At 44.3% G+C, this 60,948-nt stretch overlaps 2 protein-coding genes, 1 long non-coding RNA gene and 1 pseudogene across 8 annotated transcripts in view; 3 read left to right on the plus strand and 1 right to left on the minus strand.

Annotated features, from left to right (window-relative positions):
• ZKSCAN1 (zinc finger with KRAB and SCAN domains 1) overlaps positions 1-1,040 on the plus strand; it is a 20,913-nt gene extending 19,873 nt beyond the window's left edge. For both annotated transcript variants that reach the window (XM_014797085.2, XM_014797086.2), the window contains one exon: positions 1-1,040. This exon is cut by the window's left edge and continues 6,116 nt beyond it. The gene's annotated coding sequence lies outside the window, so the exon portion shown is untranslated.
• A 7,669-nt stretch (positions 1,041-8,709) lies between these two features.
• Positions 8,710-20,029, plus strand: ZSCAN21 (zinc finger and SCAN domain containing 21). Of its 5 annotated transcripts, XM_087417599.1 has the most exons (5): positions 8,954-9,558; positions 15,077-15,191; positions 15,855-16,344; positions 16,886-17,078; positions 18,755-20,029. In XM_087417599.1, the coding sequence occupies exons 3-5, from the start codon at positions 15,949-15,951 to the stop codon at positions 19,591-19,593; spliced, it is 1,428 nt and encodes a 475-aa protein (XP_087273725.1). In that variant the 5' UTR covers positions 8,954-9,558; positions 15,077-15,191; positions 15,855-15,948; the 3' UTR covers positions 19,594-20,029. The 5 variants fall into 5 exon arrangements, with proteins under 5 accessions (XP_004442889.1, XP_087273726.1, XP_087273725.1 ...); XM_004442832.3 differs by lacking the exons at positions 8,954-9,558; positions 15,077-15,191 and adding an exon at positions 8,710-8,892; XM_087417600.1 differs by lacking the exons at positions 8,954-9,558; positions 15,077-15,191 and adding an exon at positions 8,868-8,911.
• Positions 20,030-40,283: 20,254 nt separating this feature from the next.
• Positions 40,284-48,982, plus strand: LOC147913666 (uncharacterized). The gene is made up of 4 exons (XR_015548620.1): positions 40,284-40,587; positions 43,970-44,096; positions 44,698-44,811; positions 47,428-48,982. It is a non-coding gene; the product is annotated as an uncharacterized LOC147913666 (long non-coding RNA).
• A 3,379-nt stretch (positions 48,983-52,361) lies between these two features.
• On the minus strand, positions 52,362-59,690 carry LOC101401460 (uncharacterized; annotated as a pseudogene).
• Between the last annotated feature and the right edge of the window lie 1,258 nt (positions 59,691-60,948).

The following is a 60,948-nucleotide window of genomic DNA, read 5'->3' on the forward strand; positions in this document are numbered from 1 at the left end:
AGGTTAGGCGTGTTAGGAGGGAGTGGGGAGGAGGGTTGTAGCAGCCCCCTGCTCCTAGCTGAAGAAGAAGAATGCGGAGGCCTGGTGGAGGGAGAGAAGAGAAACTGCTGGGGATGTGTTGGGTCAGTGCTCACTTGCCTTCCCCCTCACCTCAGCCACTCAGCAGTTGAAGGAAGGCTTTAGTCTACCCTAGCAAGGACAAAGCTTGTTAGAGATGCTTCTGCTGGTGGCAGGGGTTCTTACACAAAAGCAGATATGTGAGGGGGGTGGGCTGGGAGGAGTCGCACTGTGATTATACAGGAAAATCTTGTTCTAAAAATGTATGGGTTTAGACGTAAAGGGTGGGATATGCAAGCAAAATCAGCAATTATTTTAAAATGAACATATGTATTTTTATTAACTTTTAGTTAAATATAGATTATTACAACCAAGTCAACATGATAAGCCTAAATCTGTATAGAGAGCTAACTCAGGCATTGTCTTGTTTATCTGTAGACTGGATAAAACAACCCTTTCCTGTTGTGTCAGTTCTAGTTTCTTAGTCTAGAATAAATTAGACCAAAAGAAGAAACTTACTTGTCTTGGTATGCCTGCAGAATTAAGTTATTGCTGTTAAAACCTGGCCTTTTCATTTCACTAGTCTTTGAAGAGTCCAGATGCTTGGTAGATGTTCAGTAAATGATTTTAAATTAAATTCGTTCATTTAAAATCCTCATTAACTTTTCTAGAAAGTCTTCTTTCAGTAAATAATGGAATCTTAGAGGAGAAGTGGTTTGTTTTTTTAGAAACTAGGGAACCCCTCCTCCATTGAAAATAATCATTTGAAACCTTGATTGTGGACTAAAGTTTCAATCATGAGAAATGGCAGCAAAAGAAAATTTATAGTCAATGGTCCATTTTAGGAGGCCGGTGGTGTCTGACAAATGTTAGAGTAGTGAGGTTGGGGAAGGAAATTGTGGGGGTTTGTAATAAATATTCTCTTTATGTTGTTTCTCTTCTGGGTCATGGTAAAACAATAAATTATCATCTCTAGGTGGCAATATTTGTGGTGTTTTGTTTTTTGTTTTTGTCATCCTTGGTTGTGTAAATGCCCATGTTTTGGGTAAAGAAAAAAGTATGATTTCAAAGTTAAAAACCAGAACTGTGACTCACAAACAATCCTCACACAAATGAACATGTTCTAAGTAATTTCACAGAGCTCCCTATGAAACTCCACCTTAGAGCTCTAGGTAGCTTCTTGGAAAGAGGGCGACAGGATGAAAAACCATGGAACAAAGTAACTTGTTAATGAATCCCCAAAACAATGTTCTCGTAAGATGGAACCATTAAAATAAAGTCACCAATTTATGAAACAGAAAATTGAACATCCTAGCAGTAGCTGCAGCATGTAATCTGATTGTTTAGACCTTCAAACTATGACCTCTAACCTGATAACCTTGTTTTGTTACTGCATAATATATTGAGACAAATGCAATTTGATTTTTTACCTTGTCTCATTTAAATAATTGATTTATTCATCCTTTTTAGAAACCAGAATAGAGATGCAGAGTGTTCTGTTTTCCTCCATGCCTCAGTTTCAGAATCCTTAAGGAATACTACCCTGAGCCCTGCTTGGTCTCCAGGGCTGTGGTGGAATAAACAAGTTTTTTTTTAAGTAAATAAAAGGTGGCACATGTGGAGAAAATATGTATTTTTACTCAGGTATCTTCACAACCAAATCCTGGTTCAGGGGAACTTCACCCTATCTGGTCCAATTGTTTTAGCCTGGGTCCCCCAGAGAGCAGAACCTGAGGTGAGGGCTTGTGTGCAGATGATTTATTTAAGGAAATGATTCCAGAGAACAGAAGTGAGGGACAGGGTAGTGGAATGGGAAGAAATCCATCAGTACATTATTGAACTTGGTCACTGCTGTGGACAGTGGGCCTTGTGAGAGATTCTGGTCCTGAATTAATAAAGGCTTGGGCATGGAGATGACCAGAGCCTTAGAGAACCCCCAGTGCAGACAACAGCCCCAGGAGTCACAAGGGTCAGGGTTTCCCATCCAAGAGCTGCTCTCAGTATTTCGCTCTGTCCAGTCCAGTTCAAAACCTGGCGGCTTCCCCCACCTCCTCCATTCCTGTGCCTTAGTTACAGAGAGCTGCCAGAGGAGAACATGCAGACATGGCTACCTTCATTCATACGCTTGCCCCTGCTAGACAATCCCGTAGTCTTGGGTTTGTGGTCTGGGTGTCTCCTGTTCCCCAGACTCCAATGCCTACCTCACCTCACCCTTTCTCAGCAGATAACCCCTCAGTATTTTTTCCCAAGGGCCCCAGGCCATCGGGATGTGCTTCACTCACTGGTCCTTCCTGCTCCCTGGAGCCCCTGGCCTTGCTCTCTGGTGCCTCCAAGCTCCTCACCCCTCAACACCGGTTCTACATTTAAGTAAGCACAGACCTGTAGCTTTAAGGAGCAAAAGCAAATGTTAAAAATCTTTTGTTTTACCTTGTCCCTTCCTTTTAGCTACCAAATTCCTCCACCAAGTGGACCGTAACTGCTGTTTTAAAGCCCCTGTAACTCAGCTCTCATCCCACCTACTTAAATGGTGCTGTTTAAGATCACCGGTGTTCTTGACAGAGCATTTTCTCTTGTCTTCATTCTCCCCTATTGTTCTATAACATTTGACCATTTCCTTGAACCATTGTCAGTTGTTCACATTACGCTGTCCTTCAACTCCTCTCTCTCGTTCCTTCACTCGTGAATAATAATATCCATGAATTTTCTCTAATCCACACATCAACATTGCAAAGACAGTTGTCCCATTTTACAGATGCAGAAACTGAGGCCCAGAAAGTGAAGTGGCTTAGTAAGTGGCAGAGCTGGATTTTAAAATCAGGTGTGTCTGACTCCAGCAACCAGCTTCTTTCCACTACTTGGTTGTGCCCTGTCCTCTATGAGCTCAGTTATTCTCCCAGCTTCATAACATCAGCTATGTGGTCCCCCAACTACATTTCTGGAGCATCCTGGCATAAGGTTACGCACACAGGCACTGGAGTCAGTTTGCCTATGATCAGTCCTTCATCTATCACTGACTTGCTGTGATCCTAGTTTCCTCATCTGTAAAATGGGCATAGAGTTATAATCATTACACGTAAAGCACCTACAACTGTGCCTGACATAAGTGTTCCAAAAATATTAGCTATTATTTCCTCCGTGTGCCTCTCCCTCTTCTCTCCTGAATCCTCATTTACCCCTCACAAAAGTCTCCCTTTTTTAAGTGAAACATGATGGCAGTGTCCTCCACCCCGTAAGTCCCTAAAACATGTAACCTTGAAATCAGGTCTTTGTGAAAATTGGAGATCCAGGCTCTGGGTCCATTTCAGTCCCAGATATTATGGACAGAATTTCACATGGCTTCTGTGATTCTCCGAAATTTCCCCAATCCTTGCTCAATTCTTTCCCCTGCCCCAATCCTTCAGCTGACAAAATTCCTTTTACAATCCCAAATCCTCCGAGGAACCAAATTTCCCCTGGAATGATGGAAATTGCTGCACAGGTGTGAGAGAACTTTCTTGTCCGAAACTACCCATGTCCCTTTGCCAGTAGGTCCCACCACTGCCTCCAAGTCTCAGAGGTCTTCAGCACAGCCTCCACTCCAGATTCTTGAACATAGGAGATACCAGGCTGATGACTCTACCTGGGTTATGTCATCGTGTGCCCTGCATTTGGTTCTGGATTCCACATTTTAAAAGAGAGATAGACCAACTGCAGGATGCTAAAAGCAAACACATCTCACGTGCAATAAAGGGTTTTGCTCGGTGAGGAGAAAACTCACTGGGAACTCAGTCTCTGCCCTCACATATCTCAAGGCGTGTCATGTCAGAAGCAGGATTCAGTTGTTCTGCATGACTCCAAGAACTAGAACTAAATCCTTTTCAACAAACACTATTGTCAGGCCACGTGCTGGGTGTCAGGAATAATAAAAGGAAAGAGATACAGCAATGAGTAAGGCAGGTAAAGCCAGCTCTGCTTAGCTGCCACCAGGACTTGGGGCAAATTAGAAAAAGGCACCCCTTCCTCAAGACACTTGACTACCTCCTGCTGGCAAGTGGGATCACTATACAGTACAACTCCCTGATAATAAGATGAGTGTGGCCCCGGGCTTGTGCAGGGCACAAGTTGCACAACCAGAAAGAGTGGCCCTAGTGAAAGCCACTGGGAGAAGAAAGAACCCAGTTGCAGAGCCAGGCGGCTGCCTCAGTTCAGGCATTCAGCTGTGGCTGGGGGACGCTCAGGGGACCTGGGCAGGAAGGCATGTTGCATGGCAGAGGGCTGGGCCAGATGCCCTTTGTGATCTTCTACTCTGAGATTATACAAATTTTTTCTGGGTTCTTCCAAAACAGAGGGGAACAAGCCAGCGATCTGCTCTCATCAAAGTCTTGGTTGGAAACTTTACCCTCCCTAATTAAGGAGAAGGCAGGTGGCCCTCTCCAGGGAGAGCACAATGGAAAAAAGGATCTGTGCTAGGTGGAGCCACATATATTCCTGTGGGGCAGGGGGAGGGGAGGGTTGACATTAAAACCAAAGAGATCAGAAATAATATTATAGCCAAGAGTTTTGAAGATTAAAAATCCCTTACTATTGGTATAACTAGTTGCAAAGCTATTTTTCACTCTCACATGATCCAAACACTTTAAAGTTGTCAGAACAGGTATTATGCCCATTTTCCAGATAATTAAGTTGCACATCCAAATCCAAATCTCATTAGCAACAGAGCTCCAGCTCTAAGCTGTGGGGCTAACTACATCACTCCGCTTTTATTCTCTTTTCCTTTCATTTTCTTTAGCTGAATGAGTGTCTTTGCAGCTATACAAGTGGACTGACTCCTGGGAAGAAAAATGGGGAGTTTTCAGAGCTGTTCTAAGAGAAATCAAGGTTTGATCGCCCTCTACTGGCCAATCATAGTGATGGCAGCAAAAATAAGTCATGGCGGGAATGAGTGAGGAAGATCCAGAAAGCAACCATTTTAGAGAGAACCATGACCGCCCTGCTGGAAGAGGAGGGAGGGAGCCAGGGCCTATAGTAACCACTGTAGATTTTCCCCTTCCTGATTTCCTCTGCAAAGGGGAGGGGAATCCTTCTGCTTTCTCAAGCCAAATAATCTTGAACGGTGTACCCTCAGAGGGCCCACGGTCAGTTCAGACATTTTATATTCCAAGATTCGGAAGCAACTTTAAGACTAGATTGTGGGACTGTTGCAGGTGGTCTTTGGGACAATCATACGTGACCATTTTCAAATATTTTGAAAGGTTGACAAGAAGAACTACATGCATTTTGTGAGAGAAAAGAATCAATGAAGACTAGGATCAATATGTTGAAATTATAGGAAAGCAAATTTTTGCTTTAATTTAAAGAACTTGTAGCAATTAGAACTCTCCAAAAGGAAGGAACTGTCCTCTAAAGTAGTAAATTCCCTGCCATGGAAATGGGTAGGAGCAGAGGGCTGCCGTAGAAAGGATGTTTGCATGTTACAAGAGGTTGGAGTGTGGATACCCAGGATGACAGATTCACTCAGTCACCATTTATTGGTCTCGTCTCTATTATTACTGACCACATCTGTAATTATTTGGTTACAAATCTGCCAAGAACTACATGTATTTTTCATTTTTTCCTTGTGCCTTAACACAATGGTGACACATTGTAGCTTCCTGGTAAGTGTTTGTTGAATGAATTCATTGGAAGACTATGAGGTTCTTGAAAATCAAAACCATTCTGAAGAGGAAATGCAGGTGACACATTACAGTGAGCCACCAGTCACACTGGCTAACTTTTCCTTTGTTTGCTCTCTTGTGGTTTTGTCATATGGTCATGGTTCTATTAATGGAAGATAATAATGGATCATCCTAAGTTAACTTGTTTTAATACAGTATGATTTGGATGGCCAGCATATTGAGCTTTCTAATGCTATTTTTAAAAATTCGGTTGAGATATGGTAAGGACACAGGATTGAATTAGAGAATCTGGATTCTACTCTCAGCTCTGCTACGAATTAGCTCGCTAGTGTGCCTCAGATCTGACTTCTCCAGGCATTGATTCTTCGTCTGAAAACGAGAGCTTTACCAGATTGTCCTTAAGGTCTCTTTTGGCATTAATATTTTGCAGCTCTAGGCCCCTTTGCTTTACAAAGAACAATGGCCTTGGAATTGGAAGGATTTCGTTCAAGCCGCAACATCACAACTCGCTGGTTGCATGACGAGGCAAAGATCCAAGGATCCTTTTGACTAAGAGGCTGGATAGAGCACCACCAAGGCATCAACACATGTGGCTCATGAAATTGTGCAGGTTTCCTGGTTTTCCCCTCAGCCCTAGTGATGCTGTTCCCTTCAATCTTCTCTCCTTTCTCCAGTCTAACTCAGAGGGAATAGATGCTTAAAAGCATAGGCTTTGGAGAAAGAGCCAAGTTTGAATCTTGACTTTCTCACATATCACTTGTATGACACTGGAAAGGGTACTTACTTTTCTGAGCCCAAGTTTCCTGATGTTTAAATAGGAAATTTTAATATTTCACAGGAGTAAGTATTCTCAGGATTATAATATTTCATGGGATTGATATAATGAAGATAAATGTGTGCAGTAAATTGCTTCCAAAGATAGTCACCACATTATCTCCCATCCCACATGCTGTTTTGCAATGTGACGAAGAGATAGAGTCTGTGTTTCTTCCCCTTGAATCTGGCCCAGTGACCTGTTTTAACAATAGAATATGCTTGGGCCGGCCCTGTGGCTTGGTGGTTAAGTGCGCGCACTGCGATGCTGGTGGCCCGGGTTCGGATCCCGGGTGCGCATCGAGGCACCGCTTCTCCGGCCATGCTGAGGCCGAGTCCCACATACAGCAACTAGAAGGATGTGCAGCTACGACATACAGCTATCCACTGGGGCTTTGGGGGGAAAAATAAAATAAATAAAATCTTTAAAAAAAAAAAATAGAATATGCTAGAAATGATGTTGTGTAACTTCCAAGCCTGGGCCCTAAACATCTACAAGTGCCACCTTGACCTCTTGAAACGCCCCTCTTGGGGAACCCAGTCGTCATGCCGTGAGGAAGCCCAAGCAGCCGTGCAGAGGGACTCACGTGGAGGAGCGTGGAGGCCCTAGGCCAGCAGCCCCGCTGAGCTTCCAGTCTGGGCCAGCACCAACTGCCAGCCATCCCAGCTCCTTAGTTGACACCACAGGAAGCAGAACAACCCAGCCCATCCACAGGTTTGTGAGATCATGTGAGAAATGATCATTGTGTTAAGGCACTAAATTTGGGGGTAGTTTTTTATGCAGCAACAAAGAACTGAAACCAAGTGCTTCACACAGTACCTGGCTCTTGGTAAGTACTCACAGGAGGTGTGCAGAGGGACTGGTAATGGTAAATGAGTGTTGTAAAAGGGCTGGAGGTTAAGGGAAAAACTAACAGGAGTCTGGGGCAAGCTGGAAGATTAAAGGTCACCTAGCCCAAAAATTCACTCTGCAAAACTCCCGCTGTCCCCATCCCCAGGGCTCTCCCACTTCTTCAAAACATCACAAGATGATGCAGCAAGCGGCCATTTTTTAGCAACTGGATTAGGAAGTCCATCCTTGGATCAAACTTTTCTACCATTTCCATTCATTGGTCTTCTGTCTTCTGGGGTCCTATAAGACAAACTTTTTCAAATGACAACACTTCATATATTTGAAAACTAAGACTGCTTTGTCCCTCATTCTCCCCTTGTCTTCTCCTCCCTCAGTAAGAGAAGATTCTCCAGATTCTCTTAGGTCAAATGGCATGGTGTTCAGACCTCACACTTTCTGATTTGCTAATTTCTGGATGACTATTGGCTTTTGAACCCTCCTCTTAACATGTAGCACACGGAACAGCCCCATCTAAGACGTCTGACCAGTGCACGGGGGAGTGAATGCAACAAGACTGACCAGGCGACAACTGCTGAAACTGGCCAGTTGGTACATGGAGGCTGTCATTCTCTCCACTTTTCGTTTGTCTTTGAAAATTAAACAAAAATTTTTTAATGATCCTAGAAAACATCACAGAAAAATGATGTCATGTTTCTATAAATTTGTGGTGCATTTAGACAGGGAATTCCGTGTGCAGCTATGTCGCAGTCCCTCAACATGTGCGCCTTTTGAGGGACCAGGCAAAAGCAACCTCATGGGGGCCAGAGCGAGTAGACCAGAGATCGATCGACAACACTGAGAATCTAGTCCGGAAGCCTGCGGCTCAGCACGAGCAGCGGGAGACAGAGGTAGCCAAAGACTTCTTTATCACGTCCTGCAGCACCTGGAGCGCTCGGAGGGCAGCCTCTGAGACCCCGCGCTGGAAGCTCAGACCCCGCAAAAAGCCCAAGGGCACAGCTACTTCAGATTGATGCCGCCATGACGCGGTCTGAGAGTGACAACTGAATCTCTGGCTTCGTGGGCCAAGCGTGGGGCTCCGTGTCCATAAACCTGGGCCGAGTTCTCACGAGGTGACGGGCCTAAGCGTCACAGGTAACCCGGGCTCTGAAGTCCGTGAGGGGGCGAGGTCACCACCGCGCCCACGCCTCTCCCTGGCCCGCGGCGTGGGGCGCGCGGTGCGAGAACCGCCGAAGCCTTCATCTGCTCCGCCCTTTCTGGAAAAAAAAAAAAAAAAAAGCGGGGGGGGGGGCCAAGGTCCCCGCCTGTTCATGTTAGGGGGCGACTCTGCGAGTCCCTAACTCGCCCCAGCCTCCCGCGCACCCGAGACACCGAGATATAGAGAAGACCTCCCGAATTCCTAGAGGGACCGCTGCGGCCTCGCACAACTCTCCGCGGGAGCAGGGCTGTGACGCACTTCCGGCTGCGCCGGCCGCCGTGCGCGTCGGTGTCCCAGGCCCCCAGCGGCTGTGACTCACGGTGAGGCTCGGGATCCCAGGTTCGCTTGGCGGGAGGAAGAGAGCTTGGCCGAAAGGGTTCGGGGAGGGAGGAGTGGGTTAGGGAGCTGTGGCCTCTGGGGAACCGCAGACTAGTCCTGGCAGGGCTGTGGGGAGGAGCCTGTCCCTACCCAGCCCTGGACGGTGGAGGCGCTGGCGCCCTGCAAAGCCTGTTCCTCCCCCCAGGGGATTAGCAAATGAAACTTTGTCCCTTTCGCGTTCCAGAGCAGTTTTTTTGTGCGACCCCTGAGCCGAAGCACCGGTCAGTCTGACCGGGGCTGCCCTCTCTTTTCTGCTGCCTCTGAACGGGAGGTCCGAGCATAACGCTAATTGATGAGAACACGACATGCCTGAGGGGGTTGGGGACCTCCAGTGAGAAACCGAGGCTCATTAGAAATCCTGGGTAGTGTCTGATCCAAGGGAGGAAGTGGTCCTGTTGGGCTTTGTTTAGGTTAGAAAGCACACGCTTAACGGATCTGCTCAAGGTTGGAGACCCATTTTTGAGGGAGCATTTATAGTTTGTTAAGGGAAAGGTGATCTGGTGGGTGAGGTACTTAGAAACCTATGTTAGATAAGGAACAGCTGGAAGACCTGTGAAGAAAAGAGTTAAGCAATTATTTTCAGGCGTTGGAAGACTACTACGGAGCAAGTAAGTATTGGTCTAGGACCCAACTAGGATCAGTGAAGAAAGAAAAGAAAAAGTGATGCAAAATTTGGTTCGGTTTAGAGAAAACGTTGTAACAATTAGAACTGCCCAGCAGGAGAATTCTGTGCCTCAAGAATTATCAAATTTGCCTGCCTAGGAGTTTTCAGGTACAGAATGAGTGTGTTAAAGGCATTCTAGTATTAGTTGGTAAGTGCCACTGAATTGTTGGAATCTATGATAATTTGATTTATTTGTGCCTTATTTTGTTCCGGAATGGGTTTGGGGCACTTTATAAGGGCATATAAGCTTCTGGAAATGAGCATAAAGAAGGAAAAAAGAGACTGGGAACAGAACAAAGGCCTTCTGCTTATAATAGACCATGAGCCTTTGCTTGATGGGCCTCTGGAGCTAAACATTCTGGATAGCCTAAAAAAGTAGTCCACTGTGGTTGAAGACAATGTGAGTGAGTAATGAAGCCTGCATTTTCTATCCACATGCTTGTTTATTTTATAACACTTTATTAAGAAAATTTCTGAAGCCAAGACCTGGAGGGCATCCCTAAATGAACCTTTCGACAAACAATATGACTAAAAGTGAAATTACTGGCTTTGCTCAGGAAAAGAAAATCAAGACAGCATTATCAGAATTTTTTTTTTTATCTTTGCTAGTCTGATAGGTAGAAGTGTCTCATTGTAGCTTTAGTTTGCATTTCTCTTATTATAACTAAAGTTAAGCATCTTTTCATGAATTAATTACTAAGCTGAGATTTGAAAGACAAATAGAAGTCTGCCATGAGAATTGGGCATTGATGGAGCATAGGGCATGAGAAGGGGAGTGATGAGACTGGATGGAGAGGCAGAGGCCAGATTGTGAGTGACTGTTTGCCGTGCAAGTAAATTATTACGTGATTTCAAACAACTGGGTGATGTGTGCAGCTTTGTATTTTAAACCTCTGCAGGTAGCCTTTGAGCCTGTGGAGACAGAATTGCCAAACTGGAAAATGGTCTGTGATTTCAAAGGAAGAATGGATATTGTCATAATGTTGCCAACTAGTTAAAAGCTAAAAGTATTTGATAAAATTAAAAATAGGCTTTGTGTTATGTTTGAATAGATCTACTAGAAACTATTAGGCCAATATTCTGACAATTGTTGGAAGAGAGTTAGAAATTAACTATTGTTGCTCCTAGAGACAAAACAGACAACTTTTTTTTTTAATAACTGTAAAAGGAAAAGACTTCACAGCTTTTCTAAATGTCCAGTTGACTCTGGGTGGTCTGCTTCAACATCGTAAGTGTTGTTGAAGTTAACAGCTGTATTTCTATCAGCCCTCCATAATAGAACAGCGTTTACCAAGGCTGCTGTTTTCCCCAATGCCCCATTTTTTTAATTTAAATAAACATTTTATTTTAGAATAATTTTAGATGTATAGAAAAGCACAGGGGCCGGCCCCATGGCTTAGCGGTTGAGTGCGCGCTCTCCGCTGCTGGCAGCCCGGGTTCGGATCCCGGGCGCACACCGACGCGCCGCTTCTCCGGCCATGCTGAGGCCGCGTCCCACATACAGCAGCTGGAGGGATGTGCAGCTATGACATAGAGCTATCTGCTGGGGCTTTGGGGGAACGAAAATAAATAAATAAAATTAAAAAAAAAATAATGAACAAAATGCATTGTCTAGATAAAAACACACCAGTCTTTAAAAAAAAAAAAAGAAAGAAAAGCACAAAGATAATACAAGTTTCCGTATACCTCTCACTCGGTTTCCTTATTAACGCCTGACGTTACAGTGTACATTTGTCACAACTAGGGAACCAACGTTGGTTCATTACGATTAAGTTCCACAATTTATTTGGATTTCACTAGTTTTTCCCTAATGTCCTTTTTCTGTTCCAGGATCCCATCCAGGACACTGCACTACATTAGTCTTTGTGTCTACTTAGTGTCCTCTGGTCAGTGACAGTTTCTCAGTCTTCCCTTGTTTTTGATGACCTTGACAATTTTGAGGAGTACTGGTCAGTTATTTTGTAGAACATCCCTCAATTTAGGTTTATCTGATGTTTTTCTCATGGTTAGACTGGGGTATGGGTTTGGGGGAGGAAGTCCACGGAGGTGGAGTGCCCTTCTCATCCTGTCCTATCAGGGGCACAGGACTTATCACTGATGATGATAGCCTTGATTGCCTGGCTGCGGTGGTGTTAGCCGGGTTTCTCCACTGTAGTGACTTCCCTCAACCCCTGTCCACACTCGCCTCTTTGGAAGCCAGTCACCAAGTGCAGCCCACGCTCAAGGAGTGGGGAGTTAAGCTTCACCTTCTTGAGAGGGAGTATCTGCATAAATTATTTGGAATAATTCTGTATGGGAGATTTGTCTCCCGTTTATTTACTCAGTCGCCTTTTTTCTATCAGTATGGACTTATATTTATTTTATACTTTGGATTATAACCCAGTACTACATTATATATTTTGTTGCTCACGTTGTTTCAGCTGTGGCCATTGGGTGTTTTTTTTTTTTTTTTTTAGGTTGGCTTCTCTGTCCTTTTGACACACCCCATTGCTTTGTTTTTTGAACACTGTGTAGCAGGCTCCAGGCTCATCTTTTATATTCCCCAACCTAGAATCAACCATTTCTTCATTTTCTGGTGCCTCTTATTGGAAAATTATATTTGGAAACCAAGATCTGGGCACTCGGTGGCTGACTGCTACCAGCTTGTTATTGCTTCTAGACCTTCACAGCAAACAGAGCTAAGAAATAAATGTCTGTATCCTAACCCATGTGCACACACTTACCTAATTAAGCTAAACATGAGTCCATGCTGCTGTATTTGTAGCTTAAATTTGTATTGATAATATTTTTTAAAAACCTATTTTCACAGTTGTTACTTCTTAAGAGCAGCCCCAAAGATCCAGGTATCATATTCATTCTTTCCACAGATGTTTGAGCACCTGCAAAGTACCAGGCGTATTCTAAACATGTGGAATATAGCAGTGAGCAAAATAGATGAAAGTCCCTGCCCTCTAGAGTTGATATTTAAGGACAGAGACAGTTAAAAAAAAAAAATAAAAAGATAAAAGATACAGTATTTTCTGGTAGTAAATGGTGTAGAGGAAAAGAGTAGATTAGGAGGGTTAGCAGTTGTGGGGTGAGGGAGGGCGGTGTGCAGTTTAAAACAGGGGGGTCAGGGGTGCCTCAGCAGGAAGTAGGGACCTGAAGGAGGTGAGGACGTGAGCCTTCTGTAATCTGGAGGAAGTGTGAGGCAGAGGGAGCAGCGAGGACAAAGGCTGTGCGGTGGGAGTGTGCCTCACACTTTGGGGAACAGTGACTGGGGTAGAATGAACAGGAGGGAGAGAAGTACAGGATGAGATCAGAGGGGCGACAGGTCTGCGATCTTGTGGGCCTTGTGGGCCATTGTGCTGACTTTGGCATTTCCTCTGTGTGAGACATGAAGCCTTGAAAGGTGTGAGCAGAGGAATGATGAGGTCTGACTTGTATTTTAACAGGAGCACAGGATGTGTTGGGAATAGACTGAGGGGCAGGGGTGGACGCAGTTAGGAGGCTGTTGCAGTTCTCCAGGCGAGAGGTGATGGACTGGGCGGCAGTGTGTGAGGTAGTGAGAAGTGGTCGAACTCTGGATCAGGATTTGCTTACGGATTGTGTGTAGAATGTGAGTGAGGAGTCAGGGATGACCAGGTTTTTTGGCCTATGTAAACAGAGTGATGGAGTTGCTGTTGACTGAGATGAGCAGCTTTGGGGGCAAAGATGAAGAATGTCGGTTTTGGACATGTTAAGCTTGAGATGCTGTTGGACATGCGGGTGGCAATGTCAAGTGAGGAGTTGGTCGTTTTGAGTCTGGAGTTCAGAAGAGAGCTCCAGGCTGGAGATAATTGGGCAGTTGCGAATACGTAGGTGGTAATTAAAGCCTTGTGACTGGCTGAAATCGCCTGAGAGAGTGAGTGCAGCAAGGAAGGAGGGCTCCAGGCACCCAGCCCTCCACTCGTTTGTGGTCCTGCTGAGATGTGAATTTGAATTGTGGGCACTGAAAACGGGTGCGCTAGAGTACGTCACTTCACTAGTGAGCCGGCTGAGCCAGCTGCCTGGCAGCAACATCTCGGGAAGCTTCCTCCTTCAATTGTAACTATGCACGTCTTCTGTAGAGGCAATCACAGAATGATCTAGTGGCATCTCTGAGTTTGGACTCACCAAGTGCTGGGAACATATCCCAGGTGAATGTGATATAGGACCCTCCCCGTTTAACGCTGCCTGTGCTATGTAACTCCTCGTGTCCTGCTGAGTTTCCCAGGCTGGATCCCAGAAGCTGAGCAGCCCAAACAGATTCCCATGTCTTTCCTGTTCTTGGGGTGCCCTCCTCTGGATAGAGTGGGAAGTTTTGTAACAAGTTATGTAAAGTTATTCCAACACTGAGGAGATCTACTTTTAAGCATTTCTAAAGAATGCTCTCCAGACTGCTATGTCTGTTATTTTTAGGTTATTTTAGCCTTTGGTGCTAATGCCTTTATTTTAGGAGACTAGATGGCAGTGCTTCTCCCCTGGCTCGGTTTACAAGTAATCCTGAACTTGGGAGCTCCAGCAGTGTATTGGGTGCATAGGACGGCATGAGGGAGTGGACAGTGCTGATTCTGGTCCACCCTGTTGCAACACCTATTGGCATCTCAGGATCCTGCAGACTTGGGGTACAGGGAAGAGGAGTCCAACTACTGGCATCCTTGGAATTCTGAACTAATTAGCAGCTGATAATTATTGAATTTCTCATAAAAGCAAGGTTACTTATTGAGGTTCTAGTCCTAGAATCTCATTTCATATTTTTAAAACTTAGCAAAATTGATCACAAAAATAAATGAAGGGGAACAGTCATATAAAATACATATTTTAATATATATTTACTAAATGTGTGAAACTAAACACCTAATATGAAAGCTATAACATAAATGTACATCTACTAGGGGGTTCTGTATGGGCTGGAATTGCTGGGGTTTTTTTTCTTTGGGTTTTGTTTTTGAAGGCCATGAAGTTTGAGCATTAGTAGTAAAACCTATTTTGTCAAAAGACTATTTGTGATCCCTTTAAAGATTTTATGATTTTCTGATTACAGAAGTAATGATACCCATTATAGAAAATTTGGAAAATCGAAAAACGAAGGAAAAAAATTGAAATCGTTCCTAATTCTATAACCCAGAAAATCACTGTTCATGATTTGTCCTTTGTCTTTAATTGTGATTATGTGTATATTATGGGGAGGGGTGTGTGTGAGAGAGAGAGAGAGAAAGTGCGAGTTCCTATATTTCACATGCTATCAAGCCAGATCCATGGAGATTGACTTGGGTGTCAGAAATGAGCATCCTCAAGTTTTTTAATGCCCTAAGTTTGGATTATCTGCAACTCCTCTTCCCTCATCTTCAGCTTTTATAAGCCGTTTATACATCCTCTTTATGGTCTCTACCATTGTTATCAATCTAATTTCATGTAACAGATACCCATATAGATTTTTATCTCTTTGGCTCTTAATTGAGACTCTCTGGAGTTTTCCTGTCCTAGATGGTCCAAATGCAGTATGCGAGCACTTATGCGACATGAAAGCTCCTGCCTAAAGTTTGAAAACATGCTCAGGAAGGCCAGTCACAGCATGTAAGATTCATTAATTTATGTATTTTTCTTTCGAAATAGGTTTAATGAGTGCCAATAATGATAGACTGATTCTGTTGTGTGTGTCCTCATTTATTTTCCATCTCCCCCACTGACTTGGAAGCTCTGTGAGGGCAGGGGTGTGTCTGTCTCATTCATCACTGCAATCCCAGCAGTGAGCCCATAGCAGGTGTGCAATATATGTTGTTGAATGAATGGACTTCACTTTTTTGGCAAATGAAAAAAATAGAAGTAGTTGTATTTACTACAGATGTTTTTGGTATTCTAACATCAACTGACCAAAATATTTAGAATATTTAAAATTTAAAAGGAAAAATACAAACATTTTTTGTTTCTGTTTTCTATTAAGATTTAATTTTTCCCTCAATTTCTTCTCAGCAGTACACATCTTATCAAAATAAATACCTCTCTAAGAATATAGTTTTAAAATTATGCCGCAATGCATTTTTTAGGAGAGTGGAGACAAAGTAAAATCAAAGTAAGATATCCTGAGTGGACTCTAGAAAGATTCTGAACCGTAATTTTTATATGGTAGTTTTATGGTGGCCATAATTTCCACAATTTCTGGTGCTAAAGGTGTGGCTGTAAAGACCAAAAAACATACCTTTTCTTTTTGGTAATTTTGTGGTAACCATATTTTTTTAGGTTTAACGTGTAGCCCTAAAGAACCAGAAACCCAAAGGAACCAATATTCCTGCTACACAGAGCCCCATCTTTAGTGAGTGTTTCTGGAGTCTGTATGATGACCAAGGTCCTGGGCATGGCCACAGGTCTGGGCCCGAGGCCTCCACAGGAGCAGGTGGGGCTTGTAATTGTGAAGGTCGAGGAGGAGGAGAAAGGGAAGTGCCTTTCTAGCCTGGAGATGTTCCGCCAGCGCTTCAGGCAATTTGGGTACCATGACACACCTGGACCCCGGGAGGCCCTGAGCCAGCTCCGGGTGCTCTGCTGTGAGTGGCTGAGGCCCGAGATCCACACCAAGGAGCAGATCCTGGAGCTGCTGGTGCTGGAGCAGTTCCTGACCATCCTGCCCCAAGAGCTGCAGGCCTGGGTGCAGGAGCACTGCCCCGAGAGCGCTGAAGAGGCCGTCACTCTCCTGGAAGATCTAGAGCGAGAACTGGATGAGCCAGGACAGCAGGTAGGCTGGGGAGGACCTTGTATTCCATGAGATTGGGAGCATAGCATTCCAGGAGGGTATGGGTTTGTCCATACAATGAGAATAGCTGAATGGAAGTTTCTGTTGAGGGCCGGCCTTGTGGCTTAGCAGTTAAGTGCGCACGCTGCACTGCTGGCAGCCTGGGTTCGGATCCCGGGCACGCACCGACGCACCGCTTCTCCGGCCATGCTGAGGCCGAGTCCCACATACAGCAACTAGAAGGATGTGCAACTATGACATACAACTATCTACTGGGGCTTTGGGGAAAAAAATAAATAATAAATAAATAAATAAAATAAAACCACATTGCTTAAAAAAAAAAAAAGTTTCTGTTGAGTTAGACCATGTTTCCTCCTATTTTTCTTCTGCATCCTGTACTGACTTTTAGCTTTGGGAATTGAATGGGATGGATATCTTTCTTTTCTCTTTCCTAGAGGTTCTACATAGCTCTCCTGAGATTTTCTTTTGTTCTAGTTCTTAAAGTGAGTTGTGCACCAACCCAGCCATTCCTAATTGTCTATAGGTCTCACCTCCTCCAAATGAACAGAAACAGGTGTGGGAGAAGATGTCATCTTCAGGAACAGCAAAGGAATCCCTTAGCAGCATGCAGCCACAGTCTGTGGAGACCATTCCCATATACGAATGTTGGGGGCCCCTGTACATCCAAGAGACTGGTGAAGAGCAGGATTTCACTCCAGAGCTGAGAAAGATTCAAGGTAGGGACCATCAACCAGGCCCCGCTTGGTGCCCCGGGCCTTTGTGGTTGAAGAAACAGATAATTCTAATTACTGTTGTGAGGCAATCCCCTAGATTGACTTGACTGGTCTGACTAGGCAGAAGGAGTTGCCTTTCCTGCCTCAGGCGCATCTCAGAGTCCTAGCCTGGGAACAGGTGACACACTCTTAAAGGGTCAGTTCAAGTGAGTTTAACAAACGGACTGTTTCCAGAGGTGTGGACAGGTTGAATGAACCAATACGGGTTGGTGCTTGTTCACTTGTTAATGATTTAGTGAACCTGTTAATCATCAGCTTTGGATGATGCAGAAATGGTCCCTGGTAAATTCTTTTTCAACATCTGCCTCATTAGGCTATTTAAAACTTCTGACTTTTGTTAAGTTACTTATTTCCCACAAAGTTCATGGCAACTTGAAGGGAAGTCTGTCCACGTAGCCAAGTGATTGTTCATCATGGAGAGTGTCGGGGATTTTAGCTGCTGCTGCTGCTGCAGTCACCAGCAGACAGTGAGTGGGGTGAGCCTAGAAGCCGCTGAGTGGTTACTGCCGGCAGAGGAAGGAAATAGATGGTCGGGTAGAGAGAGACACAGGGACGAGGAGGAGGGAGCTTAGAGAAAAGTACCTTGTAGATTAAGGCTTCTGTACTCCTCAAAGGGAGCCTGTTTTTCAGTGCATTTCTCTCACTCCCCTTTTCCGTGTAAAGGGACGGTTAGATGGACTTTTAGGAAGTGTGACTGCCTAGTGAAATACTCTAAAAAGACTGGGGGCCGGCCCGGTGGTGCAGTGGTTAAGTGCGCAGGCTCTGCTTCAGTGGCCCGGGGTTCACAGGTTCGCATCCCGGGCACGTACCAACGCACCACTCATCAAGCCATGCTGTGGCGGCGTCCCATATAAAGTGGAGGAAGGTGGGCACGGATGTTAGCCCAGGGCCAGTCTTCCTCAGCAAAAAGAGGAGGATTGGCGACAGATGTTAGCTCACGGCTGATCTCCCTCACCAAAAAAGAAAAAATATATAGACTGCTTCAATCTGATTTCAACAGTGTCACTTTATAACTAAACGAATTGTAAGACAAAGCCAATGTAGGTTAAATGATGAGAGTCAAACTTGGCAGTGGGGGGGAGGCTGTTAAGTGCTTTCATTCAAATTAATAAGGATCTGGGACTAGAGTGATTATAAATGAACTGAATGTTCTGTTTTTTTTGCTTTTATATTCGGCTTCTGTGAGAATATGGATTTTGTGAGTTTGCCACTAGCCCCTTCTCCCTTAATTATCCTTTTTATTTTCCTTAATCAACTTTGACCCTTTAGCAGTCTTTCTTGTTCCTTTCTGTCTGAGCATCAGCCATCTTTGCTGTTGTCCTCCTATGCTTGGTTTTACCTTGTTGCTGTCTATACGTGAAGTTCTTGTCCTGGCAGAGAAAGCCATGTGCTCGTCACACCATGACAGCTTCTGGTGGGGGCTTGTGTGAGAGTCTGGTCTTGTAACTAGATTTGATGGTGACTTATTTGTATCAGTGTGATATTGTGACCTCTCATTGAGCAATGTTTGGCCACCCTTTGGAACCTGTCAGTGTCACTGATGATTCTATTTCTCCTTTAACACTTTCTTCTCAGAACAGGAAACAACTGACATGTCATTTTTCTACTTAATGTTTCAGATCATAAATTGAACACCCAGAATGAAGAATCAAGAGAGAAGCAGGAAGGTGCTGAAGAATCTCATGCAGAAGGATTCAAAAGAGATATCATTCCCGTGATTATTCCCAATAAATGTGAGGCCAGGTTAGAAAGGCAGTGGGTAAACCTTGAAAAGGAAAGAGGAACAAAAACCCCTCTCCTAGACAAAGGTTCCAAGAAGGGTAGAGAGTTAATTCCTACTAAACCTCCCCCAGGAGAGAGACGTTACATATGTGCCGAGTGTGGGAAAGCCTTTAGTAATAGCTCAAATCTCACTAAGCACCGGAGAACACACACTGGGGAGAAGCCGTATGTGTGCACCAAGTGTGGGAAAGCCTTCAGCCACAGCTCAAACCTTACCCTTCACTACAGGACACATTTGGTGGACCGGCCCTATGACTGTAAGTGTGGGAAAGCTTTCGGTCAGAGCTCAGACCTCCTTAAACATCAGCGAATGCACAGTGAAGAGGCACCTTATCAGTGTAAAGATTGTGGGAAGGCTTTCAGTGGTAAAGGCAGCCTCATTCGGCACTATCGAATACACACTGGGGAGAAACCTTATCAGTGTAACGAGTGTGGGAAGAGCTTTAGTCAGCACGCGGGGCTTAGTTCTCATCAGAGACTCCACACTGGAGAGAAGCCATATAAGTGTAAGGAGTGTGGGAAAGCTTTCAACCACAGCTCCAATTTTAATAAACATCACAGAATCCATACTGGGGAAAAACCCTATTGGTGTAATAATTGTGGAAAGACCTTCTGTAGTAAGTCAAATCTCTCCAAACACCAGCGAGTCCACACTGCAGAGGGAGAAGTGCTTTAACTGGCGAGTATGCTCTCTCCATGGTTTTTGGATTTTTTTTTTTTTTTTTTTTTTTTTTTGAACTTTAGAACATGAATGCTAGGGAGAAATCCAGTAATTGCAATATAGACTCCGGTGGTGGGTTTTGTTTCACTCCACATCAAGGGATGCCTGAGGAGGGAGCAGAAGCAGCAGCACTGTAGGCGGGGGTCCTGAGGGCTGGGGGGGATTCCTCACTTGCCAGAGCTGGGGCAGGGTCCCCTCCCCTCACCACACTTTGGTCCCATAATCCATGCCAGCATTGCCTTTTGTATAGTTAAACTGATGTGTATCCAGTATAATTAAGGAAGAAACATTAAAACTGTTTAACTGTTTTAACATGTATTCAAGAATTACAATTTGTAAAGAATTGAGCCATATTGAACACAATCTGATTCAGAATAAACTTATAACATTTTGTAATGCCTCAGAACTATTATTAGAATAAATGATGTGTTGGTTATTAAACACTATTCTAGAAAGAGAAAAGGGTTCCTCCTGGTTTAGCTTGTGGAAAATTGGGATTTGGGTAAATGGAACTTCACTTGTGAGTGTGTGTGTTAGGAGATTGCAGTCGAGTATAGCAGCTGCCTCTTGGTCTACATTGTGCTTTTTTTCCTGCAGACTGAACACATTCTTTCATCGTTGGGAACATTTTGTCAGCCTCCTGTGCATTTCGGTTGTGTATATTCTGTCTCTGCCAAAATGAACATCTGACTCTCCCTGAGAAGCTTCCTTCTTCTAAACCCCAGAAGTCAGTAATACACAACATGATTACCTTAAATCCATCCTTCTCTTCCCTCAGACTGTGGTGTCTCTGATTTTTTAAGATACTTCTCTCTACTTTGTAACGTCTTTTGGCCGGCAGGACCTCCTGTTACCTAGAAACCTAACGACTTCACTCCTTCCTCCTTTCACCTGCTTATCTTCATATTACAAGTTTTTTCACCTCTGGTTAGTCACGGAAATACCTTTTCGTCTACTGCTGTGGCCATCATAGGCAAACCTGACATGCCAGGGTTAGGGACAGCAAGAACATTTCACGTCTAGTACCAGTTCTGATCTTGAAACTGCCCTGAATGCCACCGTGGGATGATTAAATAACAGCTAATAAGTCTTTATGCACCAGCCAAATATATTAGGAGTGGGTCATTGCTGAAAAAGACTCAATAGTGCCTGAAATCGGAGATGTTCTTACTGTTGCAGTAGCTTGCTGACGATCTTCTGGATCTTAAACTCAGTATGTTTCATGTGAGCTATGCTGTTTGTGTGTTAACCGTGATGGAGGCCCACAGAGAATTGAGTGATGAGGCAGCAGGTGAATATGTGAGGGCCGCTGATGGAGCTGCTGCAGAGGAGGGAAATGAAGAACGCTGCCAGGCCTGAAGAGCTGCCTGCTTTGGTGAGAGGTGAATGGGTCCCAGGTCTGTTCTGTCCGTTATCTTTCTGATCCCTCCTGTGCAATGGGTACTTTCCCATGGGCATCAATAAAAGACAAAGATTACACACTTGGTTTCAGCTCCCATAGTCCATCCGTAAGCTGAAGTCTTCCTCAGATCTCGTCTCCAGCCTGAGCCTTATTCTTTGCAGGCCCCTTTTCTAGACAAGTGGTTTGCCACAGCCCAGGAGGCTGTGAAATCGTCACCTCAGGCCACTTCTCCCTCCACACAATAGACATAGAGTCTGTCTCTCTCCACGTAGACTGCAGCTCTGCCCTCCAGATTTCCCCTCACACTGGCCTCTAAGGCCACTCTTGAGGAATGCCATAGTGAACCAACAATGCATTTTTGGTTCACACCAACACACTGAGCTGATCCTTCTGTGAAACAAACCCTAGTCATTTCTTCCACCACTAAGTTAAAAGGAGCCTTCTGTGAATCCACAGGTGTGAGCAGAGAGAGAGGCATCAGTTCAGCAAAGGGAGGAGACATGGGGGTCTGAGCCTCCTGCTTACGTACCTTGTGACTTCTGGACCTGCTCATGCCTGATCCCGAGTGTGACATTTCCTCCACATGATGGATGTTGCTCTGTCCACCCAACCTAATGACTTGCTGAGTCAGAATACTCAGCTATGATCAACAGCTCCAGTTACGTAGTCACGTGATGTCTCGTGGGCAGCATCCCAGGAGCCGCTTTTCAAACAGTAGTTCTTCGCTGCAGAAGGCATGACTTCTATTGGCAAGTTCCTACTGGGGCTTACCAGACCTCTACACGACATTTCTCTCTAGCACAGATAACCTCTAACACCATTTGAATCTGCCAGGTCATATGGTACTTGGGCCATATGACTGGACCGCACCTGAAAGTGTATATGTTGCCTCCAAGATCCAAGGAGGCCCGCCAAACATTGCCTCTTTCTTAGTCTAAGTAGTGAGGGCAAGATGCAGTAATTTGTCCCTTACTTTAGAATTTCCCAGCATGCCTCAGACACTTGGAGCCTTAAAAACTTCACTGATATAAAAGGCCCTTGAATCTTTGTAGGGTTTATCCCCGCCTCTGGTATGCGTGTGTGTTGCTGAGGGATCCAACTACAATTGTCACTTTCTCTTCACCAGGTCTGATTATTAGGATGTCGTCAGTAGAAGGATGTTCCACAGTGTCCACAAAATCGAAGTCCTTTTGTGAAGTAAGAGAGTTGACAAGCGCTTTGTCAAGAAATTGAATGGGGGCCGGCCCGGTGGCACAAGTGGTTAAGTGCATGCACTCTGCTGCGGTGGCCTGGGGTTCGCCGGTTCGGATCCTGGGCGTGCACCGACGCAGGGCTTGTCAAGCCATACTGTGGCCGCGTCCCATATAAAGTGGAGGAAGATGGGCGTGGATGTTAGTCCAGGGCCAGTCTTCCTCAGCAAAAAGAGGAAGATTGGCAGATGTTAGCACAGGGCCGACTTCCTCACAAAAAAAAAAAAAAGAAATTGAATGTATTCTCTTGTCCTTCCCACTTAATTGTGAACCACCTTTGATCCTCTATCGATGGGAATGGAAAGAATGCATTCAGCAGACCACTAGCTGCGGGCCAGGAACCAGGGCCGTGTTGGTCTGTTCCAGTGAAGACAGCACTGCTGTTGTGATTAGGCTTATGGCAGACAACCAGCATCAGCCACAATGCATCTATTTTCTATAGGAGCAATACAGAATTGAGTCTTGAATCTTTGAGGGCAGCACTAATCACTTCAGTTCCATGCAGGGTGTGATGGTGTTTCTGATGTACTGTCTTGGCTGGGTAAGGGGGAGGGAGGATTTCAAGAGTTTCCACTTGGCCCTTTCTACCACAACGACTTATGCTACAGGTTAGGGAACCAATGTGCTAAACCTCCCTCACCCTGCTGAACCATCCATCCCAGTTATCCTCTCAGGGACAGATCCACAGGGTAGGTCTCTGGCCTACTGGGCCCACTGAGGTGCATCTGGGTCAGGACTCCATTTATCAGCTCACCTCTATCTGGATGGCAGTGATGGAGTCGCAGACCCTCTAGATTCAGGTAAACTCAGACCCTGGATCCAGTAGCCTCAAAAGGTCTGGCATTCCCTTCGCCTAGTGTACCTGACTAGGGAACAGCCACAAGACCCTCTGGGGCAATATTGGTTGCACATTCTTGTGGTGGAATTGTAAAGTTCTTCCCCAAAGAAACCCAAACCTCCCCTTCGACTGATGGATTCTGCATCTGAGGACTGGCTCAGATCTGGAAAGTGGGTGAAGGATTGCAATTTCCCGTCGCAATGGCTGATACCAGCCTTCTCACCAGCTCTTGATTGTTTTGTTTGTACGTTTACATAAATCAAGCACTACCCTGTTGGCTCCCAGTCTTTCCTGGGAACACCAAAGGTGATTAGCCATCACCACGAGTCCCTGTGGGTCAAGACACTCTAGTTGCCATTCTGGCCATTGCCCGTCATAGTAGCTATTCTAGAATTCAGTTGTCCCCATTGACACCAAGGAACTCAGGTCCATGGCATCATCTTCTATTAATCCTAACCTACAGAGACAGCCACCACTGACCTTCTCAGCAATATGTGTGCTCCCCTCATTAGTGCATCCCTTATTGTCTTAGAGAATGGGGACTTCTTTAGGCCCCCTGAGTAACATAGTCAGGTGTTAGTTCTCCAGTCTCATGTTATAAATCCACCTTAACATGCATGAGCCTGCTGACCCCTTTCTCAATACTCTGCTAATTAGTTGCAGCATCTCTACCTCATTTAGGCCATCATTCACGTCCAAGTTTTAATGAGCCATCCTAGAATTAGGATTGTATTAGTTTTCTATTGTTGCTCTAGCAAATTACCACAAACTTGGTGGCTTAACACAATACAACTTTATCTGTGGATTAGAATTCCAACATGCGTCTCACTGGGCTAAAATCAAGGTGGGAGCAGGGCTGTGTTCCTTTGTGGGGCTCTGCGGGGACAATCTAATTCCTTGCCTTTTCCTCTAGAGGCTGCCCACATTCCTTACCTCATAGCCTCCTTCCTCCATCTTCAAAGCCAGCAACATTGCATCTCTCTAACCACTCCTCCATAGTCCCATTTCCCTCTGACTCCCTTCTGCCTGCCTCTTATACTTTAGGACCCTTTTGATTACACTGGGGCCACCTGGATAATCAAGGATCCTCTCCCCGTCTTGAGCTTAGCTGATTAGCAACCTTAATTCCATCTGCAACGTTATTCACAGATTCTGGGGATTAGGATGTAGACATCTTAGGGGGCCATTATTCTGCCTATCGCAGGCTGTCCTGGGTGTCTTGCCAGGACATTAAAACCTAAGGCATGAGAGAATGCTCCCAGGTCAATATCTCCCCCTGTCCCAACTTTGTATTCAGCACACACACAACCCCAAGTCCACTACCTCAAGATCCACTACCACTGGGACCGGCCTGCTGGTGTAGTGGTTAAGTTCGTGGTTAAGTGGTAAGGAAGCTTCAGCGGCCCAGGGTTCAAGTGTTTGGATTCTGGTCGGGGACCTACACACTGTTCATCAAGCTATGCTATGGCGGCGTCCCATATACAAAATAGAGGAAGATTGGCACAGATGTTAGCTCAGGGCCAATCTTCCTCACAAAAAAAAAAAAAATCTACATGTGTTCCTCTGGTTGCTGTAAGTAATTTTACCCAGGTTCTGCAACATTTCCAGCGAGTGACTAATGTTTCTCCACTTGGGCTGTGCTGAGACCTGACTCCAGCCATTGGTCTGTATGTATTGGGGAAGGTGAGGACAGATTTTGGGGAGGACAAGCGTTATCTCAAGAGGCACCTGCCTCAGGTGAGATCTTTGCATGGTCTCCAAACAAAAAGAGGTTACTCTCCTACAGCAAGTGGGAGGGAGACGCTTTTATTAGGCCAGAGGGTTCTGGAGAATTTAGGGTTTGAGATACTCAAGCACACCTACCCAAATGTCTCATATATCAGGATCCCAATCTTTCTCAATCAGGGCCCAGAATTTTGGCATAAATGGCTTGGGGAGGCTTTGCATTTAACTACCCTTGCCGTTCTGCCACCCTAACAATTAAATCCTGCGCCTGACTTTCGGGCAGGCTGCTCTTGCTGCAGAAGATGGGGATGTCTTTCAACACTGCCATGGAGGACTTCTGACTTTCACAACATGCCCTGAAGTGACACTTGGCTAGCCGGAGCTATCAGTTTCTCTCTTCAGAGAGAGAGAGAAACTCTGCAGTCTTGATAGTTGCCACTAACCCAAGAATGTTCAAGTGATAGAGCTAGGGCATAAGCTAGTGCCCCTCTCTGCCTGCACCTCCTCTCTCACCATGACTAGTGAGAATCGTAGTCATTGTCAGGCTCATCTCCACTGCACTTATTACCAGGCTCCTTTTTTACCATCTGCCCAGTGACCGACCTTGTTCCAGAATCCCATCCTGAGGGCTCGATTTCTAGGGCCACCTCCGGTATCAACTGCCCGAGTTTGGATTTCCCTTAAAACAGATCCTGGGACAAGGGCTTGGGGGCAGATACTTTATTTGGGGAGGTGACTGGAGGAAGCAGGAGTGAGGGAGCAGGGAGAGAGAGGGGAGGAGGAAAAGCCAATAACGGGTGCATTGTCGAGGCGGTGGCCTCTTTAGGCAACTAGTGCTCAGTTCTGCTGGGGACCTTCAGAGAAATCCTGTGACAAATGGGGAAATTGATACACCTGAGCTCTGCTCCAATCGTGGGGCTCGCTTTCCACACTTACAAGGCCAGTTTCTGCTTGGCTCTGGGAAGCAGGTGAGGACCCCTGGCAGGCTGGGAAGGACACTGTCCCCTGGGGGCTTTGAGGCTGGCTTGGTCTGAAGATGCTTGTGAGCGTCCCCCCATATCCCACACAGACACACATGTTTGCACACACACATGCACAGTGGGCCCCTGGCTAAGGCTGCCCGATTTAGCAAATAAAAACACAAGACTTACAGTTACATTGGGATTCTAGATAAACAATATTTGAGACATACTTCTTATACTAAAAAAATTATTCCATGTTTATCTGAAATTCAAATTTAACTGGGCATCCTGTGTCTTATCTGGCAATCCTACCCCTAGCATGTGTGGGCAGCACACTCCACCCCTTTGTCTTCCCAAACGTGGTGATCTGATGATTGAGGAAACTCAGTTACTTGAGTAAAATGTATATTTGCTGATGAGGTGGCAGCTTTGTGTATCCTAGGAAGTACATCGTGACCTTATTCATAAGTTCTTCTAGAATGACCTCAAAGTGCCAGCCTGGAAATCTGAGGATTAAAGCAGGCAGCAGTTCTTTCCTTGTAGCCCACCCCCAGAATCCCCTTAGGTGGAGACTGTCAGCTACTAGGAGACAGAGGGTCTGATCTCTCTTGAGATGATAGGAAAGAATACAAACAGCTGTCTCTACAATTCTATATAATAGTTTAATTTCACCCCACCTAGTCTATCTACAATGACTTAAAATATAGCTCAAGTATATGATTCATAAACATAAGTTTCTAGATGAGTAAACCAATTTTGACTCCTATTGGTACACTTCTAATAATATCAGAACCAATACATTTTTGCATTATAATTATTTTTTCAATTTTTTAAACTGTAATACCTATCTTTTTTATTTCTGTCCATGAGCAATTATGTAATGTAAGTAATGTAAACCCCAGGATGCATCTTTTTTTTTTCTTTTTCGTTTTTCCTCACTATATGGCAAGTGTTCCTTGGAGAAATGGCTAATTTTATATATAGAAAAAGTATACGGTGAGCCTGGCACATCTTGTTGTGCCAGAAGGCTTTCAAAGTTTAACGAGGTTGCATTGCAATGACAGAGCGACCAGTCTCAAGCTGTCACTGGCCAGAGTTGTGACAATTTGAGCAACAAAAAGAGAATACTGCCTGAAGTTGATTGTCATATATTAAATCCAAAAAACCAGAGTCTACAATGATTAACGAAAATAGAAAAGTTAGTATTTCTAAAAGAGTGGCTCTGGGAACTCCTTCAGAATAAGAGGTAGTTCTGTTGAGTCTAGTTTACAATTTACAGTAATTGATGGATTTGTTTACAATATTGATGAAGAGAACAGAAATTAGTAATTTAAGTACATTGATGAGAAAGTATTTTCTGACTCAAAGGAAATAGTAAAAAGACAAGTTTTGATCTTGAGTCAGACAAAGCTGTGTAAAATATTCAAATACAAATTTAAGTCTTTAAGAACTTGATGGTTTCCTTACTATGAAAGAATGGGAGATTCCATAAGGTCCCAAGGTCATTAAAGTTACATTTCTCAGGATGCCATCAAATCAAAGAACTAGAGTTAGAAGGATAAGGAAATCTACAGAGCGTCAGGCTTGTCACCTTGGGTGGGAGCTGCAGATCGCTATCAGCAGAAAGAAGATTTAGAACACATGTACAACTGGAATTTAGGGAAGTGGGCTAGCATCACTCCCCTTGACCTCGACAAGTACAGTCTCAGTGGAGATAGGGTTGCTGGATTACATACAGGACACCCTGTTAAATTGAATTTCAGATGAACAACGAATAATTTTTTAGTATACGTATGTCCCAAATATTGGGACAATTATTCGTTGTTCATCTGAAATTCAGATTTCACTGGGCGTCCTGTATTCTTATTTGCTACGTCTGGCAACCCTAAGTGAGGAAGGTGGGGACAGACCCAGACGGCCTGCGCTAGGGCCTGAGCGGGAAGGGAAGAAACACAGGAGGATGACGACGAACACTGAAGGCGTCACGTATTGCACCGCAGGCTAGAACCGTACGTGACCCACGGTGTGTCTCGCGGGGTCTGCAGACAGCGACGGCTGACTGGGAAACTAGGAAAGCTGTGAACAGGGGCAGACTCTGGCGCTGAACTGACAGTTCTGTCTGTGGGCAACAGGGAGACAAGAAGCTCCCTCGGAAAGCACAGCACGCAAACGCTAGCTGTCCAGCCTCAGACGGTGGGAGCGATCAGGCTGGCTCAAAGGACGGCAGTTCTCAGGTTTCGGGCGTGTCTGAGCCCATGCAGTGCCTCACAAAAGCCTGGCGGTCAGTCCTGCCCGCCTGATAATCCACAGCCGTTCTCTTCTCATGTATTTGAAATGTCTCCTCCCGATCAGAACTCAATAACCTCATCCGGCAGTACTCGGGGACCTAAAGGCCAACACAGTTCACTCGGAGGTATTCTATCCCACGTAAGACAAACGACGGCCCCCATCCCGCACGCGCTCCGCCGCCGCGACTGCTCCCGACCGCCGCGGGAAGCCGGCAGCCCGGGAGCGGGGCGTCCCGGAGCCCCGGGCCGGCCGGGGCCCCTCGCCGCTCGCTCGCTCGCTCCCTGCCGGCTCCCCCGCCCCGGCCCTTGACGGCCCGAGAGCGCCAGCGCGCGGAGCACGGAGGTGGCTAAACCTCCGAGGCCCTAGAGGGCCCAGAAGACACGAGCGCGGGGGTCTCCTCGGGCTGGGGTCTCGCAGGAAGCGGGCGGGGAGCCCGGGCGCCTGGGCTCGGGTCCCAGCGCCACGCCCGCGGTCGGGAGGTCGCTTTGTTCGGGACCCTGGGTGCCCCGGGGCGGGTAGAGGAGGCCGTGCTGCTCCGTGGGGCTCCGGAGAGACGCCCTGGGCGGGGCTGACCGGGCGGGCCGGTTCTGGCGACCCCCGCCGGCCCCGGTAACCCCGGTGGCTGCCGCGGGCACCGCTGTGTGCTCGCTCTGACTGCAAAGCGGCCCTTGGGTTTTGTTATGGGCTTCTGCTGGCCAGGGCCGCCGTCCCGTCCCGAGAGAGAAGAGGTCGGGCGAGGAGGACCTGCATTTATATTACAGAGGTTGAGCCCCGTGGTGGGTGGAGCCACTTAATCCTCAAGATTCTGAAAGAGCGTAATGTACGCTGGCCCTAAAGCCCAAGTCTGGCCGAACTGGGACTGAATCTCAAGCCTTCTGAGGACTCCTGCCTGCTCGAGTGCTGTTGATGGTTACAAAAATTGGCCCCTAATACAGTATTGGTCTGCCTATTTAAAATCTATATCTTAATTATTCCGATAAGCTAACTTGATGCATGCTGTTTTTAAAAATTTGACTAGTAGAGAAATGTTACAAAATAAATGCCCTTCATAAGCTCACATTTCATATTTGATAGAAAGTGATTTTCTTAACGACTTTTCCAAGCGTATAACGTATGTCTATACACAAATATATATATATATATTTTTTTTTTTTAACAAAAATGGGATTTTGCTATATATGCTGAGGAAGATTATCGGTAAGCTAGCATCTGTTGCCAGTCTTCCTCTGAGGAAGATTGGCCATGTGCCAACATCGGTCCCCATCTTCCTCTATTTTATATGTGGGACGCCTACCACAGCTTGGCTTGATGAGTGGCGCATAAGTCCGTGCCTGGATACGAACCCGTGCCTGGATACGAACCCGTGCCTGGGCTGCCGAAGCAGAGCACATGGACTTAACCACTATGGCACCGGGCTGCCCCTTATTTATCTTTTTTTTGCTGAGGAAAATTAGCTGTGAGCTAACATCTGTGCCAGTCTTCCTCTATTTCATATATGGGTTGCCACCATATCCCACATGGCTGATGAGTGGTGTATGTCCGACCCTGGGATCAGAACCCACAAACCCGGGCCTCCAAAGTGGAGCACTGAACCCAACCAGTACACCATGAGGCTGGCCCCCGCCTTTTGTTACAAAATAAAATTTCTCCGAGTTTAGGAACCCTGTCCCTGTATACCCTTGAACCTTGTTCCTCTTGAACCTGTTTCTGTCTCCAGTGCTAACCATTATGAATTCTGTGTTTCTCATTTCCATGTATCATTTCGCACTTTTGCTAGATGTATGTTTACACACAATATACATCATTTTGTTTTGAAGATTTTTAAATTTGCAATAAATGATATCATATCACACTTACTCCATAGCTTGCTTTTTTCGGTTAATATTCAGATTTTTTAACCATGCTGAGAGATAAGCTCTAGTTTGTTTGATTTAACTGCAAGATAATAGTCCATTATGTGACTATTCTTTTATTGATGGACATTTAGGATGTTTCCCCCTTTTTTTCTATCACAAACAGTGCTGCAGCGAATATGATGGTATGTCTCTGTGTGTACCCTGAGTTTCTCTGATCCCTAGGAGTACACTCGCTGGCACAGCATGTGAGCGGCATCTTCAGCCTTGTTAGATGATGCCAAATTGTTCTCCAGAGTAGGAGTCCCAGGTTACCCCTTAAATCACTTGGTATTGCCTGACAACAATTTTTGCTTCAGATGGTTGTAAAATGGAATACCATTGTTTTGTATTTTCCTACTTATTTTTGAGATTGAGCATCTTTTGACATGTTTTTCAGTCATTCAGAGTTCTTTTAATTGCCTATCTATCTGTTTGCCTGTTTTACCACTAGGTTTCTCTTATTGATATACAGAAATTCTTTATTCTGGAAAAAGTCACTTAAAAATATAAAAACAAAGTAATATTCTAAGTATCTTACTGAGGAGGTTGTAAAAGATTCTGTAAAGAGAAAAAGAATCTAATTTAATTTTCTTTCTTACATCAGGGCCAATGCTTAACATTTGAGGGGGGTTTATAAACAAAATATAAATTCTGACCAATGCCTAGGACTTAAAAAATAAGTCATTCATATTTCTATGCTTCCAAGTGAAGAGTGGGCAACAAATAATTTGTTGAGGATTCCTCTTGTTTCACTGCAAGACTCTCCTTAAAAACTAGGCTGAAACCCCAGTGAATAAATGTCACAAAGTGCCCACTTTACATATATTCAGATGGAAAAAATTCCTATTTTAATAACAGTGATGATAATGACAATTGACATCTTTTGGGCTCTTATAGGGTGCCAGGCTCTGTGCTAAACACTTTATGTACATGATTTAATTTATTCCTTAACTACAGCGTTCTTATTATTATCTATGTTTTATCAATGAAGAAACAGTCACGGCAAGGGTAGTTGTCTCGCTGACAGTCTCCCAGCTAATGAGTGGCTCCTAGGTAATATGACTTTAGGTCCGCCTCTAACCATAGTATATGATTAGGATCAATATTCTTGTAAATATGATAATCTCATGAATTGGATATTAATTGGAATTTCAAGATAGAAGATCTTTGACAATTCTGTAACCCAATCCCCTTATTTTATGGGTGACAAAACGAAGAACCAAATGGGAATTACTCAAGTCTAAGGAGAAGCTAAGTTGGGCCTCAACTTCCAGGCTGGATGTATTTTCACAATTCAGTGCGATTCTGGAAGCCAGTCCTTTGTCAGAGTTGTGTGGGTGGCAAACATCTCCCAGTATTTGCCTTTGATTCTCACTTTAACCCCTTGAACACACCGAATATCACGCTCTTTCCTTCTGAAGGACTGCCGTGACCCCTCCCTTCGGCCTGTATTTTACCTTGTTTACTGTGGCCTCCCTTGTTTTCAGGCGATGCGTTCGTAATACAGAGGGTAAAGGCAGCTATTAAATGTAAGAGGTTAAACTCAGACATTAAATTTCATCAGTATTTTCCTTTTCTTTTCTTTTTTTTTGGGGGGGGGGAAGATTAGCCCTGAGCTAACATCCCTTGCCAATCCTCCTCTTTTTGCTGAGGAAGATTGGCCCTGGGCTAACATCCGTGCCCATCCTCCTCTGCTTTGTATGGAATGCCGCCACAGCACGGCTTGATGAGCGGTGCATAGGTCTGTGCCTGGGATCAGAACCTGCCAACCCCAGGCCGATGAAGCGGAGCTCGCACTTAACCGCTATGCCACCAGGTTGGCCCCAGTATTTTCCTTTTCAGTGTGCCCTTTTTTGTATTTTTGGAATACTTCCCACCCCAAAGTTACTTAAGTTATTTTCCTATATTTTTTCTAAATTTTTTAAACTTTCACCATTTCACATTTGTGAATTTTAGGATCAGCTTGTCAAGTTACACCCCCAAAAAAGAAAAACAACGAAGTTTTGAACTTTTAATGCATAACAAGCAGCATGACTCCATCTTCGGGTGTTTGCTGACAGCTTTTAAGCCAACCCCTCTCTTCCCCAGGGCCCCACATCTGAGCAAGCTGGTAAGAAAGCCCGGTGGTCTCCGGTGTCAGCAGCAGATTCAAACCAGGCGGGCTCGTGGGAGTGCAGGAACTCTTGCCCCAGCCCCCAACGAACAAGTAGAATCCCAGACCAGTCTCCTTTCCCCGCGCGCTCAAGTCTTTTCAGACCCGCTGGTGAGGTCTGCCTTCCTCTCCCTAGAGACCCCAGTTATGTAAGTGATAAACTGTTTCACACCCGTTGGTGTGTGTGCGGAGTCCAAATTTTGTATATGAGGGGATGGGGCAGGGGTCCATCTATGTCTGCGGGTGTCCGTAACATTTACAGTGAATTCATAGAGGAAATCTAGGGAGAATATCTCTGCCATATTGTGTCCTTCCATTCCTTAATATGGTTTATTTCTCCATTTATTCAGGTCTTGGTTTGTCCTTCAATAGTATTTTATGATTCTTCATACTGGTGTATCTCCACACAAGGTCCTAGTTACCTTGCAGTGTTTATCGTGAATGAGATCTTTGTAGTCCTATTAAATCTTAGTTGGCTGTTGTTATAGAAAGGAATGTCATTGATTTGTATGTTGATTTTATATCCAGCAACTTGCTGGACTTTTATTATTTCTAATAATTTTCTTAAGATTTTCATGTAGATAATACATATTGTCTTTTAACCAGGTGGTTTTATCTTTTCTTTTCCAATTCTTGTGCCTTATTTCTTTTTCTTGTTGATAAGTTAGGAACTGTGGTATATCGTCAAATTGTTAGATAAACAGAAATCATCTCAGCAGGCATCCTTGTCTTGTTCATGACTTTAACGGGACTGCTTCCAAAGTCTCACAGGTTAAGTGTGATGTGTGCTTTCTGTTTTGATAGATACACTTTATCAGGATTTTTGAGAATTTTTCTCATGTTTCAAGTTGTCTATTGCTTTTCTGCATCTATTGAAATGGTCATATGACTTTTCTCATTTAATCTGTGAATATAGTAGATTACATTTATAGATTTTTTTAATGTTTTAATGATCCTTACATTCCAGTGACAAAATTTTATGATATTTTATTATACTGATAAAGTTGTAATATTGATATTTAGGATTTTAGCATTCATGTTCATAAGTGAGAATGGTTTGTTTCTTATCTAGTTAAACCATCCTTAAAAATTAAATTGAGTAGCTTTCCCTTCTTTGGATAGTAATGGGGATTATCTGTTCTGAAGGTTTGGTAAAACATTTTTGTAAAACCATCTAGTTCTGCTGTCTTGTGAGTGGGCAGGAGACTTTTGATTACAAATATAATTTATTTTCATTCATCTATTCCACAAATACTTATGGACTATTCACTGTGTACCAGGTCCTATTCTTGGTGTTGGGTATATAACGCGAACAAACATGACAATCCCTGCCTTCATGAGGGTACACTGGAGAGAGAGGAGGCCGACAATAAACAAGGGAAATTAGTAAACTAGCTACTATGTATATGGTGAGAGGTACTATGGAGAGAGACGAAAGGGAAAGAGAATAGGGTGGCTGGTGGTAGAAATAAATCCCGATATATCAGTAATCACTCTAACTGTACAACAGAATTGTATAACTGAGGTATGACGATCTACTAGAAATCTCAAGTGAATTTTGAGACAGACCATAACATGTAAATTTCAAAGATTTCAAGTTCACCTATATATTGTTTACAAAAGACACACTAACACTATTATCCAGTATGCTTGAAAGTAAAGGGATACAAAAAATATATATACAGGATAATTACTAACCAAAAGAAAGCTGGTGCAGCTATATTAACATCTGGCAAAACTAACCATATGATAACAAGCAACATCAAAGATAAAGAGGGGTATGTCATGATTTTGAGAGAATTGACCCTTAAAATATAACCTAGGAAAAGATAACAGTTTTGAAGCTGTATGTATCTAATAGTAGAGCCTCAAAAGACAAGCCAAAAAAATTGATCCAACTAAGGAGAAATGGACAAATTCACAATCGTAGTGGGATATTTTATACTTTTCTCAGCAGTTGATAAACATTAGGAATAATATAGATGAGTTTTACGACACAGTTTAACAAGCTTAATCTAATGGACCTATAAAGAACCCAGCAATGAGACAAATATACATTTTTCAAGCATGCGTGGGATGGACTTAAGAGTTGATATTGTGGGAGATCAAAATTTGGCCACCCTGAAATATATCTCTTTACCTTGATTGTTTTCTCTGAAGGACATTTGACCTCCCCCACTAACTGCCTAAAGAATTTGACATGGTGGCTCCTTCCTGGAACAGATCTTCTATCATGATGGCTATAAAGATAATGTAGGATAGAGGTTACAATAGCAAAGGCACCAAGCCTCTTTTATCAAAAAACTCTGTCTCTCCCTGACCACATTATCTATAGATGACCCCAAAAAGAATTGTCCTCCTGCCCTCTGAAGTCCCAGGCCACTACCCACCCCCAACACGCTCCTCGCCTTTAGCTGCAATACTTAAGCAAGCAGCTTAGACAGAGGGACGAGTTGCTCATTTCTGAGTTTCTCCCATGTATACATGTTATAAAACTTGGTATTATTTTCTCCTGCTAACCTGTCTTGTTGATTATTTGGCCAGCCAGAAGAACCTTAAGGGAAAGGGCAGAGGGAGATTCTCCCTCTTCCCCCGACAATATCTTACAGGTTACTTCCCTGACCACAATGCAATACAATTTGATATAAAAAAAATTTTTAATTACTCTACTCCCACATGAAACCTGAAGTGTGGAATTTTAAAAGGACATCTCCAAATGCTTTATGGACTAAAAGAAAATCATAATGGACACTCAGAATTATTTAGAACTGAATGACAATGAAAATCATGCATATTAAAACTTGTGATATATAGCCAAAACAGTACTTATAGCAAATTTTATACCTTGAATACATACCTCTTATTAGAAAAGAAGACTGAAAATTAGTGAGCTGAACTTCCAGTTAGGAAAATTGGAAAAAACGGTAGCAGAGTAAAGCCACATCAATGGAGACAGAAGGAACAATAAAGATAAGAAAGTTATGCTACAGTTATCCTATAGAAAATGGGTTTTCTATGACCAAAAGGAAAAGGAGAGAGGCTCAAGAAACCCAAGAGCTGGTTCTCTGAAAAGACTAAAAAAATAGACAAATCTGACAATGTATATCAAGAAGAGAAGGGACGAAGAAACAATGGACACCCAGATATAGAACCTAAACTCATCAGCCCCACATGGTTTTACGAGGTAGCTCCACTAAACATCTCAGCAATAATAGGTAAGACCAACAACAGCTCCTGGACTCATAAAAAGGACAATAAAAAACGGAAAATTATGGGCCAATCTCACTTAAAACCATAGACCTGGAAAAGTCCTAAATAAAGTATTTGCAAATCAAAGCCAGCAAGAGTGTCTGTGTGTGTGTGTGTGTGTGTGTGTGTGTGTGTGTGTGTGTGTGAAAATTTTTAAACTCATGATAAAAACGCTTAGCAAATTAAGATTAGAAATGAATTCCTTAATTAGGTAAAAAGGATCTATTAAACACTTAAATATAGTCATGGTAAAACATCAGAATCCCCCCATTTAAAGGGGGAATAGGAGGATGCCCACTAGGATGGCTTCTATTCAACACTGTACTGGTGGTCCTAACAGACACAAGAAAGAAAAAGAAACAAAAAGTTAAGAGATTTGAAAGGGAGAAATGAATTGCCATTATTTGCAGTTATCTACATAAATATGATGTCTACACAGAAAATCCAAAAGATAAATTAGTAGAGTGAAGAAGAGGGTTCCATAAGGTTGCCTTATAGAAGATCAATAAACAAAACCCAGTAGCCTTCTGCTAATGAGGTAAGCAGAGAAGGCTGGAACAAATGGAAAGGCAGAATGTTTCAGTTCAGCGTGCATTCAACTACAAGTGTTACCGCACCAGGTTGGTTTTTGCCTGCTGCCCAGAAAGCCAATCACTGAGACAACGAGATTGCAAAGAGAGAGAGGTTATTAATCACAGGCAGTCAAGTGAGGAAACGGGAGAATGAATCTCAAATCCGGTTCCCCAAAAATAGGGCCTCAGGGGTATTTATGGGGAAGGGGGCAAGGGGGTCTGAAATGATTGGAGGTGAGGAGAGATGAGGTAATTGATGATCTGCGCAAGCGTAGTCAGGCTTCATGCCTCTTCGTAGGAGGCATCTTCACAGAATGGCAGCGTTAGCATGCCCTGAGGTTGGAATTCCAACCTCTTGACATCAAAATGTCGCTTATCAGACACATGTCTGCGTGGGCCCAGTTGATGGGTTGGTGGTCTCAATCCAGCCTGAAGTGGACAAGGGGTTCAGTTCCTGGAAAAAATAGCTCAAACACCCATTACAGTGGTGACCCCAGCTTCAAGATGTTACCTATAGGAACCTAGTGGGAGTCAGATAGCATATTGCCTAAACAGCACAATGGGTAAGTTTATCATGCAGATTTAAGTCCTTGCCTTCCATTCTGATAAGTTTCTAGGTAAGGCCATCCCCCTCTTCTTCCTGGTACAGGGAAGAAGATACCTTTACAAATAGAGATTTTCTTTACAAATGTAGATGTCTCTTATAAAGGGCAACCAAAACTAAGAATGGGCTTAGCACAGACCCACCCAGATACCTGGAGATGTCTATGGTAATGGCCCTTCTGGGGGCAGGCCTCCCATCCCAAACTCCTTTGGTTAGTTAGCGGTGGTGGGGGCCAAAGTGTCATTCAGGCAGAGACATATTTTGAGGTGGCCAATTCCGATCCCCCATAGTTGCTAGCTGCTTAATCATCAATGGGTAACTGTTTGCCAGTTTCACAAGGAACAGAAATTCTCACTGTGGTTTATTGGCCTCCCCAAACCTGAAGTCCTGGGATAGGTAGTCCAGAGCTGACCCAGGTGTCTGGCAATGCCATAAGGGGCCCAGACTTCTTTTCTGTTCCACCATCCTTGGCACGTTGGCGTTCATTCTCATTTTTTGTCACCTCATGGTCCTAAGATGGCTGCTGCACCTCTAGACAGCAAGTCTACATTCCAAGCAGGAAGGAGAAAGGAGCAGAAAGAGTGCATCAGCTGACTTTGTCCCTTTTTATCAGGCAAACAAAGAAAACAAAGGCTTTCCTGAAGCTCCATCCTAGGCTGCTGCTCCCATTTTATTGGCTAAAATTCAGTCACGTGACTACTCCCTGATAGATCTCTAGATAAGGAAAATTAGATTACCCATTTTTCTATTAGCTTTTTATCTTTTTTTTTTTATTGGTTTCTAGGAACTTGTAGAAATCAGAAGTTTATATTAATCCTTTATATTTTGTATGTGCTATGAAGGGTAGCAGAATATGCCACTCCAAAATATAAATTTGCCTCTTTGGCATAAGAATTATTTTGAACTGATTATTTTTGAGAAAAAGGAGACACAGGAGAAGCTCTAAAAACAGAGTAGAATTTACCCTTTTGCGATGGAAATTTACATTTGTAAGGGAAATCTCCATTTGTAGAGATGTCTCCCTCTCTACCAGGAAGAGAAAGTTGCCTCTAAATCTCCAGAAACTCGTTTATCCAGGGGGGAGACGCAGACTGAAATCTACACGACAAACCTTCCCCCTGTTTACCTGCTTTTCCTGCTGAAAAGCAGGTGACCTCCCCTAACATCATTCATCTTTAGCTGAAGATGGTATTTAAGGTGCTTAAAACTCTGGGAGTTTAGCTCAGTTTTCCTAGGTCTCTCCCATGTATACACAAGGTATACATGTATTAAACTTCTGTTTATTTTTCTCTTGTTAATCTGTCTTTTATTACAGGGGGGTCACAGCCACAGAATCTAGAAGAGTAGAGGGAAAATTACTTTTCCTCCTCTCTACAGCTAAAAGGATTTTCTACCAGTTTGTTGTTTGTCTTTTAATTTTGCTAACAGTGTCATTTGTCACATAGAAATTTTTAATTTTTATGTAGCTGATTCTGCTTGTTTGTTTCAATGGCTACTGGGTGCGAGGTCTTGTTTGGGAAGGCCTTTCCCACCAAACATTATACAAATATTCTCAAGTATTTTCTTAATTATTTTTTTAACCTTAGGATCTTCCATGCTTCTGGAATTTATTTCATATATGATGTGAGGTATTGATCTTTTGTTTCCCCCAACCAGATAGCCAGATTTTCCTACATCATTTTTTGAAACGCCACCTTTATCAAAAACTTTCTCTGCACCTTGGCTCTGTTTGGAGTTCCTCTGTTCTTTCCATTGATCTCTCTGCCTATTTGTGCTCCAATCTCACACTTTTATTAATGTAGCTTTAAAGAATATTTGGTATGGGGCCGGCCCCATGGCTTAGCGGTTAAGTACACGCTCTCTGATGCTGGCGGCCCGGGTTCGGATCCCGGGCGCGCACCGACGCTCTGCTTCTCCGGCCATGCTGAGGCCGCGTCCCACATACAGCAACTAGAAGGATGTGCAACTATGACATACAACTATCTACTGGGGCTTTGGGGGGAAAATAAATAAATAAATCTTTAAAAAACAAAAAAAAAGAATATTTGGTATTTAGTAGGGCAAATCTCCATTGTTTTTATTTTTCAAAAACTTTTTTATTTATATCTTCTTTTTTGACTTATTTAGAGCTTTACATTTTTTTCTTGTTTGAACTCATTTTTCTATTAATGTAAAGAATTAGGGGCTGGCCCCGTGGCTTAGCAGTTAAGTGCGTGCGCTCCGCTGCTGGCGGCCTGGGTTCGGATCCCGGGCACGCACCGAGGCACTGCTTCTCTGGCCATGCTGAGGCCGCGTCCCACATACAGCAACTAGAAGGATGTGCAGCTATGACATACAACTATCTACTGGGGCTTTAGGGGGAAATAAAATAAATAAATAAAATCTTTAAAAAAAAAAAAAGAATTAACTATAATCCCCAGTATTTCCCCCCTCCCAATATCAGAAAAGGCTAGACACTCTAATTCTTCCATTGCACTTCCTTACTCCTTTCACCCCCAGCTACCTCCCTTGTCTTATTAATGTTACCCCACAAAGGGCACGATCTGCTCACCGTGAGACAAAAGCCAATTGTCAAGAGGCAACATAGTGGAAAAGAAAGGGCAGTTTATTACAGCTTTCGAGCAAGGGGGAAGATGGCCGACTAATGTCTCAAAGAACCATCTTCAGGGGGCACAAAGTCTTACAGCAGTTATATAGGCTGGTGGGTTATAGGGGAGGGGTTAGGAATGTTGACCTTCTGGCGTTACAGACTGGGAGTTGCCACACCAGATCTTTCAGTTTTCATTGATGGTGGCTATCAGCATAGACTCTCTGTTTGGGGGTCATCACATTCCTAAGGAACTCAAAAGAACAAAGTTATCATCTTATCGCAGCTGGGAGGTACATGCACAAGCAGGGGTCGTAAAATCTACAGAGCAGTTAGGTCTCCTGGAGGGTGCATATCCAGCTGAATTAGTTTTTCAGAGGTCATTCAAAGTTACAATAGGGCCTCTTTTCTACAATATGGCTTCCCTCTTGTCAACCTTGTCTTGAGCCGGTATCACTGGTTTATTTAATCATCATTGTTTCTTGTATATCATGTCATCTTCTCTCTTGGATTTATTTTTTGTTTTGCTTGTATACATCTTCAAGTAACCCATTGTGGGTGATAGATTTCAGAATCTTAACATTTTAAGATGGTTTGCTTTTACATTTGAATTATAATTTTTAGCAGTGACTTGGTAAAATGTTTCTTTTTTTTTAAACATTGTACTATGGGAATTTCAAACTGACATAAAAAGACAAAAGTACCTAATGAACCACCATGTGCCATCACCCAACAATTAGCAACATTCTGCCATCCTTGTTTATTCACCCCTTCCCACTTTTTTGTGGGGAGGGGGGCTGGTATTTGAAAGATAATTTGACTGTCTATAAAATTCTCAATTCTGATTTTTCTACAGGACTCCAGAGACACGCTTTGCTGTCATCTAGCTCCAAGATTGCAAGTGAGAAATATGATGCCAGTTTTAGTCTTGATTCTTTGTTGGAGTGGTCCATAGGAAATATATTTGATCTGGCACAGTGCTCCTAAAACCCTTGGAATTTTCTGAGTGACAGGAGTGTCTTTTGTCATTCATAAGGACCCCTTTCAACCACACCTGAGTTTATGTTAATGAGGTGACTCTTGGTGGGCCCTTAGGTAACCTGAAGATGGGGCTGGTTGCCAGGAAAACAACCTTGATTAGAAGGTTGGAACTTTCAGCCCTTTCCCACAACCTCCGGGATAGGAGAGGGGCTGGAGATTGAGTTCGATCACCAATGGCCAATGACTCAGTCAATCATGCCTATGTAATGAAGCCTCTATAAAAACCCAAAAGGATGGGGTTTGGAGAACACGTGGAGGTGAGAATAGAGTGGCCAGCTAGGAGAGAGCCTGGAAGCTCCTTGCCCCTTCCTATAACTTGCCCTATGCATCTCTTCCATCTGGCTGTTCCTGAGCTGATCTTTTTGTAATAAACTGGTAATCTAGTAAGTAAAATGTTTCTCTGAGTTCTGTGAGCTGCTGTAGCAAATTAATCGAATCCGAGGACGGGATCGTGGGAACCTCCTATCATAGCCAGTGGATTAGAAGCACAGGTGACAACCTGGACTTGGGATTGGCTCCTGAGGTGTGGGTGTGGTTTGAGGCGAGGGGGGGGGGGCAGTCTTGTGAGACTAAGCCATTAGCCTGTGGGATCTGATACTGTCTCCATGCAGATAGTGTTAAAACTGAGTTAATTGCTTGGTGGTGTTGAAAAACACCTATGGGAGTTGGTAGCTATTTTTTTCTTCCTGATTTTATTTTAGGTTTTTAAAATCTGTATTCTTGGAGTTCAGAATCTGTATAATGTACCTAGATGTGGGGCTGATCCCACCCCTTCCCCCCCACCTCACTGCCCCCCCCATCTTGCTCAGTACTTGGTGGGCCCTTTCTATCTGAAAACTTGGTCCATCTTCAATTCCAGGAAATTTTTCATCTTTGTTTGATATTAACCACCCCTTACCCAAGTTGGGCCTATTCTGTCTATCTGTGACTCTGTTACAAAAATTTGCCAATATATAGGTCTGTCTTCCAGAAGTGGAAAGCATGTGTTCTTCTTTATTCTAGATGTGTCTTGGTTTTTTTTTCTGTTTGTTTTGTGTGTGTGTGTGTGAGGAAGATCAGCCTTGAGCTAACATCTGTTGCCAATCCGCCTCTTTTTTGCCGAGGAAGACTGGCCCTGGGCTAACATCCACGCCCATCTTCCTCCACTTTATATGGGACGCCGCCACAGCATGGCCTGACAAGGGGTGCGTCAGTGCACGCCCGGGATCCAAAGCTGGGCTGCCAGCAGTGGAGGGCGTGCCTTTAACCGCTACACGGCCGGGCCAGCCCTAGATGTGTCTTGGTCTTAATCACTATTTTTTTCTCAAGAATGTAGTGAGCCCTTGCAGTCTTCAGATTCAGTTCTTCCTTTACCTCAAGAAAACATCTTCTCTTAAGGTATTCACACATGGAAAGATTTTCTAGTGAAAAAAGCAAGGTGTAAAAATGTGTTTTATGCTCCTGTGTGTATATTTTTTAACTTGATGGATGTACACATATGCATAAAGAAGAAGCAGGCAAAATACTGCACTGTTGGCAGGAGTGTTGCCTGTTGCATATATTCATTTACTCAACAGTTCAACCTCCAGGAATATTCCTTCAGGTATACTTGCTGAAGTGTGCAAAGATATATACACATGGCTGTCTACTGCATTTTTGTTTGTTATTGGAAAACTCTGGAAGCAATCTAAGCATCCATCAATGGGGAACTGATAACATTACAGGAAATTCATAAATGAAAATACTATGCAGCTGTTGAAAAGGAATGCAATAAGCTGAAAAATACCAATACACAAAAATACCCAAAATATAAGGTGGGGAAAACTCAGATTACAGAACACCATGCATAGTATAATTCTATATTATCCTGTCACTAATCCAGACATTATGTGTATGTGTGTGTGTGTATTTCTATATAGGTTTATCTCCCTATTGGGTTGAACTTTAACATTGTAGTTTCAGCCAGTTTTAGTTATCAAAATAGTTTTTTAAATAACTTTTTTAGGTTTTTATGAAAACTTCTTAATATGGAGAATTTCAAACATCAGTGAAACTGAACAGAATAGTATGGTAACCCCACATGCCCATCATCCAGCCCCAACAAACACCAGCCTTTGGCCAGTCCTTCCTTATCCCACCCCACCTCTATATTATTTTGTAATTTTATTTATTTATTTATTTTTCCCCCGAAGCCCCAGTAGATAGTTGTATGTCATAGTTGCACATCCTTCTAGTTGCTGTATGTGGGATGCGGCCTCAGCATGGCCGGAGAAGCGGTGCTTCGGTGCGCACCCGGGATCCGAACCCGGGCCGCCAGCAGCGGAGTGCACGCACTTAACCGCTAAGCCACGGGGCTGGCCCACCTCTATATTATTTTGAAGCAAATCCAAAACATCATATTTCATCTGTAAATATTTCAGTGTGTAGCTTTAGAAGATAAGGTCTCTCTTTTAAGGCTAACCACAATACAATTATCAACACTGTTGGGTTTTTTTTGTGTGTGTGTGTGTGTGTGAGGAAGATAGGCCCTGAGCTAACATCTGCCAATCCTCCTCTTTTTGCTGAGGAAGATTGGCCCTGGGCTAACATCTGTGCCCATTTTCCTCCACTTTATATGGGACGCCTGGCACAGCATGGTCTGACAAGCGGTGCGTCGGTGCACACCCGGGATCCGAACCGGTGAACCCCGGGCCGCCACAGCGGAGAGCACGCACTTAACCGCTTGCGCCACCGGGCCAGCCCCTGTTATGCTGGCTTTTAAGATTTAGTCCCCATTCAGAGATACTTGGCTGGTGCGAAGGTGGTGAGTTATCTCAATTGATTGTTCACAGTTACAGATCAAACTCCTTGTTCTACCCTGTCCCCCTTCTCACTATTGCCTTGACTACAAAAAACAAAACAAAACCCCAAATTCTTCACTCATATCCAATTCAAAGTTCTCTCTCTCAGCTCAGCTTGGAGTATGTTCAAGCTGTTCTCTAACTGCCTCCCCATCTCTCTTCCATGGGCTTCTCTGGTATTGGTTCGAAGAGGTGGACGAGAGAAAAAAAGACATGGCCTTATGTGGCTCTCATGGCAACTTTTCTGTTAGCTGTTGTTATTTCTCTTTCTGGTTATGGGTGGTTGAAGACCCCAACAACCCCATCTGTAACCTAAACCCTAGACATTTGTGTGGTCTTGCAAGATTAAGCTACAGCACATTAGATTAAGATGATTTTACAACTGAGTGGCAGATAGGTTGGTGCTGGGGCCAGGAAGTGCCCTGTGGCTGTGAGGGCTCCTGGGCTCCTTACTGAGTCTCAGGAGGGCCTGGCACATAGGAAGTCTCCAAACAATTTAGCTGTTGTTATCTTTAGTTTGAGGACCGCGCTCCTGGTTGCTTTTTCCTCCTCAGCTCTACTCAATCCGCCCCAGTCCCCTAGAAAAGACCAGGGCCTCCAATAATGGCTGCTGTCCTGTTGGAAAAGCTACAGGTGGGTGTCAGTCCTCTCCATCCCTTCTAAAGCCCCATTACCGTTGATAGTGTTTCCTCAGCCTCTGGCTGCTTCGTCCAATAACTTGCCATCCAGGGCCTCCTGCCTTTCCTCCAGCTGCCTGTCCCTGCGAGCTGAGGCTCAGCTATGAAAGGTATTCTCCATTCTGGGCCTTGCCTGTCACCTAAAGCTGACACAGACACAGCAAGGTTGGTGCCATCAGGCCTCTGTTCTGCTTCAGCCAGCTTTGCCCTTCTTCCTGGGCCTACACAGTGGGGTTGGTAACTGGAACAATAGAAATGTATCATTTCAGGATTTATTAACATCTGAGGATGTGGCTGTACATTTCTCCTGGGAAGAGTGGGAATATCTGAATCCCGCCCAGAAGGAACCCTACAGAGATGTGATCCTGGAGAATCTCCAGAACTGGCTCTCACTGGGTAAGGACTGTTGTGTCTCCCTTCCCTACCCCCAACTAAAGATCTATATTTATGATTTCTTTACTTCCTCTCGTATTACTGAATCTGCCTCAAATCCTCTTTTGGAATGAGACAAGACATAGCAATTTTAAACTAACAATTTTGGGGAGCCTTGGTATTTCCCGACAGTTGAGAGAATTCCTGTCCAACTGAACACGTGACCAGAATTAGAGCCCATATTTCCCTTAAGACGTGGAGCCAGGCTGCTTCTCCTCCCAGTGAAAGATTCTTAAGAGTCTCTGCTCTGTTTTTAGAAACTTGGAGTTTCTTTTACCACTGCTGAGTCCCCACTTTCCAGCTTTTTTTCTAGTTCCCTTGGGTAACTGCACGTTTTCTTTCAGGCTGTGGACTAATATCTATGTCTCCAGTAAAAATTCTGGAGTTTTCTTTATAACAAGTGAAAGAAAATTAGCTAACTGTCTTTCTGAGGTAAAATAGTCTACTTGCCATGCCTTCATTTCTTGTCTTGAAACGTCCTTTGTTTCCACATAGGGAGGGATAAAGGCTGGGACCCCCTTCGCTAACTAGCACAGAGCACCTCCCTTCTCCTTCCTCATGGCAGGGTTTCCAACTTCCAAAATTGCTCTGACCTCTAAGCTGGATCGAGGAGAAGAACCCAGGGCCATGCCTCCCGACAGAGCGAAAAATGAAGAATTCCTGATACCTGTCGGCACAGGTGAGTGAGGGAGATCTGAAGGAAGCGGCCACAGGGGAAGGAAGAACCCACCTAGGAAGGACTAGTGGCTGTTTGAAATCATGGGGGGAGCTGCCTGCCACAAGACTGGGGTGGGGGAGCTCCCTTTCCGTCCTCTTAGGGTGTCCCTGCACTGATCCTTAGTGCCAACTCCTCCCGATCTTTCCCACTGACCTTCTGACATTATCTTCTTACTGCTAAACTTCCCAGCCATTATTTTCTCATCTGTAAGATGGGAGCCGTGATGCCCATAACAACCCATTAGGCTTGTTGTGGGTGTATCAACTCATTCCTTGCACCGAACAGTGTATTTCAGCCTTTACGAGGGGTTCAAGCGTGATGGGTGCCCTAGAATATACAGGAGCAACACAGCAGCACTTCTATTGATGAGTTTACAGACAACTTGAGAAAATCATGAAATAGTACATAAGCAGTAATAAAAATAATAATAATCACAAGGAGTTATTAGAAACTATAAAGTGCTTTTTTTATTGTGGTAAAATATGCACAATATAAAATGTACCATTTTAACCATTTTCAAGCATATAGGTCAGTGGCATCCAATACGTTCACATTGTCGCGTAACCATCACATGAGGTGCTTTTTACATGCATCTTCTTATTTAATCTTCACAACTGCCGTGCAAGGCAGGCATTAACATTCTTATTTTACACATGAGGCAACTGAGGCCCAGAGAGTTTAAGTAATTTGCTGAACGTTTCAAGATAATAAGTAGCCCAGCTGGGACTTGAGCCCGTGGCTGTGCATTCAAAGCTTATAGTTTTTATAAGCAAATAAGTAATAATGGAGGGGCCATGGAGGATCAGGGAGAGCTGAGGGGAGCAGGGGAAGTAACTGTGAGCACTGCCTTCACAGTAAAGATCACGGCTCAAGGTTATGGAGACGTCCTAGGTGCGAGGCCCTGTCTCCCCAGGAAGGTTATATCTTGCCTCACAAAGTGGTTATGTGATTATTAAATGTAATCATATGTAAAGTCCATAACATAATACATTAATATATGTAATAAAAATATAAAGTTGTATATTAATAATAATACTGTTATCCTCAATAAAAAGTTTACGTTGCCATCATCATCATCAAGTCCTCTTTACTCTCTGTGGCATTCCTCTTTTTCTTTTCCTTTAGGCTTACAACTTTGGTTCAGGGGCTCCTAAATGACCTTGGACACCCATATCCAAATAATTACCAAGTACTAATGATGCTTTCATATTTTCAAATCAGGTCGTTCTCTGTTGCTCTAGTTAAGGCTGTAATGGCCTCATGCCTGGATTGGGACCTACAATTTTTAGCCAGTGTCACTGTGTCCCCTAGGATCCAAGGCAGCAGCAGCAGAAGACTTATTAGGTAGCCACTGGGGGGCAGATAGAGGTAAGGAGTAATGGAAATAATGACCTTTAGCAGAAATTTTTAAATCTAAATAAAGAAGTCACAGTTACAGAGGGCAGCTAGTCATGTAAGGCAGCCTGAATCGGGAACAGGCCGATAGGAGGGTGGCTGCCAGAAAAGAGCTGGTGGAGTATGGTGTTTGATGTTAGTACAAGGTTGTGGGCCAACCAGAAACATCCAGTCTAGTATTCCTTTCTGACGATGAAGACCAATCCAGAAATCATGGTTAAATGGGTGCAGGTCACTGGAATTGGGGATGATATTACAGGCATGGCTGAGCTTAGATCGTTAAAAACTTTGCTGAAATCTCCTCTTTCCTGTGTTCCCTGACTCTGTCATCCAGGGCCATAATTAAAACTCCTATCTTATTGCTCTTCCTCTAGTCGAAACTTTACCCTAGATCTACCTTTCTATGGATTCTCAAGCAAAATGTAAATAACTCAGTGGCCCTAATTCAATACTGCTCACATCTCTTGCTGCTAATCACTAGTTCTTCCTTAGTTCTTCCTGTGAGTTGATCTCTTAACTCAGTGCTTTCCCCAGTTGGGTCGTTTCCAGGTTTTGACTCAATGCTGTTCTTACTGCCTACTCCGACCTCCTATATAATGTCTACTGATGCATATTAATTTCCTTTAGGACTCTTTCTTCAAGAGTGCCTTCCAAGCACACCATACCCCAGTCTGATCACTTTCCGGCTTTGAATGTCTTTCCGTACTTTGTTTACTGCATCCCATGTACTTATTTGTCATTTCACACATGTATATCCATTCTCTCTGAGGAGATTAAGAGCTTCTCAAACACTGACTGTTTTCTTATACGCACCCCTATTCCCATCACACATATGGCACTTTGTGCCCTTCCCGGAGCAGGGAAACCTTTCAAATGGATAAACTTCCCGCTCCCACTTACAATGGATACGTGACCGAAACTGTGCTGTGTAATCTGCTGATTGGTTTGACATCGATTCCCACATTCCCTCTTCACAATTATCCTGTGAGCTAGCTGACGTCACCGCTTCTTCTAGGTTCCACAGATAACAAGTGACAGAGTAAGACTGTCTGGGGTTATCACACCATGCCGTTTCGCCCTGTTTCATAATGCCGTGTGGATTATCTTCTTCTGCCCAAAACTGTGTTCTTTTCCCCCCTAGCCCAAGCCTTAATGACATTTGCATTTTCTCTTTTCTGTCAGACAATAAAATCAAGATCAAGAAGGAGACATGTACTTCAAAACGTGGTATTTGTGAAGCAGCAGGTGTGCACGAGTCGTTGGGAGAATCCACTGACAATAGGAGCTGGTTAGACAGACAGCAGAGGTTGCTTTGCTCATAAGGGAGGGAGAAGAAAAATCCCCTTTCCCAAGCACAGGTTCTAGCAAAGTGCAGGACATCCACGGGAAAATCTCCACCACAGAAAGAGTCTATAAAAACAGGAAATGCGAAAAATTTTTCAGCATTCTGAGAAAACAAGTACTCTGTGAGAATTTTAAATGTGGAACTTCATCTTCCAGAAAACATCCAAAAATGCACGGCATAAAGAAATCGTGTGTATGCAATGAGTGTGGAAATCATGCCGACAGAAATCACACCTTATAAGTCATAGAATTCACACTGGAGGGAAGCCTTTTGTGTGTAATGAATGAGGAACAGCTTTTAATCAGAACTCAACTCTTAGTCGACATCAAATACATTCAGGAGAGAAGCTACTTAAATGTGGTTGCTGCGGAAAATCATTTAAGCAGTCCTCTCACCTAATTAAAGATCAGAGAATTCATACCACGCAGAAGCCATATATAAAGGTTAAGTGTGGGAATGCAATCAATTATAAGTCACACGTAGGAGAGAAACCCTATGCATGCAATGAGTGTGACAAAACTTTTCATCTTAGCACAGATTGTACCAAACATCAGAGAATCCACACTAGAGAGGAACCTTTTTGTGTGTGTGTGTGTGAGGAAGATCAGCCCTGAGCTAACATCCATGCCAATCCTCCTCTTTTTGCTGAGGAAAACCGGCCCTGGGCTAACATCCGTGCCCATCTTCCTCCACTTTATATAGGACGCCACCACAGCACAGCCTGACAAGCAGTGCGTCGGTGCGCTCCCAGGATCTGAACTTTCGAACCCTGGGCTGCCACAGTGAAGCGCGCGCACTTTAACCACTATGCCACCAGGCCAGTCCGAGAGAAACCTTTTAAGTGCAGTAAGTGTGGGAATCGGGGCAGCTGCCTGTTAAAACTCTGGTCTTACTTCACACCAGCAAATCCACATGTGATCACAGCAAGAAGCTAAAACACAGTGCAGCAGATGTGAGGAAATCCACAATGCCAAGAAAGAAATGCAGTAACATGGGACATTTTTCTTTTGGGGTTCATATATTACATTGTCCATACCATAGTGGTATGAACACATGGTCAGTGTGAGAACCTTTCTCAGCAAGGGTTATACCAACCATCAGATCATCAGACGGTTTACTCAGGAGATAAATCTTATGAATAAAGTAAATAAGAAAAGAACTGAGCAGAGCCAAGGTATTTATCAAGTATTCACACTAACTGTCATCAATTTGAGGAATGCCAACAGGAACATTTAACTTGCCAGAAATTGAAACAATATTCACACCTATGGAAAATCTTAAGATTATAATATATGTAACATTTAACTTGAAGTTTAAACTGGATTCAGTGTTTCTTTTTGCAATTTAGGGAATATATTCCAATACAGTTGGGGAAAACTACAGAAACCAAAACAACAGTTTTTAGATTAAAGAATGGATTTTCCTAATTTAAAAATATGAGAATTGCGTTAAACAATATTTCTTTTAAAATTTTTTGAGGAATATCAATCAATTTTATATGATGATCTATCACACAGCCTGATCCAAGAGCAGGTTTTATCCTTTATCTTGAGTCAATTTCAGTGGCAGCTGACTGACCCATAGAATACAGTTTGCTTTGCGGCCAGGCTGCCACTGCATCGGGAAGCACACGCTGTGGAGAGGTTAAACCAGAAGGAACCAGATGGTTAGTGCTTCAGGCCAAGATTCAAATTCAACTCTTCTCTCTCTTCACAACCCAACTGGTTTATATCTGCCAAAATTATTCAAACACTGATCTCATCATTCTAGTCTATACAGACAACCAATGCCTGTGTCTTCACAAGCCACATCTAAATCGTTCAGTACCCTTCAGTTCTGACCTGGTCACTCTTTCTGTCTGTAGGCTCCAAAGTGGTCCTTAGGCTCCAGTCAGGCTGACTAACTGTGTGCCCCCTCCCCACATCCTACCCCCGCCTTGTGTATTCCCATCTCTATCCCTTATTTTCAAGATGGTCCACTCCTGCTTCTTCTCTGCTCTGTATTCATTTTCTTCAAGACTTAACTGGTTAATCTTTCACCTTCAAGCTTGCCTTGACATCCACACTTCGTCAGTCAATCAACCTCTCATTCTTTCACCCAGGAAACATTTATTTAGCACCTTTTATGTGTGAGGTACTTTGGGACCAGTGATGAAAGACTCCATCCCACTCTACATGAGCATCAACTCCTCCTCTGACTAGTTCAAAACATTGCATTTTGTCCCTCATTTAATATGCATTTCATACTCTGTTATGATGTATTTGGTTTCACATACATATGACCTGTGTCCCCATGAGATTCTCTGAAAATGTTCCTAGGTTCCTAGCAAGGAGAGAGCTCCAGGAATTGTCATCAGTGTCCCAAACGGGAGAAAACCTCTCAATCTACTTAATAGACAATCTCAGCAGGAGTTCTTATCATGGCTTCTGTTTTTGACTTCAGTTCTTCAACTGTGTTTAGTTTTGTGGATCTTTTAAGAAGAATTCCTCAAAACTTAAAAGAAGCCGTCAAGGAATTCGAAGATTTCTTCAAAAATAAAAAGTGTGAGAGTTGTGGCTTTATTTTGTGTGACATGCATTTTAGTGTCTGTTTTTGTATTTTGGTCTCTTGCTCCTAATTAGCTCTTTTTGTCATATATTCACCCAAGTGTGAAAGTTCCACGGGGCAGGGGCCAATGCTTCCCTTCCCTGCCATTCACATTTGTTCTTCACGGGAAGTTTATGGGAGAGCAGTTTGGAGACAGCGTCAAACAGCATGAAAAGGAAACTTAGGAAATGTGTGTGAGTGGGAGGGCTGACAGTCAGTGTCCTGTGATGTGCCAGGCAATGTTCTTGGAGCTACACACATACTCTCATTGTCACAAGCACCTGTGACATGTGTAGTGATCTGTCCTCATTTTACAGATGAAGATACAGGAATATGCTCAAGTTCACAAGGCTTATAACTGGCAAAACTCTTATATATCCTTGACACTGAAATCTCTGGGAATGGTGGAACTCGTTGTGAAAGATAAGCAGCCAGGGAATCTCTTCAGACACTTCAGCAGCTTATATGCTTGGAATACCTGTTTTCTTTGACAGAGTAAAGCAGGTCCAATCCCCTCCTTCCCAGCCATGGTTACATCCTTCCTGCCTCGACCCCCTCAAGCACACAGACAGCAGGGACAAGAGAAGCCTATGGCACATCAAGAATGGGTTTTCTTGCACTAAAGAGTCCTCATTTAAGAACTAGGTCTATAAGAACATAATTCAGGCCTGTTCTCCAGAAAGTAATTCACTGGAAATTAACCAAATTATCTGCAAAAGTTATGGACTAACTTGTCCAAAGAAACATTTAAAATTGTTCTCAATGAGCCGGCCCCATGGCTTAGCGGTTAAGTGCGCGCGCTCTGCTACTGGCGGCCCCGGTTTGGATCCTGGCGACCACCGACGCACCGCTTCTCTGGCCATGCTGAGGCCGCGTCCCACATACAGCAACTAGAAGGATGTGCAACTATGACATACAACTATCTCCTGGGGCTTTGGGGGGGAAAAAAAAAGGAGGAGGATTGGCAATAGATGTTAGCTCAGAGCTGGTCTTCCTCAGCAAAAAGAGGAGGATTAGCATGGATGTTAGCTCAGGGCTGATCTTCCTCACAAAAAAATAAACAAATAAAAAAAATAAAATTGTTCTCAAGTATAAGGGCTACTTATGTGCTCTGTGGAATCCAGCAAAAGATTAAAGTGCAAAGATGAGCAGGCTTGCAGAGCCTCATTTTGCACATCAAAGGGCAACCTGTGATGTGAGCCTTTGTCCTCTCACAATCTAGCCAGTATCCTTCTCCTGCCAACCAGAATGGTAACATTGGGTATGTCCTCGGTCTTCATTGGACCCTTTTTCCTGTAAAGAATTTATAATAACTATTCTGAAAGTGATGCTGGCCCTGATATCAGTTCCCCTACGTTAAACCCAGAATATAGGGGGTTAAAACCAAAAGCACTCCTCCTCTTTCCCTGCTTCTCTAAGTTACATTCATCTGTAAATATTGGTTTTTTCTAAACCTTTGTATCCTTGAACTTCACAAGGCAGATAGAAGTTACAAATTGTCCACCATCCACCACGGAGACGGCTGAAGGACACCCACCTGTGATTCCCTTATCCGCCATCCTCCTCCCTGCCAGCAGCCTCACAGGGCCAAAGGAAGGCTGATGGGAAAGCACTGAGCAGCAAGGCCATAGGTTCCCCCTCCCTACAACCTACATGTCTCACAACCTTTAAAACCCCTTGCCTCCCATCTTGTGGGAAGATGGGACAAATTTGAGAGCTCTTATCTCCCGGCTGATGTCACCCGAAATAAAAACTCTTTCCTTGCCATAAGCCTGGCATTCCAGTTTTATTTGGCCCCTCTTGTGTGGCGTGTAAAGAACCTGGGTATGTATCCGGTAACAAAAGGTGAGGGTTCTTTTTAATTTTTTGATTCTTTGTCATTAGGATGAAAATATATGAGAGAGGTCTGGTTGTTGGAGAAAAAGTAAGAAGTAGTCCTCTTCCTCTGTCCCAGCTGAGTTCCTTCCACATCACTGCAATTACCTGAAGGGAGTTTTTGTTCTGAGCCAACAGAAGCAATAATCCTCTGGGCCTTGTGTCTTCTATGAACATCTCCCTAGTTCATCTGATATGGGGGTGATACCTCAATTGGATCAAGCAGAAGAGCTCTGGGTTCCATTTCCCCATAGTTAAAAATAAAAATATGGGGGGCTGGCCCCATGGCCAAGTGGTTAAAGTTCGGCGCGCTCCACTTTGGCAGCCCAGGTTCATGGGTTCGGATCCCAGCACAGACCTACACCACTTATCGGCCATGCTGTGGTAGCGTCCCACATACAAAATAGAAGATTGGCACAGATGTTAGCTCAGGGCGAATCTTCCTCAGCAAAAAATAAAATAAAAATAAAAAACTAAAAAATAAATGAAAAGATGATCTCCTCATCTCAAGATCCTCAACTTAATTACATCTGTAAAGATCCTTTTTCCAAATAAAGTAACATTTACAAGTTCCATGGATTAGGACTTGCTATCTTTGGGTGACCATTATTCAACCAATTACACTGGTACATCTTGAATGATGGTGAGATCTATTTTAGAGGCAGATTTAATTGGATCCGGAAGATGAAGCTTATTCTGCAATTCTTTTTTCACATCTATCAAATTTGCCCCTTCTCCATGACTATAAATGGTTACTGCTTCCAATGTGTTGATAGCATCCCTCTGTCACCAAGGGACCATAAGTAGTGACAAAGTATGGGTCACAGGCTGGTTGCTGGGGCAGGGACCTGGAAGCAATGGTAAGATAGATGGTGACCAGAAGTGAAATATCTTGATAGAGCAGAGATTTGAAGCATGGAAGAGAAATTGATTATGAATTTCTGACATGGGTGATTTCTTATTACACTCTCCTCTGCCTCTTCTTAGCAGTTGTCAGAAACCCACACTGGACCTATATGTGAAGGATGTACTCAGCAAGTCCTTTTTGAAGATTACACTAGCTACTGTTTACTGAATAAACATGACAGCTTACTATGTCATGTATAGTGCTTACTACTTTCACACACATTCTGTACCCAGAAGAATCTGAACTAGGAGTTACATCCCTATTTTATACATAAGGAAACAGACTTAGGGCCTCCAAGTAATTAAGTGGTGAAGCTAGGATTCTCACTGAAGCTCTGTCTGCCTCCAATGAACTGGCTGCCTGCCCATTTACCTAAGAGTCGTGTAGGTCATTCTAAGCTTTCGTAGACTTTCTTTTTTTTTTTTCATAATTGAGATTTTATTGGTTGTTTTGAGATCAGTACACAGACATTTCAATCTGTACGCAATTCTTAACATATGTACCAAAAATCTGAAAAATCATGTAGTTGTGATTCTTTTCTAAATGGTTATTCCAGTAACTTTCCAGCTTAAAATTTGGAGGCAAATTTCCCTTAACAGGATATCAAGTACCAATATCTTCAAATGTTGACACCTGTTACAGCATAAGACCCACTAATTCACAATTTAATATCATATCCACTACATACTCAAATTTTCAATCTTTCACAGCACATTGACAAAGTTACTAGGAAACTGGACTACCATGACGAAAGATGTTATAGAGGGCACAAAATTCTGACAGGGAGAACCAAGATCAAGGAGTGGTTTTCTTTAGGAAACACTTCTACCAAAAACAACATGGGAATAGAAGTAATTTAAAATGTTCAAGACATATTAAATGCACAACTGACCCCAAATTGCCATTTAGTATGCTTTATATGATAGGATATAAAAGCTATCCCTATCTCTGGAATGTTAGGCTGACACCCAAGACAATCAAAGCCTCCCATATTCAATATCCCACTATTTTCTGGTTGTACCAAAAAATAAACAACCCGCAAATGATCTCACCTCTTTAAAAAAAGCATTTACACTTAAAAAATGGGATGAACAAAAAAAATGGGATGAGGTGGGATTCCCCCCTTCTTAAAAAAGTTTCTAGAGCTACTAAAAAACTTGCATTTACAAAATGATAGAAATATTCCTCTGGATTGTACAAGGCAGACAGCGACCACTGATAAGACATGGTATAGGACATTAATCAGACCTGGCCTCTTTCTCTCTATCAGGGGCTGCACTCTTTTCATTTTTAGTTTCTCCGTTTTTGCAGGTAAGTCTTCGTTAGTTTCTCGGTTAGCCTCTTCAGCCTGGTTTCCCTTTGTTCCTCTTTTCCCTTTTGTTTGCACTTTTCTGTCTGAAGATCTATCCTTTCCTGCCGCCTTTTTCGGCTTGTTTCCACTTTTGCAGGAGCAGGTTTAGCGGACAACCTCGCCGATCTCCTCTTGGGCTCCTCATTCGCCGCCCCTTGGCGGAGCTGGCCTTCCTCCTGGGCGTCGTGGCGGCGGGGCCGGCGCGTGCCGGGTGCCTGTGGGCCGCGCCCCCTAGACCCCTCGCGAAGCTGGGCTGCGTGGCCGCTGCCGCTCCTCCCGCCGCCCGAGCTGCTGGCACCAGCCTTCTTTTCCTGACCACAGAGATTAATGACGTTTGCCTTTTCTGTTTACTGTCTTAGACCCAAAGTTGACAACCGAGAATGAGCCAAGTATTCCAAGATGGGCTGATTGTGAAGCAGCAGAGTCGAACGGAAGATTTGGTGAGTCTTATAAATCTAGGAGCTATTAGAAACAGAGCAGCAAAATTCCACCAGAGAGAGAGAGAGCAAGTGTCGCCTTCCTCCAGGTTATGTTCTAGCAGACAACAGTCATCCCCAGAAAACCCCCCATTGGAGAAAAAGCTTATAGCCATAAGAAAGTTGACAGAAGTGTTGGGGGCCAGCCCAGTGGTGTAGTGGTTAAGTTCAGCGCACTCTGCTTCCACAGCCCAGGTTCATGGGTTCGATTCCCAGTACAGAGGTACACCACTAGTCAGCCACGCTGTGGTGGCAACCCACATACAAAAGAGAGGAAGATTGGCACACGTTACCTCAGGGTGAATCTTCTTCAGCAAAAATAAAAAAAAGTTGGCAGAAGTGGTTGCTCAGCCATTAGTAATCATCAGGAAATCCCCAGAGTAAAGAAAGCCTACATATGTAGTGACTGTGGGAAAATCTGCCATCAGAAGCCCCACCTTATAATGCAAGTGAGAAACCTACAGGAGAGAAGCACTTTGAGTGTAATGAATGCGGGAAAGCGTCCACCGGGATCCCACCTTTACTCAGCATTGGAAGATCCATACTGGGCAGAAGCCATTGAAGTGCAGGGACTGTGGAAAATCCTTCAGGCAGAACTCTCACCTCATTCACTCTAGAGAGAAACCATATAAACGTTGTGAGTGTGGAAAAGCCTTCAAGAATTGCTTATGGCTTTCTCAAAAGGATACACACTGGAGAGAAACCTTATTCTTGTTACCAGTGTGAGAAAACCTTTTGTCTTAGCAAAGATCTAACCATACATCAGAGGTTCCCCACTGGAGAGAAACCTCATCAATGCAATGACTGTGGGAAAACCTTCTATCAGAAATCAAGTCTGATCACACCTCAGAGGGTGCACACTGGGGAGAAACCTCATACATGCATTCTTTGGGGGAAACTTTCTGGCAGAGATCAAGTCTCATTATACACCAGAGAATCCACACTGGAGAGAAAACTTATAAATACAATGATTGTGGGAAAGCCTTCTGCCAAAGTTCAAACCTTATCACACACCAAAACATTCAGGTCAGAGAGAGGCCCCATGCATGTGATCGGTGTGAGACAACCTTCTCTTTGAGGAGGGATCTCACCAACATCAGGGTGTTCACACTGGAGAGAAGCCTTATCAATGCAAACAGTGTGAGAAAAACTTTTGTCAAAGGTCAAATCTTCTCACCTCTCAGTGTCCACACTGGAGAGAGACCTTACGCCTGTGACCAGCGTGGGAAAGCATTCTGCCTTAGCAGGGATCTCAGTGGACACCAGCACGTCCACGTGACAGAGAAACCTTGAAAATGCCTCTGTGTGAGAAAGCTTCCAGCCAGAGCTCAAGCCTTATCAATCTTCAGAGTGTCCATACTGGAGAGAGGCCCCCTGCCTGTGGTCAGTGTGAGAGAACCTTCCGTCTTAGGAGGGACCTTACCAAGCACTTGAGAGTTCACTTAAAGGGGAGCCTTGAGAGAGCCTTCAAGCACGGTTAGGATTCTACCTCATATATAGTATCTATGTGATACCAGGTTATTATAATTTAGGATCCCCACCCCAGAGAGGGGCCCTGTGATTGTTATAAATGGGACGCATCCGGCCTCAGGCACATACAGTCACCCAAACTTGTACTCCAGGAAACCTCGCGCATCTGATGGATCAAAAAGACTCCAACATTGTGAATGCACTTAATGCCCCTCAATTCTACACTTAAAAATGGTAAAATTGATGTTATGTATATTTTACCACAATTTTAAAAATTGCCCCAAAAAAGTATGTTATGCTTGGTGTATGCAAGAAATCCCATTTTGTACCCAAAAAAAAGGCTCTCACAGATGTCTGAATCATATTCTGCAACTGTGGAGTCTAACTCGTGAGAAATTTAGAGTAGTTAAAAAGGGAAGATGTCTTATGGTGGCTCAACAGTATATCTAAACTCGAAATTCCGCTCACAGCAAACATGAGACTAGTCTGAAAATTTGTAAATGTTCTTTAAAGATCACTGGAGGGTTGTTGTCTCTGTCTAGAAAGACACCACAGGACCTGTTTGGCATCTCTCTAAATCATGAAATGCTCCCAGCAGGCCCTAGGGCTGATATGAATGATGAGTAAGTTTCCTGAGCACATTCCACATGCAGCCTCTCTGCAGTCACTTGACTGGCTTGCTCTCATCTAAGCCTCATAAAACTCCACAAAGCAATTACTGTTTATAGAAGTGAAAACTGAGGCTTAAGGAAGGTGAGTAATCTGCCAAAGGGTCACTCACAGCAAGACAAGGGGCAAAGCTAAGTATATCTGACTCAAGAACCCACCGTGTTGGCTCCATACGGATATGGACCATTTCTTTAAAAAACAAGTTTCAATGGCAGTTAAGCTGACCGTCAAAGAGATTTGTGGTAAGATAGCATTGAAAACAGATTGTGAAGTCAAGAGAAGTTGGAAATGACTTAAGAGGCAATGCCCATGAAACCAAGGATCTGATCGGATTCAAGTTTGTATCAATTCTACCAGGACCTGATCACATTTTGAGTTCATTATGCTATTCGTTGACAATCAGTCAATCAATCAATCCACACACAAACACTGAGTCCTTGTTGCCTTTCCAGCCACAGCTAAGTAACAGCCCGTCTTTAGGGCACATCGATTTCATTCCTAGTCCAGAACTTCCTTTGCTGCTCTCCAACATGATTCCTTGGGGCCAGAGTGAGCCCTCATCAATGGAAGTCAGACCACCATTGTTCTGCTGAAGCCCTCCTGTGGCTCCTGGCTCACTCAGGGAACAGGAACAAATGAATGTGCAACCTTCATGTGTGATGTGTGTGATAGTCAAATGTCTGCTATTAACACCCAGCCTCTTTTTGTCATCCCCGGACCCCTGAGCCCCAGGGCCCAGTGACTGGGAGCTCACTCTGAAGTCATTCCTTTACCTCCAGACAACCTGACCGTTGGACCCAACCTCTCTAGCCGCAGCTTCCCCTCTGGCCCCTGACCCTGAGCTCTTATCACCTCTCCCCTCGCATAGTCCTTCCTGATTTTTCCTGAGCACTCACACCTCCGCTGACTCCCAACTCTAACACCCTCTAAGTGTGGCGCCAAACCAAGCATGATTCTCCACACTCGTCCCTCCCGTGTGGAAGGGGCTCTCACCTTCCGCATTCTGTCTACAGAACCTCAGAGCCCAATGGCTTTGTTGTCAGGCACGTTGTGTTGTGGGACTCAGCTACAACTAAACTTTTCACTGAATCAACTTGCTTATAAACCTCCTTTGACTTCCTGGTACCTGTAGGAAGGAGACAAGTCCTTGGCTTGCCATGTGAGGTCCTTCCAATCTGACCCTAACCAGGGTCTCCCACCTCATCTCCTGGGGGACCCTCTCCTCTCCCACCTGCCCTCCTTTCCCCCAACACCTGCTCCAGCCACCCTTCTCCACGGGGATCAGTGCACCTGATGTTTCACCACCATGAAACAGACCCCCACTCTCTTCACCCTTCAACCTCATCTCCTCTGAGGGGTTTCCAGGTTGGTCAGCAGAGCCATTCTTCCTGCTTTGGCAAATTTACCTCAGTGGCTCTGAAACTGAGGGTGAAGGAGTTAAAATTTCCCTGGACTAGGGTGAAACTGTGCTTTATACCCACAAGGTTAACATGGGAAACAAAATAACCAAAGTTTCTGAGCTTGCCTTGCAGAACAGCAGGAGGACCGCTGATAAGAGAGGAATTGCTGACAGCCCCCACCTGACTAAGCATCTTGGAGGAACGTTGAGAAGCTAAAATGACTGATTATAAACTTTAGATGTCAAAGACAAAATCCACTGCAGGCAACACACAGAACAGTCACGCCTGTGCAGAGGACTCTTAGAACTTCAGCCCCCAAGGCCACATGCTCCCCCTCCCCTACCTAAAACCCCAAATAAAAACCCTTGCTTGTAGCTTTTCAGGTAGTTTGGGATTACAGCATTAGCTGCCCGTTCTCCTTGCTCAGCGCTTTGCAATAAAATTCCTACTTTCTTCCACTACACCCAGTGTCAGAGATGGGCTTGCCGTGCGATGGGTGAGCGAACTCACTTCAGGTTCGATATCAGCTCCAGGTCTGGCTGCTCTACTACAGTGCTCCTCTGGCCTCTGCCGACCTCTCTTACCTGGGACTGTGTCCCCACACCCCGCCCAGTGCCAGCACCTAAATCAGCTTGTCTGGGGATAAGGTGAGGGGTTTAGGGAGTCACTGGCCGCTGGGGTTCAGAAATGTTGAACAAGGGGCTGCATGTTGTAACATATTCAAGCATCATGTGAAAGGGGTGGATGTACAGACCAGGAAAGGGAGAGATTGTTGCTTTCGTACTTTCATCCAGGCATCCACCTTGTGGATTGCCAGCTGACCTGACAGAAGGTTTAAGTCAGGGGTTCCCAAACTTGATCGTGCATCAACATCACCTGCGGAGCTAAAGGAACCGGGAACACTGCAGGCCCCGCCCCCAACTGCCCGATCCTACCCCTGGGCAGTGTGGGGATCTTCGGACCCTGGAAACCCAGCCAGGCTCCTGGGGAGCCAGCGCCACAGTCTGCAGCATCCCGGGGTTTGGACGTGGCCAGATGCGCGGACACCGCGGTTTCCCCAGCGAGTCCCGCACTGCCCGGCTCCGCAGGGCGCCGGGACCCAGGCTCACTCGGAAGGGGGGGTCCGGAGGCCGGCTGCGGCAGGGGAGGGGGTGTCGCGTTGGTCCCCGGGCTCCCGACGCGTCCAGACAGGGTGTGGGGAGGGGACGCTCCCGCCTGGGGGCTCCAGGCCCCTCCCAACTGACCGTCTCCGCGCCGGGCTCGGGTCGCCCTCTCCCGGACAGGCGGGGACGCGCGCGGTCTCCGAAGACCCGGTCACCTGCTCGGTGCCCTTCTGATCGGGCCCTCGGAGGAGCTCCCAAACCATCTTCCTTGCGGCTTCGCTCGTGGGGCCTGGACGGGCCTGGCCCCTACAGGCCAGCCTGTAACACACAGTGTTCTCCCAGCCGTCGTCCAGTTTCTTCCTGTCTGACCAAGTCAACTATGCCCATGATCAAGTGGCGGTGTCCTGCACGGGACATATTTTGTCTACTCAACAATCCACGAGGTAGACATTTTAAAATTTTTTAAATTATCGTGCAAAGTGAGTTTTTTCTTTTGTTTTTCAGTCTATGAATTTTAACACGTATAGATTTGTGGAACTCCCACTCAATCACGATACAGAAGGGCTCCATCAACAACTCCCTCCTGCAGCCCTGTACAGTCACAGCTTCCCTCCACTCCTACCCTGGCCACCACTGATCTGTTCTCCATCACTGTAGTTTTGTCTTTTCAGGAATGTCATATAAATGGGATGATACAGTAGGTAACTTTTTGAGACTGGCTTCTTTCGCTGGGCAAATGCTTTTTAGATTCATCCAAGCTGTTGCGAGTGGGAATAGCTCATTCCATCTTCTTGCTAAGCAGCGTTCCATTGTACGTTGTACGGCAATTTGGTTATCTACTCATCACTCGGACATTTGATTTGTGCCCAGGTTTTGGAGATTATAAATAAAGCTGTTATAACGTCAGTGCACAGGTGTCTGTGTGAACATAACTTTCATTTCTCTAGGGTAGATACCTAGGATTGGGGCCACTGGGTCATATCGTATGTGTATGTTTAACTTTATGAGAAACTGCCAAACTGTTTTTCCAGAGTGGCTGTACCATTTTACATTCTCACCAGCAGTGGTTTCTTAGATATGACACTGTGATGGCTAATTTTATGTGCCCACTTGACAGGGCTAAGGGATGCCTGGACAGCTGGTCAAACATTATTTCTGGATGTGTCTGTGAGGGTGTTTCCAGAAGAGATGAGCACTCAAATAGGTAGACTGAATAAAGAAGATTGCCCTCACCAACTGGGTGGGCATCATCCAATCCACTGAGGGCCCCAATAGAACAAAAAAGCAGAGAAAGGGCAAATTCCCTCTCTCTTTTTTTTTTTGTGAGGAAGATCAGCTCTGAGCTAACATCCATGCCAATCTTCCTCTTTTTGCTGAGGAAGACTGGCCCTGGGCTAACATCCGTGCCCATCTTTCTCTACTTTATATGAGATGCCGCCACAGCATGACCTGACGAGCAGTGCATCAGTGCGCGCCCGGGATCACGAACCCAGGTCGCCAGCAGCGTAGCTCGTGCACTTA

The sequence above is a fragment of the Ceratotherium simum genome, chromosome 26 (genome assembly GCF_057802395.1).
Source record: "Ceratotherium simum simum isolate JZ-2026a chromosome 26, ASM5780239v1, whole genome shotgun sequence".
NCBI lineage: Eukaryota > Metazoa > Chordata > Mammalia > Perissodactyla > Rhinocerotidae > Ceratotherium > Ceratotherium simum.

Excerpts from the sequence above, each read along its gene's own strand:
- ZSCAN21 (XM_004442832.3), top strand. The coding sequence starts at position 15,949 with ATGATGACCAAGGTCCTGGGCATGGCCACAGGTCTGGGCCCGAGGCCT. Across the intron at positions 16,345-16,885 it reads TGGATGAGCCAGGACAGCAG|GTCTCACCTCCTCCAAATGA; the intron begins GTAGGCTGGGGA and ends AATTGTCTATAG. Across the intron at positions 17,079-18,754 it reads AGAGCTGAGAAAGATTCAAG|ATCATAAATTGAACACCCAG; the intron begins GTAGGGACCATC and ends TTAATGTTTCAG.